The sequence below is a fragment of the Zingiber officinale genome, chromosome 1B, assembly GCF_018446385.1.
Source record: "Zingiber officinale cultivar Zhangliang chromosome 1B, Zo_v1.1, whole genome shotgun sequence".
In the NCBI taxonomy this organism is placed as follows: Eukaryota; Viridiplantae; Streptophyta; class Magnoliopsida; order Zingiberales; family Zingiberaceae; genus Zingiber; species Zingiber officinale.
The window spans coordinates 168,427,023-168,498,229 of NC_055986.1; the positions used below are offsets into that span (position 1 = coordinate 168,427,023).

General features: G+C 40.5%; 6 protein-coding genes across 6 annotated transcripts; 2 read left to right on the top strand and 4 right to left on the bottom strand.

The window, feature by feature from the left end:
• Positions 1 to 9,517: 9,517 nt before the first annotated feature.
• On the bottom strand, positions 9,518 to 11,764 carry LOC122019798. The gene is made up of 4 exons (XM_042577366.1): positions 10,676 to 11,764; positions 10,188 to 10,577; positions 9,910 to 10,106; positions 9,518 to 9,833 (listed from the first exon to the last, which is right to left on the bottom strand). Exons 1-4 carry the CDS (start codon positions 11,622 to 11,624, stop codon positions 9,585 to 9,587), a joined length of 1,785 nt encoding a protein of 594 aa, XP_042433300.1. The 5' UTR covers positions 11,625 to 11,764; the 3' UTR covers positions 9,518 to 9,584.
• A 2,271-nt stretch (positions 11,765 to 14,035) lies between these two features.
• On the top strand, positions 14,036 to 20,113 carry LOC121990766 (NAP1-related protein 2-like). Its single transcript, XM_042544840.1, has 10 exons — positions 14,036 to 14,323; positions 17,289 to 17,411; positions 17,494 to 17,544; positions 17,665 to 17,736; positions 17,832 to 17,945; positions 18,029 to 18,093; positions 18,473 to 18,533; positions 18,789 to 18,845; positions 18,960 to 19,001; positions 19,681 to 20,113. Exons 1-10 carry the CDS (start codon positions 14,195 to 14,197, stop codon positions 19,759 to 19,761), a joined length of 795 nt encoding a protein of 264 aa, XP_042400774.1. The 5' UTR covers positions 14,036 to 14,194; the 3' UTR covers positions 19,762 to 20,113.
• A 218-nt stretch (positions 20,114 to 20,331) lies between these two features.
• Positions 20,332 to 22,616, bottom strand: LOC121990754 (uncharacterized protein At5g39865-like). The gene has a single exon (XM_042544832.1). It carries the CDS (start codon positions 21,777 to 21,779, stop codon positions 20,511 to 20,513), a length of 1,269 nt encoding a protein of 422 aa, XP_042400766.1. The 5' UTR covers positions 21,780 to 22,616; the 3' UTR covers positions 20,332 to 20,510.
• Positions 22,617 to 52,129: 29,513 nt separating this feature from the next.
• Positions 52,130 to 59,394, top strand: LOC121990777 (26S rRNA (cytosine-C(5))-methyltransferase NOP2B-like). The gene is made up of 17 exons (XM_042544849.1): positions 52,130 to 52,538; positions 52,620 to 52,780; positions 52,877 to 52,940; positions 53,072 to 53,205; positions 53,300 to 53,383; positions 53,528 to 53,602; positions 53,688 to 53,759; positions 53,859 to 53,932; positions 54,650 to 54,702; positions 55,919 to 56,028; positions 56,129 to 56,197; positions 56,295 to 56,369; positions 57,448 to 57,540; positions 57,624 to 57,703; positions 57,782 to 57,881; positions 58,511 to 58,824; positions 58,915 to 59,394. Exons 1-17 carry the CDS (start codon positions 52,301 to 52,303, stop codon positions 58,970 to 58,972), a joined length of 1,854 nt encoding a protein of 617 aa, XP_042400783.1. The 5' UTR covers positions 52,130 to 52,300; the 3' UTR covers positions 58,973 to 59,394.
• Positions 59,395 to 62,818: 3,424 nt separating this feature from the next.
• Positions 62,819 to 64,431, bottom strand: LOC121990786 (probable sugar phosphate/phosphate translocator At5g25400). The gene has a single exon (XM_042544858.1). It carries the CDS (start codon positions 64,294 to 64,296, stop codon positions 63,208 to 63,210), a length of 1,089 nt encoding a protein of 362 aa, XP_042400792.1. The 5' UTR covers positions 64,297 to 64,431; the 3' UTR covers positions 62,819 to 63,207.
• Positions 64,432 to 69,031: 4,600 nt separating this feature from the next.
• LOC121990796 (putrescine hydroxycinnamoyltransferase-like) lies at positions 69,032 to 70,563 on the bottom strand. Its single transcript, XM_042544864.1, has 2 exons — positions 69,535 to 70,563; positions 69,032 to 69,442 (listed from the first exon to the last, which is right to left on the bottom strand). Exons 1-2 carry the CDS (start codon positions 70,527 to 70,529, stop codon positions 69,091 to 69,093), a joined length of 1,347 nt encoding a protein of 448 aa, XP_042400798.1. The 5' UTR covers positions 70,530 to 70,563; the 3' UTR covers positions 69,032 to 69,090.
• Positions 70,564 to 71,207: the final 644 nt, after the last annotated feature.

Here is a 71,207-nt window from a genome sequence, read left to right on the forward strand (position 1 = left end):
AAACCCAAAGATTGAGCCAAGATTAGTGGCCGGCCCTAGCTTGGAGTCCAAGCTAGGTGTGGCTGGCCACATATAAAATAAAAGGGATTTTATTTAAATTTTTTCTTATGTGGATTCCATGGTTTTAAAAGAGAGTTTAAAATTTAAATCTTTCCTTTTATAACTTTCTACAAAAGATTAAGAAAAGATTTGATATCTTTCCTTATTTGTAGATTGAAAGGAAAATTTTAATTTTAATAAAACTTTCCTTTTTTGTAACCATGTCATAATTGAAAAGAGAGTTTTAAAAATTATAAAATTTTCCTTTTATAGCTTTCTACAAAAAATTAAGAAAAGATTTGATATATTTCCTTATTTGAAGATTGAAAGAAAGATTTTAATTTTGATAAAACTTTCCTTTTTTATAAATCATGTTTATGATTTAAAAAAAGAGTTTTAAAATTAAATATTTCCTTTTATAAGTTTCTACAAAGAATTAACAAAAGATTTGATATCTTTCCTTATTTGTAGATTGTAAGGAGTTTTTAATTTTAAAGATAACTTTCCTTTTTGAAAAAATAATCCACATATTTTAAGAGAGAAATTTTAATTTATATATTTCCTTTTATAACCAACCATGAAGGAATAAATTATTAGAGAAATTTTTATTTTAAAATTTTTAAAAACAAATAAGGAAGTTTTAATTTTGTTTAAAACATACCTAGTTTTGGAAGCTCTTAAGGTGGCCGACCATATGGTTTTAAGAAAAGGAATTTGATTTTAATTAATTAAAATTTACTTTTCATGGCAAAGTAATAAGGAAGTTTTTATTTAAATTTTTTTTATTTGTCAAGACCAAGGATTATAAAAGAGGGGGTAGGGGTGCCTTCATGGCTAACAACTCTATTCTATTTCTTCCTCTCTTTTCTTCCTTGGTTGTGGCCGGCCCTAGAGGTTCTCCCTCTCCTCTTCTCTTCTTCTTTAGTGGCCGGTTTCATCCTTCTCTTCGAGCTTTTGATGGTGGCCGGTTCTAGCTAGGAGAAGAAGGGGAGAAAGGAGGCTTTGTTTCTTGCATCCCTTGGAGTTTGGTGGTGGTGGCCGAAATTCAACATCCTTGGAGGATTCTTGGTTTGGCCGAAACTTACAAGGAGGAAGAAGAAGGGCTTAGGTGGTTCTCATCTCGATAGATCGTTGCCCACACAACGTCCAGGATAAAAAGAGGAATACGGTAGAAGATCAAGAGGTCGTTGCATACAAAGGAAAATATAACTAGTAATTATTTTCCGCATCATACTAATTTTTCTTTTGTATGAATTCCTAGCACAAGAGGCATTAGATTCTAGTTTTTCGAGTTTGTTATTCAAGTTTGTGTTTTTATTTTTCGAATTTGTGATTCGATTGTTCCTTTTGGTTAAACCTAGAGTTATATAAGGAAATTAAATATTAGCTTTCCTTAAAAGGCTTTGTCTAGAAAGTGGTGGTTGCTTTCATATCCAAGAAGGTCTAGTGTCTCGTCATGTTTAACCTGGAAGCCAATTTGAAAATTAATATTTAATTGAATTTATAACATAGGTGGATTTGGATCAATAGTGTTAAGTTCCGCTTGCAATCCAAGTGTAAACCATTAAGAACAGATAAGTTAAATTTGGAATCAATAATGTTAAGTTCCATTTGCGATTCCTAATTTAACTTCTAAAGAACACAATAGGTTGTTTAGGAAAGGTTCAACACTTGTACAAAAATTTTGTACAGTGGAATCGGTACGATCTTCCTAGGACCAACCAACACAAAGAACTCTGGGAGAAGTTCTTGGAGCTCCATGAAAGAACTTCGGAGACTAAGCCAACAAGACGAGACATTCTCCAAAATTAACTGACAAACCTTCGAATGACAAAGGGAGAAACAATAACTCAACTACATGTAAATATCAAGGAGTTGATCACTGGACTCATGAATTTCGAATAAATGGTAACGAATTGAGACTCAATTAGATATACTCTAAATTCTTTTCCAAGAACTCAAGAGTAGACCTCAATTGTAGACTCGTATTATATTTCAAAAGACCTCGAGCTAAATAATTTAGAAGAATTATTTTTTACTTTCGAATTACACGAGTCAAGATGTGTAGGCTTAAAAAATAAAGAGAAGTTAACTCGGAACCTAGCACTTAAAGCCAAGAAGTATGAACCGGATTTAGATTTATCGCTTGACGAAGACAAAGAAGCATTTATGGTAAGAAAATTTTCAAAAAAATTAAAATCTAACAACTTTACAAGAAACAAAGTTTCTTCGAAAGAAGAGAAAAGTATGGTGGCACGAGAAGAGAGTTGACGAGCTCGGTGCATCCAAGGGACGAGAAGCTGCGGAAAAGTATACCGATGGACGAGAATGATGCATGTGGCACATCTGAGGGACGAGAAGCCAAGGAGGAAGCATGCTTGAGGAGAAGACTGAAGTTGAGTTCGGGTGAACTCAATTTGGACGACCGAAGCAACACTCAAGCGAGCGGATGGAAGAATGGTCAACTTTTGCGTTGACCATTCCATGCGCTTAGATCTATTCCAAGCACCTAGATTCCAAATGCTCGGAAAGGGTGGCCACATCAGCGAGAGTCGTTGTGAAACAGATAAGCATGGAGCCCACGTCAACAGACTCTAAACGCCCGGATCCCTTCTAGGAACCCGGGAAGCCCAGGATTGTTGAAGAGACTCGTTGCTAAGTGGATTGACTCAACCTAGTTTAGTTGCCCAGATTACTTCCAGGTGCCCGAGAAGTGTCATGGTCATTTCGACCAGTAGACTATAAATAGAGGTATTGTCCTGTAAGTTAGAACAATACTTAATATTCATTTATTGTATTTCATTTTGAGATTTCAAAGTTTGTAAGAGGCTACTCTACCTTCACGAAGGAAATCTTTTAGTGAGCTTCAACAATCTTATATTAACAACTACCTAGATTGTAACTAAGTAGCTCCCTGCCTCTTTATGTTTTGTCATTTGTTCTTAAATGATTAATTTAAATGTCCTTGCTAAGCTAGAAGTAAGAGAAAGATTTGAATTTTTTATTACAGGCTATCCCCCCTCCTCCTCTAGCTCTATGAACCACTTATGTTGTACCAATAGAATCAACAAGTTGTGTCTTGTTTTGAACTCTTTCAGCTCACAACATCACCATTTTATCAAAACACATACCCTGATTGTGATTTGGAATCATTTTGTCAGTTTCGAAGCTTGCATTGTTGTAACCCTTTACAATGATCCCCTTATTATCTACTTATATTTAGAAATAATATTTAATTCTTCTCAAGTACTTAAAAATATTTTTGATCATTATCCAGTGACTTTCACCTTGATCTGACTATTTCTAATCGTCATGCTTAATGCATATGAGACATCAGGATGAGCACATAACATGACATACATGATAGATTCAATAGTAGATGCATAATAATCTTATTCATGCGACCGCTCTCCTCTTTAGTAGAGGCACGTTGAGCATTACAAAGGCTCACACCATGTGACATTAACAAGAATTCTTTCTTAAAATTCTGCATGGCAAAATGATTAAGAATTTTGTCAATATACGTATTCTGACTCAGGTCAATCAATCTTTTAGATCTATCTTTATAAATCTTAATGTCTAAAATACAAACAGCTTTACCTAAGTTTTTCATTGAGCAACAATTCCCAAGTCAAGTTTTTATATATTGTAGGACAATGACATCATTTCCAATAAAAAGTATGTCATCCACGTACAAAAGGAGAAAAATAATTGTGCTCCACTAATTCTTTTATAAATACAAGGTTCATCGTCGTTCTTATTGAGACTAAACTCTTTGATTGCATCATCGAATCGACTTCTAGAACCTTGCTTTAATCCTTAAATGGACTTTTACAACTTGCATACATTTCTTGCATTCTTTGGATTAACAAAACTCTAAGATTGTGTCATGTACATATCTTCGAGTAGATTCCCATTAAAGAATGTAATTTTGACATCTATCTATAGGGAGATCTGTGGTCAGCTTGAAGGGGAGTTGGATAAACGGTACTCCCAAATACTCGCTTCCTACACTTGTTAGTTTGCGCAGTGGAAATACAAACTAATGTGAATACAAAGAAAGTTAAAGACAAGAAAGAAATCAAACCAAGCTACACGATCATTTAACGTGGTTCGGAGATTGCTTGCTCCTACTCCATGGCGTGTCCTTGAGATGGACGATCCCTATCCATCGGTGGATTAGCCCTCGGCAAACTCCGGCTATCTCAAGTCGCTCCTTGTGGGTGGAGAAACCTCACCACAACACCAACCAAGACTCTTGAGACTAGTATACTACTATTTAGGATTTACCACCACTAATTTCGTCAACTCTAACCAAGCTCCCAAGCCTTGGTTATATAGGTCACGGGTTGAAAAACCCCGCCTACCAGTCGACTGCTAAAATCATCAGTCGACTGTCCTTTGTGGAAATTCGATCGTTACATCCGCTCGATACCAGTCGACTGCTAAAACTAGCAGTCGACTGCTCCACACTGGTCAAACGAACAGAAGCATTCTGTTCGCTCCCAATCAACTGCCCCAGTCGACTACATCAGTCGACTGGTGAAACTAACAGTCGACTGCTACAGTAACTGCTATAGTAAACCCTAAAACTATGATTTTACCCTGAGTACAATCTCTCATGTACTCATACCCTCACGATTCACTTGACCCTTCATTGTAGCCTTCAAACCTACTTCCTTTGGCTCTCTTCCCTCGGATGCATCCAAGCTCGCGGCTCGTCCCCAATGTCATTCTTCGTGTATGCCTCGAAGTCGCTTCCCTCGACCCTCACCCTTGCTGCCTTATCCACGGTCCCTCGGATGCTCCATCCTTCACCGGACCTGAAGTCATCAAGCTGAGTCATATGTGTATCCTGCAAACCTGCACACTCATATACATATATCAAATACAAGGGTGAACCTAACTTAAACCCTTTGCCCAAACACCAAAATATATTGTTGCACGGACCATTGGGATTGCTCCAACACTATCTACCAGATCTCATAATCACAATAAGCTACAATAACAAGCAAGATTTGAATGAATTTAAACATTGCAACGGGTGAAAAAGTTCGTCATAGTTTATATCATAAAATTGCTTGAACCACTTTAGTTACCAGTCACCCTTTAGTTCATCATAGTTTATATCATAAAGATTTGAATGGAATGCACATTATGATCAATGTCATTTTTCTTTTTGAAAATTCATTTGCATCCAATGAGATTTACTCCTTTAGATGGATCAACCAATATTCATACTTGGTTGATATATGTGGATTTCATTTCAGATATTATGTCCTCTAGTCATTTCTCAAAATCTGAGCTCATTATAGCTTTCTAATAGGATGTAGACTTGTTTAGATCAACAAGCATTACATTATCATGGTCAGACAAGAGAAGTGAATATTTCTCAAGTTAACGTCGTATTCTATCAGATCTACATAGAGCTTGTTATACTTGAACATGTTATTGTTCCATAATTTCTTTTAGTATAACAAGTTCATGATCTACAACAACTTGTGGTGCATGTTTGGGTTTTATTAAAGTATCATTGCTAATTTGTGTATCTCAAATTTCTTCATGATTTACTTTTCTCTCACTAGGCGCTCTAGAAATAAATTCTTTTTCTAGAAAAATATCATTTTTAGGAATAAACACTTTGTCTTGTGTGGGATTATAAATGTAAGAGCATCCATATCAGATACTCTAAATATATATTTTACCTTAAATTTTACATTTTACCTAAAAAAATTCTTTATATCAGATACCCTACTAGTTCCCTAAATTTAGATTCTATGAATAGTAACTCCCTAAATTTAGGAAATGAAAATGCTACCCTAAACATTAAAATATTATTCTCATCGTTTCTTTTTCTCTCTCTCAAAGGTTTGTCGTTTCTCTCAACGCCAACGTCGATTTCTTCTTCTCGCTCAGGTTTGCCATTTCTTCTTTTTTGCTCAAAGGTTTGCCATTTCTTCTTCTTTGCTCAAAGGTTTGTCGTTTCTTCTTCTCTCAACACCTATTTCTTCTTCTCACTCAAGTTTGTCATTTCTTCTTCTCTGCTCAAAGATTTGTCGTTTCTTCTTCTCTCAACGTCTGTTTCTTTTTCTCTCAATCCTCGTTTTTTAAAACCTCTCACACTTTATTTCTCTGGATTTTATAGATCGACAGCCATCCGTGAAAGCGCATTCTGAGTTTTTATTTTCTCTCCCTAGGGTTTTTGGGGTATTTATCAACAGATTTCACATTTTGAGTTTGGGATCACTAGATCATTGATTGGGAACTTGTAAGTTTTCTCACGATCTTATTTTCTTTGTATTTATCTTGTAATTTTATTTTTGGTTGCTTCGTTGTTGTTTTTGTATGAAAGTGCAGATTTTACGAAGGATTTTATTTTTTTTATTTTTGTATAGTTTATTGACGCAAGAGGTTCTTTCGCTATTTTCAGTTTTTTTTTCATACTGCATTTCTACATGTTCATTTGCGCATCTGCATTTCTACATGTTCGTTTGAGTTTAGTGATTTTAACTTTTTTTTTATCTGCTTGTTCCCATGTTTATATGTATAATTTTGTAATGGAGACTTGACTTAACTAAAAATCATGGGAATCAAGCAAAGAGTTAATTGTGTGTAAGATCTAGTATGCTGCTCATGGTACAGATTCTTTGAAATAATGGTATTTTCATCAGTAATGTCTTATGCAATGAGTGTAAGGAGCTAAATGATTTTGCTGCATGAAAAGTTTAACTTAAGAAGGGAATCAAGATCACCATCTACTATAAAAATTTTTGGATAACATATATCTCACTATTTCTCTGACTGGTATCTATACATGTTGATTATATGACAAATTGTTTAATTTTTTAGCACTATGGATCCTCAAAGTGGTGATGGAATCTTCACTCAACTTTTACAAGATAGAGATCCAAACCTTCTGAATGATTTCGTGACGGCTATTCCGACTCCTCAAACTACCATCGAAGGCATTAGTAAAAAAAAACTCAACGAGGTGTGAATTTCACTCATGAAGAAGACAAAATATTAGTTAGTGGTTGGCTTAGTACGAGCTTAGATGCAATTGTTGGGAACGATCAAAAATCCATTACATTTTGGAGTAGGGTACATCAATACTATCATGAATGCAAGAAGCCTAATTTTCAAGAACGAACCGTTCACTCACTAACAAATCGTTGGAGCACTATTCAACGTTCAGTCAATAAGTTTTGTGTTGTTTGGCGCAAGTTGAAAACTTGCATCAAAGTGGTCATAGTGAGAATGATAAGGTACACATTTTTTGGGTTCAGGATTGTTTTGTTGATATGCAAACACTTTTTAGATTTTTTCAAATTATTTTCTTTGATATGCAAACACTTTTGGTCATGATAAATTTGTACTCTTTACAGATTAAGTTGGCCAAAGCTGACTACAAAGAGAATGAAAACAATGAATTCACATTTGAGCATTGTTGGGAAATATTAAGATATCAACCAAAATGGATATTGCAGAAAGAAGAAGTCAAGTGAAAGAAAAGAAAAGTCACTTATGCTTCTCCTTCTACCCTAGACACTATAAATTTGGGAGATGAAGACTTGTCTTCAATGTCCTCTCATTGGGAGAGACCACAAGGCAAGAAGGCTCAAAAAGATCAAGAGAAGAAAAAAAATCACAAATGAAAAAATCGAAACAACTTGAAGCAGTGGTTGAGCGAATAGCCAATGTCAGAAGCAACTCCACGATGAAAAGATGGCCAAAATAGATATGTTGATAGAAATTGAAAAGGAGAAGATTAAGCTGAAAACAGAAATTGAAAAAGAAAAGGTGAAGCAGAAAGACCGTTTGATCACGATGGCTGAGGAAGGAAAAAATGAAAAGATTATGTTGATGGATATTAGTGGGTATGTCAAATTACATTCGAGAGGAGTTAGATAAAAAGAGAATTTTACAACAGATGATGTGAGGATAAAAGGAACGACACATAGGGCGTTAAAGGCTCATAGCCATGCATCATGTCATACATCACATGTATTAATTTTATAACATCATTTTTATTATGATTTCAATTAATGATTTATGTGCCGAAACTATATGGGGTCCTAGGGGTAGTGTCCCTAACGAGGTCCAAGGGACAACACACCAAGCGACGGTCTCACTAGTTAGTTAGCGGGCAGTGGTCAAGGGGGCAACGGTCCTTGCGAGGGAAAAGTAAACGATTTTCCTTAACTTATTAAATGTGTTATTGTCATATTCCCCTTTGATATTAATAATTGAATTTCATAAATTGTTCATAACAAATTGATCCATTATTATAAACAAATCACAATTTAGATTAGTAATAAAATGATTAATATCCCACAATCCGTTCATAATAAATTATTGCAAAGATATCAATCGTCATAAAACCATAATTGTTTGATTAGTTGAATGAAATAGTATTATAACATTCATATTATCAAATTAACATGAAGTTACAATCACTCATATCAAATTAATCAAAATACTCATCAAAACGACCCATAAAATCAAAACGCCCACAAATCATTCATATAATAATAATAAACATGCTTGTTTATATCATATATAAAAGGAAACAATAAACGATGTAATCGAATTCACAAGTGGCTCTGATACCACTGTTGGGTTCCTTGCGAATTAAATAAAAAAACATAACAGAATAGGGAACCCACTAGAGATATATGCGAATTCAAGTTACATCGTTGGTTTGGAATTAATGTTACCTCTTGATATGTAAAACTATTTTGCGTATCTGGAGAGTCTGGTCGTTCTCAACTCGATTAGTACGTTTGTGTCTCTAGCGATATCTACATAAGCATAGTCATCGCCCGTCTCATGAGCTCAATTAGAGAATCACGATATATATCGTTGTTGCCACAATGATATATATACGCATGATATTTAGAATTGTGCCAACAACGATATATATCATGCATATATATACAAGTTTAGACAAAACCTTAAAAGTTAAGGTTTAACAACGATATATATCATGCATATATATACAAATTTAGACAAAACCTTAACTTTTAAGATTATCTTATCATATAACATGTTTGCTATCATCAAATCTTATCTAATAAGACTATAAAAATATGATCGAGTTTTATCTAATAAGACTCAAATAAAACGTGATAAGCATTATCTAATAAAACTTTATCTAATACCGTGATCAAACTTTATCTACTAAGATATTATTTAATAGCGTGAGTTTAATTTGGATTTATTTGAGAAATTCAAATAAATATTAGATTAACTACTAATTCAATAAATTTAAGGTTTAATTAGACTAATCCAGTCATCTCAATTAGATTGACGTTGGTTATTCTCACAATTTTTTTCATGGCGTTGAGGTTATTCTGTTTTGAAGCATGATTATTGTTTGTCACTAAATGCTGTCCAGTCCATTTGAAGTTTGCATCCCACCTAACTTTGTGTGCATATAATAAGACGCCTCGCAACATAATTCCTTTCTTTATGCACCTCCTCCAATAATGAATGACAATAATAATGGAACCTGAAGAACGCCAACCTTTAGAGAAGAATTACTCTCAACATGGAAACAGCAAGAAAGATGGATCCCTAATGATTCTCCTTTCTACAAACTTGATTTTGCTCAATTTCTTGTGACACCAAAGCAGCTGCTCAGTTGTGATCCTTGGCATCCTCAGAACCCTTGCAACCAGCTTCAAGTCCACTTGAGAGAACAAAACAGCTTGATTCAGTTTGTCCTCTTTAGGTTTTCTGAACTTCACCAGGCAGTTGCATGTCCTTGTAATGTCCTTAAGCTTCTTCTCCTTCTGAACAGAACGATAAAGATGCTTTAAATCAGTATCAATATATATATTGTTTTCTTTCTAAAAAATTATGAATTACCTTGTTAAACTCGAATTGGATGTCTTCCAACAGGCCGGCATCTGAAGGATCTTGCAGTGCAACATGAGTGCCCATGAGCACTTTGAGTATCCCAACAGTTTGATCCTTGTCGGCTTTGATGAACTCCCAGAAAATTGTGATGGACTGCTTCATGATTTCTTCCATCATTTCACCATTTATGCCATTCAAGCAATCCTCTGGAACAATTAAATCAAAGGTTTAGATCCTCTAAGAACATGTCTGAAGATCAACAGTTTTGGAGATGCTTGCATTATTACCTTTAAGAACAGGTACTTGGAGAAGATTGCGAAGAACACAGCGGCTTTTGATGTAATATGGCAGTCTTGGCCCTTCAAACACTTCATTCTCGATGAATCTCTGAATGTTCACTTGGAACTGCTGGAATTCTCCGGCCACCTGGTGGTAAAACCGGTGCCCCGACTGATTGAAAAGCTGAGGCATTGCTTTCTCATACTGCCATCTCAGGAACTCCCAGGAGAGGCATGCTTGTCCAACATAAACCACTTCTAGATCACCTTGTATCTCACTGATCATCTTCTGCGATGGGTCGACATTGGATTTACGATTAACCGACGAAAAGCTTTTTGCTAGTCCTTGTGCCTTCCTTGATCCGACCGACCGAAGAGGATCCTTCAGCTGGAGAATGCCTGTGAGTTGAGCAAGAAATCTAGTTGCAAACTAGATTGAACTATGAAGAGATAATTAAAGAGAATGCATGACATTTGGATTTGAACAACTAACCAACCTATTGCATACATCTTTTGGTAGATCAAGATGTCAAACTTCCTCATCCTTTCTCGGTAGCTCCAGTGTGACCTCTCCATCTCGTTCATTGGGTCCTCATGGAGAAAGCTCTCGTCCAAAATCAGTGGCTTCAGGTCCTCCAATCTCCTGGAGCTCTCTGACTCCTCGAAAATGGTCGGGAGCCCGATGTCCTCGAGCTTTCGAAGCTCCATCCTGAGTTGCTCGATGAGCTCCTGGTGCTCCCATAGTGCCTCCAACTCATCGTAGTCCTCTCCAGCAGAGCTCTTCATCTCTGTCTTCTGAGTATGGTGTTGCTGCTCCCTAAGATCACTGTCCAATTTTTCAGAATTGGGGATCGATATCGAACCGGTCTCAGTTCTTGAATTTAAAGAACATGAGACAGTGCCAGTAGAAGTGTTTGTGGCATGTCCTACCTCTTTTCTGTCAGAATATTCATCATCCATGAGCAAGACTTCATCATCTTCACCGCAAATTTTTAATTGCACTTCTTCAGACGCAGTAACTTCACTTGATTCCACTTCTCCTTCCCACGGATCCAGTTGTGGTCCAAGACTGCATGGATCAGTAAATTCTTCGATTTCAATATCCTTTTCAGATAAATACCCATTTAGTTCTTCCACAACCTCATCGAACAAACCAGTTTCAGAATTCAAGCTGTTTTTGTTCAAACTGCTAAAACCCTTCTCGCGATCGCAAATCCTTGTTTCAGAGGATGATTGTTCTTCTTCTTCATTGACTGGCGACTGATTAGATATCTGATACTGAAATTTAAAAACGAGACGCGGTTCTTCTTCCTCTGGTGATGAATCGAGGTTGATGAACTCGAGCAATGCATCGTCCGTAGCGGTGTCTTTAACCCTGTCATTAAAGGGATCAATTGTAGGATCGATTATGTAGCTGCAAATGAAAAAGTTATTACCTGAAAGCATGCCTGGCCACCAAATTGTGCAGAAGAACAAGGAAATTGGTGAACAATAACCAGAAGGAGACAAAATGCAGAGCCATCCTCCACAAAGATAGCAACAAGAACACGGACAAGAACAAGGATGAGAATAGCAGCATGCCTTTCAATCCACCAACAACTTTATTATCTCCACCACCTCAAGCAATCCCTCGGGTGTTCTGCTGTAGGAGAAAAAGACCCTTCACCAGTAATTAACACTGTTGTTTAGGGATGGTTTCCTGAATTGGAATTGATTTGGAAGTTAGGACGGTTTAAGAAAGAAATCTGAGGATGAATTTGAAGGTAATTGGATTTTGGATGCCATTATAATTTGGGAAGGGGATAATTTGAATAAATTGCCACAAGGAAAGGGATAAATGTGCAAGATTTGAATCAGATGCTCTCTTAAAAGAATTTAAATTTTGTTGCCATTATTAAAATTAAGGAAATTAGCTACAAGATTTTTTTTTTAAAAAAAAATAGTAAGTTTTAATACATACGGTTTATCTAAATTATAATAAGGAATTCTAAATGATTTTTTTTTTTTAAATAAATATGATATTTGTTATTGAATTCGTTAATTATAATAACATGATTTACTTCTTCATGTGGTCTTAGATGGTCAGACCTTATTTTTTAAATACAAAATTAAAATAATAAAAAGATAAATAAAACAAATATTCAAAATTGACTTTTTAAAAGAAATTTAAACCTATACAAAGTGAATAATAGTGATGCGGTGATAAAAAGGAGCCCCAGTATACTGTCACGGTGGAGGTCAACGAAGGTCAGAGTTAAGGCGGTCAATTCCCCACTATAGCTCGCCGATTGAGCAAGTGGTCCCAACAACCGAGATATGAAAGAGGCTTGGCCCGACGACATCACTGGCTTAGCTACTAGCTGAAGCATCCGACGCTCAACATAGGAATGAACGCCAAATGTCCACAGTGGAGGTCAACGAAGGTCAGAATCAAGGCGGTCAATGCCCCACTATAGCTCGTCGATCGAGCAAGTGGTCCCAACAATCGAGATATGAAGAGGCTTGGCCCATCGACATCACTTGCTTAGCTACTAGCTGAAGCACTTGACGCTCAACATAGAAATGAACGTCAAGTGTCTGCAGAAGCAGGCCGAGCGACTATCTCGCTCAGCCTTACATCAATATTTAGAACAACGGAGTGGAGATATGGCCGAGCAGCCATATAACGCCACTACAGACGAGCGACTATCCCGCTCGGGCAAGTACTGGATTCATCATCCAGACGATTCTCAGGTCGAGCGGCTATCTCGCTCAACCCAGCAACGAGCGACACTACAAAGGACTCTTAGTCGAGTGGCCGTTCCGCTCGGCCAAGCCACAGGTACGGTAGAATATCCTTTGATATCCTTTTAGGAGTTAGTGCCGCCAACGAACGATATGGTAAGACAGAGAATCGTACGGCGGAAGCTTTCACTGTCACTTCAAGATATGCTCGGCCCATTCAGGTACTGTGTCAGGAGCACTTTCCTGACATGTCTCTTCTCGAAAAACTTGGATGACGTGCTCGCTTAAGAAGCATGCACACACACTACAAGAGCCCTATATAAAAAGGGGTCTAGGCATCGGCGAAGATATGCTTTTCTCGCGATCTCTATTGTTGCGCTACAATTTTCGTTACTTCTTGCTTCACCGGAGGCTGACTTGAACGTCGGAGGGTCATCGTCAGAGATCCCTTCCCTGGCTCGGCACTGACGCTACTTGTGTTGCAGGCAAACGCGAAATTCATCGGAGGTCAGCAAGAGCGTCACGCCCCCAGCATCCACTTTCCCGACTTTCAGGCAGGATGAAATACTATAATAAATGCTTATTTTATTTTTATAAAATATAAAATACAATTTTTTTAATTACCAAATCTTTATGCTATTGAATAAAAAAATTAGAGAAAAAATATATATTAAAAATTTTAAAAACATTAATTCAATAAAATTTATGATATTAAGATTTTTTTAATAATTTGGATGATATTAATTTTAGAGATAGATGATCTCTTTCTAATTTATTAAAATACAATTTAGTGTGGACTTGCATTATGATGTCATAATTCTATTATTGGAGTTTTCATAATTTATCAAAGAATTAAAGAGTATAATGTTAAAAATTAAACAAAGAATTACGTCGTCAATGGGCAAGACTTATTATTCATCCAACGGTCCAGATCGCCGCCCCTTTTCTCGGCCCTGTAGGGTTAGGGTTTTAAATATCTCCCGCTGCCTGTCCGCCATTGCGAGAACCACTCACTTTCTTGAGAATGATCGTTACCGTTAAACATAAATGACCTGCATTAGTCAACGATCGAGATGTACTTTAAGGACTAGGTATCGTCACCCGAGGTGGTGATGGGAAACCCGAGCAGGTTGCCACTTGGTGTATATAAATAGAAAGCGAGGCAGGGTGGCAGGCGGAGATCGCTTTCGCAGTCTCGCTTCCGGTGGCATTGCAAGTTCGCTCCACTGTGTTCGTGAAGTAGCGGCGGCCTCATTAGGGTTAGGTTTCGGGGTTGCAGCGGAGCGTTTGCGATGGCGGCCGACAAGAGCAAGAAGGTGAAAATCGCCGAGCCAGGAGTCGAGGGGGAGCCCGAGCCTATCGATGGGGAGCTGGTACTCAACATCGAGAAGCTCCAGGAGATACAAGAAGAGCTGGAGAAGGTAACATTTTAGGAAAAAACATTTCTTTTTTAGTTTCTTCACTATCTGTTTCCTTCAGCTGCCCTGTTTTCTAGATTTTGTATTTTTTTTTATATAAAAAAATGTTTTCCTCTTTTCCTCCTAATCTTGGCGGCCTGCATCGACGTTTCTATCAATCTTAACATAAGATAATATTTTCTCTATGATTTAGTATCTTAACAAATTGGTTCCAACTTGCTTGTATATATTTGGTTGATTGCTCATATGCTCTTTTGGATAAATCACTCGGTTTATCCTCTTTTAATTTGTAAATAGGCAATTAATTAAACATGTATCTCTTATTACTTCCTTTATCACTTCTCAATGTGTGTTGTCTTGTGATTTTAGATAGAGCAATGTCTACTGTCTATTGTGCAGGACCAATGGCACGTGAGAGCGGATGAATTACATGTATTTAAAACTTATCTTTTTAGGTTTTTAAAACAAAGTGCGTAGAGGAAGAAAATAAAACATGAGAAAAGGCCAAGACATGATCGGTTACTAAGTTCGGAGCTTTCGGCGACTCCTACTCCAAGACCCAGACCTCTCGGATCTATCGATGGATAATCCACTAAATTCTCTTCCGGAACCGTTCGAAGAGCAATCCAAATACAAATGATTGAAAGAAGTGTAACAATCTTACACTTCCTCTATTCAATAATAAACAATAGATAATTGCAACTTAAATTAAAATATACCAACTCATAGTAAATGGAAGTTGAGGTTTAGAGTCGGTGTCGTAGCATCGTAGAAGAGCGACAACACGGTTGGAATAACAAATGGATCGTTTGAGCTCGTACAGTAGATTATCTATGAAGTGTTGGTTGAACAGCCTTTGAGAGTGTTAAAGGCGTCTCCAACCTCATCTGAGGCGCCTCTAATCGCAAATTTAATCTCGTAAACTTCGGCATCTATTTGCTCCACAGGCTGCGGTCTCTATTCGAGCGACATTGCCTCCAAGCATTCCAAGGTGCCTCCAAGCGCTTATCCGAGGCGCCTCTGGCACACTCCAAGGCGCCTCCCCTAGCACAAATTTTATCTCCTTGAAGGCGCCTTCGATGGGTCCAGGACGCCTTTAAGCACTGCTCCGAGGCACCTCCTTGAAGCTCCGAAGCACCTCCTTGAAGCTCCGAGGCACTTCAGACACTGTTCATCCGAGACTATTTTGACACTTAATCCTGCAAAGAAGAGTTAATTTACAAAACAAAATATATCCTGCAAAATAGAGTTAGTATAGTTAAAATAAAATGATTATTAATTAGATTCTGTCTTCCCAAGATTAGGATCTAGTCATTGTCTTAGACTTTCAAAATGGATTTAAGCGCCTACAACCCCACTGGGACTCGCCCTATTGGATCACTCTTCTCTAGTGACTTATTTCACTTACCATTTGCAGTCTCTTGACTTGCTTCTTGACTCATCGGGTCTTCCAGCCAGTTGTCAAGTTCGCAAACCCAACTAAACTTCAGCCAACTGTCAGGTCTCGTAGACTCAGCTGGACTTCCTACTAGATATTAGGTCATATCTTGATCTATCTGGATTTCGTGTCAGTTATTAGGTCCTCAAATCTAACTGAGCTTTAGTCCGGTGTCAGGTCCTCTAGATTCGTCAATTTCTGCGCACTCGGTAAAGAAGTTAGATAAACATTATAGTTAACTTTAATTCATGTACCATTCATTAAAACCTGAGTTTCACCATCGGTGCTAACTGCACTAATATATTGTCCATTTTCGGAGCAGAATTTCTTGCTAGGAATTGTATTTCTATTGCTTCTACATAGAGTTTGAAATATCGTTCTTCGTTTCTCCACTTGACTACATGGTAGTGGTCACGGTTGTCTATTGTCCATTTTCGGAGCAAAATTTCTTGCTAGGGAATGTATTTCTATTGCTTCTATATAGAGTTTGAAATATCTTTCTTCGTTTCTCCACTTGACTACATGGTAGTGGTCACGGTTGTCTATTGTCCATTTTTGGAGCAAAATTTCTTGCTAGGGAATGTATTTCTATTGCTTCTACATAGAGTTTGAAATATCTTTCTTTGTTTCTCCACTTGGCTACATGGTAGTGGTCACACGTGCATCAATTATTATAGTTTGCAAATCAAATGGTTAATGATATTGTCACTTTTCAATTTAAAATCGTTTGAAAATTAATGCCCATCTATCGTTCCTCAAGCTTCATATTGACGCTCAACACGCTGGATATCGACATTTATGTGACTTCTTTAATCAAAATTGAACATATATTTTCCGTCTATGTGATTTTCACTTTGCAAATTGACATTTTGATGCTAGATGATTAGCCTATAATTAATTCAACGCCTGTTAATGGATCAATCAATTGAATTTTTAAATAAACACGAATCTAATACCATGTGTTTCTAGAAGATATAAAGAAACTAGAGATAGTCACAAAAATTAAACCATGAATGAATTAGTGAAAGATACTTACATGAGGATACTTAATGCTCATATGTTTATGCTACAGTCTACACATACTAAATTTCCTTTGAACAGTGCTAAACACAATATCAAGAAGAGGTTTGGTGAATGTTACTCTAAGCTTGGATTTTGATTAAAGATCGTCTAGTGCAATAGTTCTTCGAGTTAGATGATTAGATGAAATGATGCTTAACTTCTATATGCTTAGTCCTGAAATGATGCACTGGATCATGTTAGGTCTATTGTTCGAGAAACTAATTTTAAGAAGAACTGCATAGCCAACAGTCTTCTTCTAGCTTTTTCTTCGTGTGATGGTAGGGTAGGTGTTGCAAACATTCTGGGAAATTGAACTATGTTGTATGATGATATGTGCACTATGATTAACATAGCATGCAAAAATGATATGACAGCTGAGAGTTTCTTCGCTGCTGTTTTCTTATCAAGTGGTTCAAGTTTCTTTTGCTTTGATTATTATGCTTTGGTGTGTTTCTGACCATATGCTAGATCAACGAGGAAGCAAGTGATAAAGTTTTTGAGGTGGAACGAAAATACAATGAGGTTCGCAGACCCGTGTATGTCAAACGGGCAGAAATTATCAAAAATATCCCAGACTTTTGGTTAACTGCGGTATTTAACTTTAGCATTGTTATTTGAACCAGAATGCCTTTTCTAGAAATGTTCTGTATTCATATCTTTTACTCCTGTACAGTTCTTGAGCCATCCAGCCCTTGGTGATCTTCTCGCTGAGAAGGATCATGAGGTAAATAAGATGTGATGAAGGAAAACATAGCCAACTCAGATAATTTGTTCGAAGTCACACCCTGAGACTACTCAATATATATTTATTTTATCTAATATAAATTGGCATTCTTTGAATCAGGTTTTCAAGTTCATGCAATCAATAGATGTTGAAGATTTTAAGGATGTGAAGACAGGCTACTCTATTACATTTGTGAGTTATTATGCATCAGTGTCTGAATCTGGGTGTACATGCCCAAAACCTTGTCTTTAATCCTCATTAATTGTATTTGTTTATATTGAGCATAGAACTTCTCTGAGAATCCATATTTTGAGGATAGAAAATTAACAAAGACATATGCATTCGCTGATGAAGGAACTACTAATGTATCTGGTACTAAAATTAGGTGGAAGGAAGGCATGGTATGGCAGCAAACATTTAATATTTCCTCGCTGATCCTTTGACTTGGGTTGTTGGTGTGATTTTTCTCTTCTGTTTTTTATAGGATCTTCTTGCGAATGGTAATGTTCAAGAGAAGAAAGGAAGTAAACGCTCCTTTATCGAGGAAAGGTAAATGTTCTTTCTTGCTTTGTTCTTGTACTTCAAAATTTTTTACACCATTATGTATTAGTTCATTATCATTAACTGTTGCCAAGCCATGTGTTTACCAACTCGTTGAGGTCAGCTACCTTGATTGAACTTTGTGCAATGCACCATTATCTGTTAATTAATTGCTGGTAACTTTTTTTAGTACTTATTGTTCATCTTTATTGTTTTTGTTGACTCTGTATGGCTCTAATGTTTATTTGGCTAGATGCAATTAGTTCTCTTCACTAAGGACTTAGGTTGCATTGATGAGTTGGCATCATCAACTAGCTTGATCATTTAGTGAATCTTCACTATTTTATGCAGATGTATATCTGTATCCTAATCCATTCTTTGTGAACAGTTTTTTCAGTTGGTTTAATGAAAATTTGCATAAGAACCTCTCAGAAGGAGTGATAGATGAGGTAATGTTTCTTGAATTTCCTTCCAGACCTTTTTTTTGTCTTAAACTGAATTGGGCACTAGAACAACAAATTCTTGGTCATAACCATTTGGGATGATTAAAAAAAGGCATGATTCATGTTGCTTTTCGTGGGCATCTGTAAAATACAGTTGAACTAAATTGTTACAACCACAAGATCATAATTACTTCTGGACTCTTTAGAATGTAGAATCTCTTCATTTACAGTAAGTACCTTCTCTTACAAGCACATGTGCAGGTGGCTGCGATAATCAAGGAAGACTTGTGGCCCAATCCTTTAAAATACTTCAACAATGTATGTTGTTTAAGTAGCTAGCTTGTCTTTCCTATTCCTCTCTCTCTCTCTTTCTCTCACATTCATTTATCTTCCACTGAGCATCATATTCAAAATCATTATTTGATGGCACAGGAAATCGATGAAGATGATTTTGATGGTGAGGATGATGAAGAGGTATGCCACTTCCTGACATTTTACAGAGTTTTGCATACCGCTGTTATCTCAGTGAATGCAGATTCCATTTTTTCTTTGATCTTTGTCTCACCTGGTTCCATTTGTTAGCTTAACACGTTTAAGTTACAATAAGCCAAAAATGGCAAATGCTAGTTTTTCTATGTTCATTATAAATAAATACTTTGCTAACCTTGAAGTATTTTTATTTGATCTATTAATCATCTGAGAATGAGAACATACTTAATAGTCTGCTCCCGTTTTTTTTTCACATACTCAAAAAAAAATAAAAAATTCCAACATGTATTGGAAAATTTGTCAAGGATCAAATCATCCATAACCAAAAAATACACATCCATCAAAGAAAGCCAATCCACCTTAGTTAAACTGTATTAATATTAGCCAAATCGAGTTTTAAAAGTATGCTATTTGCAGCCTTGTTCAGAGTCTTTCCTTGTGATTTCAGTTGAAATGAGCAACTGGGGGACTATATATTTTATTTTTCCTGAATGTAATACAAGACTCATATCTCTCATAATAAAATGTTGAAACTATGCGTTTGCAGACGATAGTCATTTTATGGCGAAAACTTTATGATGCCATTGTTTGCACAAAACCACTTCTTTTTGAGTAATCTGGCAGATGATTGTCCATGACTAATTATTCTTTTTCTCAATACTAGGAAACTGATGGGGATGATGGGGAGGAAGATGATGGTGAGCAGGATGATGATGATGACGAAGAAGAAGAGGATGAAGATTGAGATCGAAACTGTCTACCATTTTGCAATAAGCACAAGCAAGACAAAGCTTATTTGTAGTCAGTCAACGATGAGATGGAGATGGAAATGTTGTGTTGTTTCGGAAATGCGAGAAGCTTAGATGTGTTAGATTCCTACAAGCTTCATACACTGATAGCTAGCTTAGTAGCATCATGACTGTCTGGGATTCAACTTTTATGACGACATTTCGCCCTTTCAGTTATATATAGATTTATTTGATTATAAACTTGTTAGCACTTTTTAGTAGTGAACTGAAAATGGATGTCTTTTTCTGCTATTTACACTTATGTTCTACGTCAAGCAAGAATCTAAAGTCTAGCATTTGGTGAGCTAATTTATCTTTAATTTTCCCACACAATTTGAATTTGATAGTTCAACTTGTTATTTGGCAATGTTAATTTAGACCCTTTTTTTTCTTTTATAGCAGACTGAAAGGCTGTATTTGTTGGTTAAGAAGTATAAATGTTGTCTTAAAATATTAAATAATTCAATATCTAAATATAAATTGAAATATTAATTTTATATGTTCTATCCGCTGTTGGCAGAGCCCAGTGGGAGAGACGGAGAGTGTGCTTGTATTTCAATTTTGCAATCTGAGGACAAAATATAATATTCTAATTGTCGAGTGGTAAAATGAAAAACAAACAATAATAACTAGGGGTAAAATGAAATTTGTACCGACTCCGTACTGTACATGTAGACTCAAATACGTCGAACACGTTGAGCGGGCTTTAACGGCAGAGCAAGCATCGAACGAGCCCGTTCTCGTTGCATTCCGGGCATCGCCGGAAACCTCCGCCGAGCTCCTCCTCCTCCTCCTCCTCCTCTTCCTCCACGTAGACCTTGCAGCTTCCGGAGCAGGTCTCGCAGGGGACGAACCTGACGTCGCCGCACAACTCGCACCCCACCTCCCCGCCGCTAGCGCGGCCTCCGCCCTTCCCCTGCGGCGCCATCTCGCAGCACTCCAACAGCTTGCCCAATATCCCCTGATCGTGGAGCTGCCGCACCTCGTCGGAACCGCCGATGTAGCTTCCGTCGGCGAAGACGCGCGGCAGCCGGTAGCCGGGCCCTAGTATTCCGACGAGCTCCTCTTTGAACCCGGCGTGCATCGACACGTCCCGCTCGTCGACGCGGACGCCGTAGCCCTTGAGGATCGTGTCGACGGTGCGGCAGTCCTCGTGGGTTTTGCGGATTCCGCGGAGGCTGGTGAAGTAGAAAACCACTTTCCCCTCGCCGCCGGGCGGGCACTTGCAGGAAGGCGCCACCTTTGCGGAAGTAGGATTTCTGCTCGCCTTCTTCGCGTCGATCTTTTGCTGGAACTCATTGATCCTCGCTCGTACAACGCTGAGAGAGGGCTTCTTCTTGTCTTCTTCCTCCTCCATTTCCCTCTTTGGGGATTGAGTTAGGGCTTCGCGGAAGGCGGACAAAATCTCGGTGTCAAAATCGGAGAAGACGGAGTCATCGGGGCTGAGTTCCATCCACTCCGGCTTGGGCGAGTAGCTGCTGGTGAACTCGGAGTCAGGCGAGGAGCGGTGGGCGTCCCGGACGGTGTGGAACGAAAAGGAGCGGTGGTGGGCGGCGGGAGGGAGGAGGAGGAGGGGGCTGGCGTCCTCAAGGCCGGCCATGAGCTCCCATGCGTTGATGACCTCGGGCTCATTGGGCGGGGTCATCGTCGGCGTCTTCGGGATCCGCCGCTCGATCATCTCGGACCAAGTATCGTGGCAACAACCGATCTCCCTCGCGTTTCCTGCCTTGATCGCCGCCACCGCTGCTACCTGGTGTCCGGCGGAGATCTTCGCCGTTACCTCGTCGTCGGAGCTGTGGTCTCCTTGGTCGAGCATCAGCAAGCCGAGGGTGGAGGATGTGAGCGAGACGTCGTGGTAGCCGTCCCCGCTCCGCTGCCGTCTGCCGCCGGCCAACTGGACGGGAAGCGACTGGCTACGCCCGACGACACCGGGACTCCGCCCGCCGCGTAGCTGCTTCGATCCCGTGCAACCCATGTCGATCCCAAACAGCCGCCCGCTCTCTCAGCTTCGATCAGAAGACGAACCGCGACAAGATTCGACGGCACCTGCACTTTGGGAAACGATCGCGGCCCCGAGATCCGCAAAACACGAAGCTCACGAACATTCCCAGACACACTTCTTCCCCATTTCTCAACCGCGAGGAAGCTCAAAAAAAAAAAATCAGCGAAATCTCTCTCGATTAGGGCGACCAAGCCGAAAACAAAATCGAATCGAATCGAATCGAATCTTAAATTAATGAAACACCAAATGTCCAAATCCAACGAAGAACCGAACACAGAACAGATCAAAGTTTGCAACTTGGCTACCAAAAATGGAATTCCAGAGCGGAACAAATCAGATTTAGCTGGAACCAGACTCCCTATAACTCAGAGAAACAGGGAAGATAGAGTATAAACAGCCACAGGACAAGAACGAGTCAGAGGGCGACAGAGATTTCGTGCCCATGAACTCTGATGAGAAAAAAGTAATCAAACAAGAACGAGTCAATGACCATAAAAAAGAGGGAGGAGAAGAGGCGGAGGAGGAGGAAGAAGGTGCCGCCCACTACGACGCGGAAATCAACTCAGATGCGCGCAGGAGTCAAAAGGAAGAAAACACCAAACCACCATGATCTAGGAAATGCGGGGTCTGACTTCTTCCTCCCTTCCTTTTGACCTTCGTTCTTCCATTTCTCTTTCCGGATTTAGGGCAATTATCGAGATCCCAGCAGAGGGGAAGAACCGGAGAAGGCGAGGAGGAACAGCGAAGCACTGTAAAGCATCAAGCTCCTCCCTTTACCTTCTTCCTTCTTCTTTCTTCCACGTCGCGTCGCTGTTAAATTCGCAAACGCTTGCTTCTGAATAACACAAGAAATTTATGGTTTTACGTATTGGTCCTTTTAAAAATGTTAGAATTCACAAAGGCACCCTGAGTTTCTTTTATTCAACTATAAGAAAAAGATCAACATCAATGTTAAAAATAAGAAAAAACAAAAATGATATCCAGATAACATTGAATTTAAGAATAAATTGAAAAATACTAATAACAGACTAATCAAAAATTAACTTTCTGAAAAAAAAAAATCCTTATAAATATGTTATTATGGAAATCAAATTATGAATATCTAGATAATAATTTGATGAGCATTATAGTGGTTCCTAAATTTGACTCTAAATTTGGTAAAGATTTTATTTATTTATTTTGCATAAATACACTAGATTCTATTTTTCTTTTCCTTTTATATTCTCCATTAAATTCTTATTTCATTTCTATATAATTAGTAAATTTATTGTGGGGCGAGTTAATAAAAACACCAATATAATATATATAATTTAGCAAAAACAAAAAAAATATATAAAGTGAAATTAAATGGCCATTAAAATATGAAAAGTCGTAAGCACGATAATTAACCTTGCCGGATGCTTGAGGATAGGCACACGCTCACCGACCTCTACGCATTAAAAATTGTGGGATGAGAATTCATTATTCAATTAATACTCAATAATTTACATAATTAAGATTATAATTCTGATTTGCCTGGCTATATTTCCACACTAACAATTAGGGTAGTAAAAAAAATTCAAATGTTAATGAATAAATTTGATATCTAGCTTGGTTATAATTTATTTATATCCATTCGATACAGATCGATTAAATAAATAAATTTGAACAACTTGTTAAATTAAATAAATAAATTTGAACACATATGTATTTAACTCATTAATATTCGTAAATAATATTTATGAATAATAAGTAATTTTTGTGAATTACGTTGATTAATAAAATTCTTATCAATATGTTAAATATAGTAAAAATAAAATAAATAAAAAAAATTTAAATTATTAAGTTCACTAATCAATCAGACAAACAACAGTTTCAAACAATCATACAAGTTTGAATTGGAAGTTCGATAATATCTAAATAAATCAAGCTTAAGTCAAGTTTGAATTGAGAGTTTAATAACATTTAAATAAATGAGGTTTAAGCTAAGCTCAAATTCATCTAAAATAAATCAAACTAAACTTGAATAATTATTTCGAAGGCTTAGTTCATTTTAGACTCGACTCGACTTAGTTATCTTATCAAACAAATTTAAATACTTCAAAACTTGACTCGGTTTGGCATATTTGCCGTCTTATTAACAATTTTCAATATTGTTTTTAAATCTTTAATTTGGCAGGTCGAGATGGTCCATCGCGACCTATGACAATATTTTTAGAATAAAATAAATACAAATATTTAAAATCTAGTTATGTTTATAATACAAAAATATTTCATAAATAATAATATCCAGTTGCTTCTTGATTAATGAAAATTATGAAATGGATAGGAGTTGCCAACCAACGCATTAAAGATGAATAAATTAATTAAACATGGAATTCTTAATTATAATCTCCAAGTTAAGATAATAGATTAGAATTTAAAAGGATAGTGTTAAGGCCACCTAACCCCCCTTAACTACTTCCCCACAATTTACATGGAACCAACTAATTATTGTCATCTTCTTCATTAAAATTATAATTAAATTCCCTTGCACTATTTAATTTATATAATTAATTTATTTAAGAGAAACAATTTCAAATTTTGTGTTGGTTGCATTTCATTGAAAAATAAGATTTTTTTTTCTAAACAATGAATCATAAAAATGTACTTAATCCCGTCCGGAAGCTGAGTCGGATGAAGGCGGACCTTGTTGTGCGGAAAGTTGACGGAGAGTCTTCCCAGCGTTGAATCTGCGTGGTACCCCCCTGAGAAGGTTCGCACGGGTGGCCGACGGAGAGAGATGACCCAAACGATGACGCTGTCGATCTGCACACACTCAAATGAGTCCCACTGTCGTTAAAGACCCAGAAACCAGGGAAAAAGTCCCCGTGTCAGGACCTCCGACGCTCAAGTCAAGTACTTTTTCTCCAGAAATCACAAAGAGAAAACGAAAAGTAGAAGACTCGTGAGAAATGACGAGTGCGCGTATCTGCATAAGGGACCAGACATCCCTTTTTATACTACAACGGAAGTTTCTGAGTCTGACGAGTGTCAGGGAATGTCGGCTGTCAGGCTTTGTCTGGCGGTGATTGACACGTGGCTTTTCTTAATAGGCTGGCAGTAAACCGAAGGTGTATTGAGCCCCGACTATTGACATATTCCCTGACACTGATTATTTTCTGACATTTTCTGACGAGCAGTTATGATTCTCTGGCTTGTTTGTCCTGTGGTATCTGAGCGGGGGGTCTGTACGCTAGGCTTGCCTCTCAACCTGCTTCTATTCTGGCATCCCGACCTGCTTCTATCTACTTGCTTTCCTTGGCTAGTACGTCCCAACCTGTACGCCCGGTTTGTAACCAGACCTGCTATCCGCTGTTATGTATGGCTGGCCTTTCCCGACCTGCACCCCAGGTCTGTATCCAGACCTGCTTATATACCTATTATCCTTGACTTGTACCTTCCGACCTGTATGCCAGATCTGTGAATAGACCTGCTTCTATCCGCTATGATCCTTGGCTTGGATGTTTCGACCTGCACGATGGGTCTGTGTCCAGACCTGCTTGTTGTATACTGCTATCCTTGGCTTGTACATCTCGATCTGCACGCTGGGTCTGTGTCCAGACCAGTTTACTGTATTATTATCCTTGGCTTTGATGTCCCGACCTGCACGCCTTGGTCTGTTTCCCGACCTGCATATATCCCTGTGATCCTTGACTTGGATGTCCTGACCTGCACGCCCGGTCTGTAACCAGACCTGGTTATATCCGCTATTATTCATGGCCAGCACTTCCCACCCTGGCCCACGGGCTTGGTCCTTGGCCACCATCAAGGTTGATCATTGTCCGACTTATAATTCCATCCTTTGACCATTTCACAAGCTGAGACTTCGACCCTGTACACGTAAGCTTGACTTCTGACCTCCTTGCTCTCCACGTCCTCTTGACTTCTGACCGACCACGGAGGCTTGACTCTTGACCTCCTTGACTTTCACGTCAACTTGATTTCTGACCGGCTACGGAGGCTTGACTCTTGACCTCCTTGACTTTCACGTTAACTTGATTTCTGACCCTCTTATGGTCTTGACTCATAATCATATCATTCTACCGACCCCACAAACATGTATCATATCCTACCTACCCCACAAATATACATTGGATCAGTACTTAATGCCCAGTTTTGATGGATGGCCCCGATATTAATTCTCTCGTTGGATTATTGACTCTGTGAGATTTTTTTATGTGTTGTTTTCTATTTAAAAAATCTAATTTAATTTAATAAAGAAACAAAAATAAAAGAATGTGGCAGTGGAGACAATTAAATGAGCGGGGAGATCACGTGAAGGCGATGGACAATTCAAGCTTTATCAGAGCTGCTATGCCGTTGATGTCGGGACGCCGAAACGCGTAAATCGCCTATTGCCACATGGAATATTGTTGACATCGTCCGTAACACGGAGGAACTTGTCACTGCCTCTGTGATTTTATTTTATTTTTATTTATCTTACAAATTCATCTAAAAATACAATTTATATATTTTTATTTATCATCAAAATAACATTTCATTTCTTCTCTGTTTTTTTTTCTAAAATATTTTTATTTTTAATATTATTATAGTAATTGCGAACAATAACTATAACAATTCAAATATAATTATGAATTATATTATATTTTAAAATAAATATAATATAATATAAAATTATTAATTCGGATCAGAATTAAAATGTGTATGCCATAATTTATAATAAAACTTTAATTATGTTAATAATTAATGGTATCCGGAGTTATTTTCCAAGCACCTGATCTTAGTGCTCGGATATCGACTTTCCTCGAGCACCCGATCTTACTGCTCGAACATCGATTTTCCCCGAGCATCTGGTGTTACTGCTCGAGCATCAATTTTCCTTGAGCACCCGACCTTAGTGCTCGGATACTTGCTCTCATGAGCATTGAGATTGAGATGTTGGCTTTACGAGCATCGTAGTTTTTTGCTCATAGATTTACATTCCCAGACATCAATACAATCGAATATTTAATTTTGACTACCGACAACTTACGTGGAGATTCCATTTAACGGCGATCAGATCTAGTTCCCTAAGTGCTCGTTGATGGACACATTGTATATCATGAGTGGAAAAACATTTAACGATTATCAAATATGGTCCCCTAACCACCCCTCAAGCGGATAACCGGTGCGTTATATGTGGAGATTCCCTTTTGAAGGGCTATATAAAGATGGATTAAGGTAAATAAAAGAGATGATTGTTTCTTTTTGTGAGGAGAGGCAACTCTTCTCCCCGAACTCTTGTTCCATAATAGGATGATATTGTCTATTTTGAGCATAAGCCTTCGTGACTTTACTCTTGAGCTCTATCCAAAAGATCATATGTCAATGGAGATATCTTTCATCCTTTTAAACCCATGTTTTTTCCCAAATCTTTCTAATGTAAGAGCTCCGGGCCTTCCTCGCAAGTACCCGGTCACGTTGACTTGCTACGGGTCTCCACACGAGTATTCGGTCACCTTAACCTACTATGAGCCTCCTTGCAACTTCATTCAAGGTCACCCCACACGACATCTGATCTTGACCATGACTCTGATATCATTTGTTGTGCCCAAAGAATGTTCACATATCTCCACAATGACATGATATTGTCTACTTTAGCCTAAATCCTCTTGACTTTGCTCTTAGATTCTAACCAAAATGTCTCATGCCAATGAAGATATCTTATATCCTTTTAAACTCATGATCTTTCCCAAATCATTCCAATATGGGACTTTGATTGAATCCCAACACATCCCCATAAGTATCCGGTCACCTTGACCTGCTCTGAGCTCCTCGTAAGCATCCAATCACCCTGACCTACTCCGAGCCTCCTTGCAACTTCGTTTAAGGTCACCCTACATGACATCTAATCTTGATCATAGCTCTGATACCATTTATTGTACCCAAAGGATATTCATATATTTCCACAATGATATGATATTATCCACTTTGGCCTAAATCCTCTTGGCTTTGCTCTCGGGTTCTAACCAAAAGGTATCATGCCAATGGAGATATCTTATATTTTTTTAAATTCATGATCTTTCCTAAATCTTTTCAATATGAGACTTTGATTGAATCTCAATACATCTCAAACTATCATATCTAGGCCTTTGAGGAGCCGATCAAAGCTTTGGGGGAGGAGTCCAAATGCGTGAAAAGTGATGTTATCAATTATGATGGTATCTGGAATTATTCTTGAATACTTTGAGTCATCAGAGTCCTTTCCTTAAGCACCTAGCCTTAGTTAGGGATGACCACGGGACAGGTTCGGGCTGGGTTTGGCCAATCTCAGAACTCGCTCCGCCAAAAAAAATAGACTCGAACCTGGATCCACCTCACCTAGTTTTTCAACCTGCCCCGCCCCGATCCCCTTAAAACTCAACGGGTCCATAGCGGGTTGGACACCAACCCACTCAACTTAAAAAAAAATACAATTAAATAATAAGTTATAATTGTATATTTTATATTATATAATATAAATATAAAACATAAATATTATTATTATATATATATATATACACACACACACACGCGAGGCGAGCTCATTGAAACTCGTAACCTACTCCGAATCCACTTCTAAACCCGGTTAACGGGTTTAGATCCACCTCATAACTTGTTTGACCGAATTTAAACCCGCCCCGAATGGGGTGGATTTAATATTTAATATGGAGTCAGGTTTAAATCCACTCCATTGCCATCCCTAACCTTAATGTTGAGATATAGGCTCCTCCGAGAATCCGGATTTAGTGTTCAGATATCGGTTGCTCAAGCACCGTGGTTTCTTGATCAAAGATTGGCATCCCCGAGCATCAACTCAATATGGTACTCGGCATCAGTTCATGACCACCTACATATATGGAAGTTCCATTTAACGATGTTCGGATCTGGTTCCCTAATTGCCCGCTAATGGACACATGACTTATCATAAGTGGAGAAGTATCTAACGGTTATCGAATTTAGTTCCCTAACCACCCCTCATGTTGATCTAAATTCATGAAATACAGAAATATGAAATCTATAGAACTCACAGTGATCTTTCATAGTAGATCTTGATCTTTGCTTGTTGTTGAAAGAATGATCATGAACGAATCGAAAAGCTTTATAAGATTTCACAAACCAAATCCCTCTTTGAATGGACGAACCAAGATATGTTCTTCTCCTTTTTTTTCTTATGATCTACTCCTTTAGATTGCTTTGGAAGACCTTATATAGGCGTAGAAGGTCTTTTCCCCTTCGTTCATTGATGGAGGAAGGTAAATGGATTGGACGAGGAAGGGGAAGGGGTGCCTTCTCACCTTCCTAACTCCAACACCTCAATCACATAGCTGGCTAACTACATGAAGATTCCCTTATGAAAGGTTATAAAAAGATGGATGGAGATAAGTGAAATGTGATTTTTTTTTTCTTTTTATCAGTAGAGGTTGTCTCATTTAATCATATATCAGAACAGGATTAGTTTCATGGTATTCTCAGATTTTTTTCAATTACCTCTCCAGATGAGAGTCAGTATTATTTTTATTGACATCACTTAGTAATATCCCTCAGTAGGATAGGATTTTTTGTCTTATTATTCAACTTAGCAATATCCCCTAGTATGATCGATTTTCTGATCTCATTATTCAGTTCAATAATATCCCCACAATGGGGCATGATTTTTAGTCTCATTATTCAGCTCGGTAATATCCCCAATGAGATTGATTTTCTCACTTTATTAATTAGCTCGGATCTAAAGTGTGAAATTCTCAACATTTAGCTAATCATAGAGAGTTATTTAACTTCATTAAGAAAGAATGTGTTGAAGAAAGATATCTTGGGCATAGATTGATCAATTGATCAAAAGACCAAAAGACCAAAGGAGGTGTTTGTTTCAGCTAACTCCTCATTACTTCATTTATGATAAATTTCTAGCAAGCTTATTCTATGGGTCAGAATGTTATTTTCTACGTTATGTAGAAAATATACTTCATGGTCTTTGTAAACACCTTTGGACCAAATATAGCTCATATCTTTCACAATATCTATTAATTATAATTTTATTCACAACTGAAGATGTTACAGCAGCGTGATTCAAATTGACATTCCACATTCCTTCTCGTTATGTACATATCTAGATTGATTGTTGTTGGTCTCAATGAGACCGTTAAGAGGGGAGGGGGGAGGGGAGAGGGGAGGGTGAATTGCCTATAAGTTAGAATTAAATACTTCTTTTGTTTTCTATTTAGTAAAGACAAACACATATTAGTTAATCAAAAATAATAACATAAAAAGTAAGAGAAGATTCCAAGTTTACTTGGTTTACAACCGAAAATGTTACTAATCCAAGACAGTTAAAGCTCGCATAGAAAGTTCTCCTTTGTTGAAGGTGGAGAAGCCTCTTATAGCGTTGAAGAATACATAAGTTCGAAACAAGAAAGATTACAGAGTGTACTGTATATAAATGAAGAAGACCGACTCTATTTATAGCCTCCTCCTACTAGTCAAAACTAGTCATTTGCTGACGTGGCATCTCCGAGCTCCTGGACCCTCTTCAGGCGCCCTCAGCGAGGTAAACTTTATCTCCATGTAATAGCTAGTAGATGAAATTTTCCATGTCTGGGCATCCGAACCGTTGCTCATGTGAACCCGAATGTGATCCACTGTGACGAGGTGCCCGTTGGGCACCCTACTGTAAGTTGTTAGGTTACTTCGAAGTTAAAAGGGGGGGGGGGGGGTGAGTAGCTCATCTCGCTCGTTCGCTTGCTTATGCAGTGGAATAAATTTGAATCCAAGCTCTCTAATGCTAACAAGTAGATTTACTTGGTATCCACCTCAAAAAGAGATGACTAATCCAATGATCCACACACTCACTCTCCACTAACAAAAACACTCCTTCTCGGAACACTCTGGATGTGGAGAAACCTTGCATAAACTCACACAAGCATACAACTCAAAACAAGAAATAATTACACGATAATACAAATAAAAACCTTCTTCCTTGATCTCTTGTAGCTTGTAGATGCCTCTTGACTCTTGAAAGTACAGCAACACTTGTCCCCAAGATGCTTCAAGAACTGGCGGAAGAATTGTGAGCTTGGTCGTGAAGATCTCGTGTAAGCGCTACTTCATTTGATCTCGTTGTCATCTTTATATTCTGAGATCTTGGGCTCCCAATCGATTGGGCCTTCTCTCAATTGATTGCCACATCAGATCCCAGCGATCTCATCCATCCAAAGTCTGCATCCTGCGTAACGATCATATCCCAATCGATTGTGCAATCGATTGGGGAGGCTTTGATTAATCGACTGATCGATTCAAAGTGCCTTTGTGCTCTCGCAGATAAACCCTGAATCAATTGATCGATTGATTCAGGCTCCCTCGTAATATCGCGAGAAAACAAGCCCCAATGGATCGATTGGAGTATCCCAATCAATTAGCTGATCGATTGGGGAGCACATTGTGCTCTTCGCGCGAGCAGCCTCAAATCGATCGGCTGATCGATTGATGTAGCCCCAATCAATCGACTGATCGATTGGGCTATGGTTCAATTGATCGACTGATCGATTGACCAACCCTAACTTAATTAACTCAAGTCTAGGGTTTCCATACCCAATATCCGGCCAACCGTAACCTGTTGGGACTCGCCCGTGCCTAGCATCTAGTCAACCTTGACCTACTAGGACTTCGTCATCAAGTGTCAGGTTAATCCTTTGACCCACTTAGACTTTTCTCCACGTGCTAAGTATTTTGTCAACCTTGACCCACTTGAACTTACTATCTCGTGCCAAGTATCCAGTCCTCCATGACCCACTTGAATTTCCAAACACCATATGGTTGGTCACCCTAGACCCACTTGGATTTCCCTGCCCTTGGCTTCACTCACCAGAACTTCCACACTGCCTAGCCTTACTCACTAGGGCTTTCACCTGGCTTCACTCACCAGGATTTTCATCTGCCTAGTATTATACTCACTAGGTCTTTCATTTGCCTAGCTTCACTCACTAGACCTTTCGCCCGACTTCACTCACTAGGATTTCCATCTGCCTAGCTTCACTCACTAGGTCTTTCACATTGCCTAACTTCACTCACAGGACTTTCACATCACCTAGCTTCACTTATTAGGATTTTCCTTCTGTCTGACTTCACTCACCATGACTTTCCAACCAAGTGTCCAGTCAAACACTGCCCCACTTAAATTTTCATCTTCTGCCAACCTTCTTGTTGGACTTCCCTTGCCTAACCTCCAATTAGAACTTTCCAATCAAGTACAGTCAACTTTGACCTACTCAACTCTTCTTCACATTAAACTGGTCAATTTTAACCAATCTCCCTAAACGGAGAATTGTTCCTGCAATCTCCAAACATTGTCAAAACAATCTTCATATATTGTCAAACATCGAAACTCACACATTACGACTCAAGCTTGAGCCAATTCAAACTTATTCAACCTGGTCAACCTTGACCTAGGAAAATTACACCAATATAAGTATCTCATGATAGTTTTGGTGTAATCAAATAAGTCAAGTTAAGTTCTATTATATTTGATACTTGTGTCTAAGTGTGCAGGAACTTAGGAGCACAAGAAGTTGAGTGAAAGATGCAGCTAGTGAGAAAGATGACGTGGGAAAGAGATTGTTGATAGCTTATGAGTAGCCTTGCGACATTGTATACAAGTTTCATTTGTCATTGTTACAAAGGAGATGCTATCCGATTTTTATTGGACAACCTTACCCTCAAAGCATGACAAATTGAGTTGTGTTATTCTAATTGATGAAGCAGTGTCATCCTAATGCTATTTGTCACTATGTGATGATATCTGAAGTTATCACTGAGCTTATCCTCTTCAACTTAGCACTTTTAATTAAACTTTATCTAATTACACTATTCAGTCTGACTCGAAGGAGAGACATCTGATGATATCCGAAGCTATTCCCCGAACTAGTTAGTTTATACCTAGTACTTAATCGGACTTTATTCGATTATATTCCTCAGTCCAAATTGAAAGGAGGACATCTAATAGTATCCAAAGTTATTTTCCGAGCACCTGACCCTAGTGCTCGGATATCGCTTTCCTCGAGCAATCAACCTTAGTGCTCGAATATCGGTTGCCCTTATCATCAGGACTCAGATGTTGGCTTCCCAAGCATTGTGGTTTCTTGCTCATAGATTAGCATTCTCGGACATCAACTCAATCAAGTATTTGTTTTTGGCTATTGACAACCTACGTGGAGATTCTATTTAACGGTGGTCGGATTTTGTTCCCTAATTGCCCGCTGATAGACACGTGTCATACTATGAGTGAAGAAACATTTAACGATTGTCGGATCTGGTCCCCTAACTATCCATCAAGCGGATAATTATGGGCTACACGGAGATTCCCTTTCAGAGGGCTACATAAAGATGGATGGAGGTAAGTGAAAGAGATGGTTGTTTCTTTTTGTGAGTAGTACTACAAGAAATATATAGATGAGCGACCAACATTTTCGTCACTAATTGGTCGCTAATCACATTTAGCGACTGATTAGCAATGAAAATGTTCGATCACAAATAGTTCCGTCGCCAATCCATTTAGTGATGATTTTATGTTTTGTTGCTAAACTAGAGACGAAATTTAATTTCCGTCACTAAGTATAAAGATGGGAATTAAAATCCGTCTCTAACTTTGGTGATGGAGTTTAATTTTCATTGCTAAATTTAGTAACAAATTTTAATATTCATCGCCAAAGTTAGCGATAAAAAATAAAATCTGTTACTAATTTAGTGATGAAAATTTTGATTTCTATCGCTAATTTAGAGATAAATTTTTATTTTTGTCGCTAAATTAGCGATGAAACCATAATTTCTTTGCTAAGTTTAGTTAAAATTTCAACATCACCTGTTGGTTTGCGCAATTTAAACCTGGTTACATGTTCACATCCAAATTCATAATACACATTCAACCTTCAACATTCACGATATATTCAAACCATACACGATACATTCATTTTTACATTACAAGCATTCATGATACACTCTGTTGGTACGGTTAGCACTAACAATTTAACCCAGATTTTGATGAATGACAAATCAGGTTAAGTTAGTTTGTTGTTGTCTAACACTTTGATCGAGTGTGCAGGAGAAGTCCAGACAGGTTGACGGGCTGACCGGATGTCTGGAACGAAGCCCAGCTAGGTCGACGGGCTGACTGATAGCTGGCACGAAGTCCAAGCGGGTCGACGGGCTGACCGGACGCTTAGGCACGAAGTCCAGCTAGGTCGACGGGCTGACCGGATAGCTGGCACGAAGTCCAGACGGGTCGACGGGCTGACCGGACGTATGGTAGGTAAGTGAGGTAAGTCACTGGAGGGGAGTGACTGCGAGGACGCGTTCCCGGGAAGGGAACATTAGGCGTCGATCCGACTTAGATCCATTTCGGATATCTAAGTCGAGATCGTGACTAGATTCCGGTCTCGGAAAGACGGAATCTAAGTCATACTCTTTTCTATTACTTTGTTGAACTTTAACTGTGCTAACAACTGTTTTACAGGATATATATTTTCCTCGGACTAACTCTATTTTGTAGGAGAATGAGTTCCTGGAAATAGGAGGTCCGGGCGCCCGGAAGGGATCCGGGCGCCCGGAGGTGAATTCTATCCAAACCGAGTCGTCGCCATGTGGAGTTCGCTGATTAGACCTGCTACGTCGCACCAGGGCGCCCGGAAGGGATCCAGGCGCCCGGAGCAGCATATAAAAGAAGCCCTAGGGGTGGAGCTTAAGAATCAATTCAGCATCTCAGAACTCTTAAACTGCTTGCTCTGCTACTCTGTGCTCCGACGACGTTAACGAAGCTCCGACAACGCGCTCTTGTCCTTGTAGTTTTCCTTCTGTCGGTATAGCTTTGTTTTACTGTTTATTAGCATTTCTTGCACTGCCTTTGTACTTATCACTTCGAATTGCTAGTAAATTGCCCAACGAAAGCACTCACGGAGTACGGGCCTTTGAGTAGGAGTCGTCACAAGCTCCGAACGAAGTAAAAAACACCGTGTTCATTTGTCTCACTTCTTTTATTATTCTGCTGCGCTTAACTCTTTTTAACGCTATTTTTCGAATCGATATTCACCCCCCTCTATCGACGTTTCACGATCCAACAAGTGGTATCAGAGCAGGTACCGCTCTGATTTGGTGCAACCACCAATCAGGTACCACCTTTCATTTTTTTCCTCCAAAACTATTTTTGAAAATTACATCGCCATCTCTTCACCATTGCTTAGTATTGACAAGATATTACATTTTAACAAATTTGAAATAATATTTTTTATTAATATTTTAATAATATTTTATTAGTTTTTTCGAAAATAGTGAAATATTATTTTTTTTCAGCACTGCTAATCCAAGACCAAGTCTTGGGATCTTTTGTTTGTTTATCTATGTGCAAGAAATTATGACTCTTCTAGAAGGACGGAACCCCTGCGAACCACCACCCTACGATCATAAAGACTTCAACTACTAGAAGCGATTAATGGAATGCTTCTTAGGAAGCGTAGACATCGATTATATGCTAATTTTGAGGAAACCTTATCAAAACTTGGAACTGAACAAAAAGGTAAGTAACATTATTTGTAATGTTTTACCTAACAATATTTTATGCAGATTAGAAAAGTACAAGAATGCATATGAGCTGTGGACCCAGTTGATCAAGCTTCACGAGACGCCGATGGAGCTAGAAGATCAAGTTAAAGTCAAATATGGACTCGAGTCAAATCTAACGGATGATCCGGCGGTAAGAATGGGGGGCCCACCTTCTGAAGGGTCCCAACCTAAGGACGGATGGAAGGCTGGCCAAGAGGGTAATGGTCCGAGCGGAGCTAGAGATAACCCATCCGTGGGCTTGGGTTTCCGACGCCAAGGCAAGAAGATCGAAGGGCCGAGCGGAAGTCCGCTCGGCTGGGACCGAAGGGCCGATCGAGTGATCCGTTCGGCCAGGATAGGGGCGAGGGTACAAAGGTGGCCGAACGGCCTATGCGCTCGGCTCGGGTTATGGGATATCAGCAGGAGCACGTCCGATGATTATGCCTTGCACAAAATCGCACGATGGAAGATCTTGCTGTCACATCATGGGAAGGTTGGCGCAGTAACAGTATGTTCTCATGGACGTCTTCCTGACAGATCCATGATTCAGGCATGGCCCTTCTGACAGACCCATACTTGAGCATGGTCAAAGGCATGTGGTTGCTTTGACTGGAGCACCCAGGTTTCCTCCAGAGGTCTATATAAGGCCTCCATTTCTCCACCAGAGGTAAGCGAAATCTTGATTCGGGAGCCACCTTTTTGTTATTCCTCGCCTGACTTGAGCGTCGGAGGACCGTCGCCGGGACACCCCTCCCGGCTCGGTTTTGTTGCAGGTTCACCGGAGCATTCGAGGACTCCGCAGGAAGCGCCACGTGCCCAGCGTCCCTTGACTCCTGATTCGGACAGGATCAAATTGGCGCCGTCTGTGGGAACGCTCCTGCATCCGATCGGAAGCAATGGATGAGGCTGGACGACAACACGCGGTGACGCTTTCAACCGAAGAACTCGAAGCTCTGGTCGAGATGAGGGCTGCCAAACTAGTGGAGCAAAGACAAAAAGCAACAGCCGAGCGGCCGGAACAACAAGCGACATCTGCGTCCGGTGGCCGAGCGGAAGCACCTCAAGCCACTGTCGCATTCCATCGAGCCTTATTTCGCACCCCTGAAGCAGCACCAGCTCGAAGAGATAGAGGCTCCTCTTCAGACGAAATGCCAAGGCGGGACGACAGAAAAGGGAAAGCCCCCCGGACGGACTCATCTCCCGAGCGGACCAACCGCCAATTTTCGGAGGTCATTCTGCGAGATCCTCTGCCCAAGCACTACGTGCCCCCTACGATCGGCGAGTATAATGGAACAACGGACCCGGATGATCATTTGGGTAAGTTTGACAACACAGCCACACTCCATCAATACACCGACGGAGTGAAGTGTCGCGTCTTCCTTACCACTCTATCGGGATCGGCTCAACGGTGGTTCCGGAGGTTGCCGGACGGATCTATCACAAGCTTCAAGGATTTCCGAACGGCCTTCCTCCACCACTTTGCTAGCAGTCGGCGGTATCAGAAAACAAGTGTTAGCTTGTTCGCCATCAAGCAAGGACCAAAAGAGTCGCTCCGAGCTTACATCCAGCGATTCAACCAAGTGGCAATGGATATCCCAACGGCCACATCGGAGACGATGATGAACGCCTTCACACAAGGCCTTGTGGATGGGGACTTCTTCCGGTCACTCATCCGAAAGCCGCCCCGAGACTATGATCACATGCTGCACCGGGCCAACGAATACATAAACGTGGAAGAAGCTCAAGCAGCTCGGAAAAAGGAAACTCCAACCGAGCGTGCACCTGTTCATGCCGAGCGGAAGCCGCACGCCGCTCAGCAACCACCCAGAGGACCGAGGGCTGAAGCAATTCGATCCCCCCATACCAGATCGCACGTACAAGAAGTGGCTGCCGCTCGGCCCAAGCCAAAGAAGAGGTGGACCCCTATGTTCTGCTCCTTCCACCAGTCAGATACGCACAACACGAGGGATTGTCGAAGTCTTCCCTTCGTGACTAACCCCGTTCCCAGGAAAGTCGAACGACGGTCTCCTCCCGTCGACAGAAGACAAAGGACCTATGGAGCTGACCGGACCCGCACCGAGAGGCGACATCACCAAACGCCCGATCGGCACCGATCCCCAAGACAGGAGAATCGCCGGGCGTCCAGGGAGCGGTCCCGACCGTCCACTCGGGAGGAGGAAAACAGGAGCAATACTGCCCGGGGCGAGATCAGCGTTATTGCTGGCGGGCCGACCGGAGGAGACTCCAACCGAGCGAGAAAGGCGGCCGTCCGGCAGCTGCAGATCCATGCGGTCGGCTGTAGCCAAGAGCGGGCGAGTGGACCGGAAATTACTTTTGGGCCCGGAGACTTAGAAGGGGTAGAAGTGCCCCACGACGACGCACTACTCATTAAAGCGGTAATAGCAAATTATACCATTCACCGCATATTTGTTGACACAGGGAGCTCAGTCAACATCATCTTCAAGAAGGCATTCGATCAACTACAAATCGATCGAGCCGAGCTGCTGCCCATGACGACCCTGCTCTACGGGTTTACGGGCAACGAAGTTCAGCCGGTCGGACAGATCCGGCTAGCTGCCTCGCTGGGAGAAGAGCCGCTCCGGAGGACCAGAACAATAAATTTCGTGGTGATAGACTCCCCATCATCCTACAATGTCATTTTGGGACGACCGGCGCTCGGCGAATTCCGAGCGGTTGTTTCAACCTTCCACCAAAAGATAAAGTTCCCCGTGGAAGACAAAGTAGGAGAAGTGCGTGGAGATCAGCTAGCAGCTCGGCGATGTTATATAGAGATGATCCGAGCAGAAGCTTCTTCCGCTCGGAAGGCCCCCCGAATCGAGGTACACGCCATAACCGAGAAACCTCCTGCTTTAATTTATGATGAAAAGGAGGAAGTTCAGATCCATCCGACCCGATCGGAGGCCACCACTTTCATCGCCTCAGATCTGGAGGAAAAACAGAAGGAGAGGCTGATCCAATGCCTCCAGCGAAATCATGATGTCTTTGTCTGGTCGACACATGAGTTGCCCGGAATTTTGCCGAGCCTGACGCAGCATGAGTTACATGTCCGACCGGACGCTCGGCCAGTGAAGCAGAAAAAAAGAGATTTTAGCGCCGAGCAGAATGCCATAATCCGGGCGGAAGTAGAAAAACTTCTGAAGGCAGGCCACATACGCGAGGTGCAGTTCCCGAGCTGGTTGGCCAACGTAGTCTTGGTCTCCAAGCCGGGTGGCAAGTGGAGGGTCTGTATCGACTTTCGAGACTTGAACAAAGCGTGCCCCAAGGATTTTTATCCTCTGCCCCGGATAGATCAGCTGGTGGACTCTACGGCAGGCTGCGAATTAATTTGCATGCTTGACGCCTACCAAGGATATCATCAAGTGCCGCTCGCCCGGGAAGATCAAGAAAAAGTGAGCTTCGTAACGGCCGACGGCACATACTGCTACAATGTGATGCCGTTCGGATTGAAGAATGCCGGGGCCACCTATCAACGCTTGATGAACAAGGTATTCAAGGAGCAGATCGGGCGGAATCTGGAAGTTTACGTGGACGACATTCTTATCAAATCCGTCCGAGCAGCCGATCTTTTCAAGGATATGGAAGAAACCTTCCGAACACTGCGCAAATATGGAGTCAAGCTAAATCCCCAGAAGTGCCTGTTCGGAGCTAAAGGAGGGCGTTTCTTGGGGTATATAGTGACCGAGCGGGGGATCGAAGCAAATCCCAACAAGGTGAAAGCACTGCAAGACATGCCGCCCCCAAGAAATACAAGAGAAGTGCAAAGGTTGACCGGTCGGATAATTGCTTTATCCAGATTCATCTCCAGAACCGCCGACCGGAGCCTGCCGTTCTTCAAGATCCTGCGAAAGGCTACTAAATTCCAGTGGGATGAAGAGTGTGACCGAGCATTTGAAGAGTTGAAGACATATCTAAATTCCCTACCTGTACTGGCCAAGCCGATCGGGGGCGAGTCACTGTATATGTACCTGTCGTCAACTGAGCATGCTGTAGGCTCAGCACTTGTGAGGGCTAGCTGAAGAGCAAAGGTGTATTTTCCGAGCCATATTTTGAAAGATCTGAATCTCGCCACACCGGGCTCGAAGTTGGCCTTGCTTTGGTTTGCTCCGCCGCCTTCGCCGTGATTTCTTGGCCCACACAATCATTGTCCGAACAATCCACTCGGAAGAGTCCTGTTGAATCCAGAAGCGTCCGGACGGCTTATCAAGTGGACAACAGAATTAAGCGAGTTTGACATCCAGTACCAGCCTCGCCCGGCGATTAAGGCCCAATCCTTGGCTGATTTTGTGACCGAGGTACAGAGGCCAGAACTGGAAGCTCTATGGAGGATATATGTGGATGGGTCTTCCACTCGGCTCGGAAGTGGGATTGGGATATTGCTTATCTCACCGCAAGAAGAAAAGATGCGCTTATCCGTCCGGCTGGATTACAAGGCTACCAACAACGAAGCAGAGTATGAGGCTATTATAGCCGGATTACAGGCAGCACGGCATGTGGGAGCCGGTCGGGTGACACTCTATTCCGATTCACAGTTGGCCGCTCAACAACTTTCTGGTGCCTTTGAAATCAATAACGTTCGGCTTAAGCGCTACGCTGAAGCCTTTGAAAAACTCAAAGCCACTTTCCGAGAGGTCCTTATCCAGAAGATTCCCCGAACGGAGAACCAGGCAGCCGATGAGTTGGCCAAACTAGCAAGTTCTATAACGCCGATCGCCGTTCAACAACCAATCGAAAGAGTACTACTGGTGGCGCACGTCAATCGGATGGAAGGCCTCTCATTTCCAAGCGACTGGAAGACATCCATCATAGAGTTCCTCCAATCGGGAAAAATACCTGCCGACCGGGACGAAGCCCAGCTGCTCAGGAGAAGGGCCGGGCGGTTTACACTCATTGGAGATCAGCTGTACAAGAAAGCTTTCTCGCGCCCTTTGTTGAAATGTGTAAGCTCAGAGGACTCAGCGTACATCCTTCACGAAGTACACCAAGGATCATGCGGCGGTCATCCGGGAGGACGCTCATTGGCCAAGAAGATCCTTTTGGCCGGGTACTTTTGGCCAACATTACAAGCAGACGCCGCTCGGACAGTATCTACCTGCCTTTCATGTCAGAAGTATCACAACTTCTCCCACCGACCGGCAGAGGAGATGAAGGCATCAACCATCTCATGCCCGTTCGATCAGTGGGGAATGGATATTGTAGGTCCATTTCCGATGGCGACCGGGCAAAGGAAATTTTTACTAGTGGCGGTAGATTACTTCTCCAAGTGGGTGGAGGCCGAGCCGCTCGCAAAGATTACTGAACAAATGGTGAAAAAATTCATCTGGCAACACATCATTTGTCGGTTCGGCATCCCTCGCCGACTAGTGTCCGACAACGGGCGGCAGTTCACAGGGAAGATGTTAGAAGATTGGTGCAATAGCTACGGCATTGAGCAACATTTCACATCCGTGGCCTATCCTCAGAGCAATGGCCAAGCTGAAGTCGCCAACCGGGAAATTCTTCGTATTCTGCGCGCTCGGCTCGACCATGTGGGAGGGAGTTGGCCAGATGAAGTGCCAAGCGTCTTGTGGGCCATCCGGACGACGCCAAAAGAAGGGACAGGAGTCACCCCGTTCCATTTGGTATACGGAGGTGAGGCCGTCATTCCGGTTGAAGTCGGCGTCGAGTCCGCTCGGATCCAGTGCTATGATGAAGGCAATGCCGAGCGGAGAAATATGGAGCTAGATATGGTCGAAGAGGAGAGGGCAAAGGCGTCCGTCCGGCTGATGGCATATCGTCAGCGGATGAAACAGAACTACAACCGACGCGTCATTCCCAGATCATTCCAAGTCGGCGATCTTGTCTGGAAGAAGGTCAAGCCGGTTGGCGACGTCGGTAAGCTGGAAGCTCCATGGGCAGGTCCTTTCAAAATCATCGAAAAGCTCCGTTCGGGCGCATATTATCTGGAGGATGAAGACGGTCGGCAGCTAGATAGGCCGTGGAGCGCGAACCACCTCCAGCCTTATAGGGCGGGGTGAATGGGGTATCACTGTAAATCACCACGTGTACATTTTCCGACCGATTACTGAAAATGCAGAAATGGAAAGTCAGAAGAGCAAAAATAAGGCTTGATCATTAAGAGCCGAAGGCCCCCGAGCCGTTCGGACGGGAGGTTTATATCCGAGCCACAGGCTCAAGCACGAAGACCCCGAGCCGTTCGGCCGGGCTGCATACTATTATGGCAGGATGAGAAACCAAAACCCTGCGCTGATCAGGATGATAGAGGGAGGTTATTGCCTAGGAGCGAAGGCCTGAGCCGCTCGACCAGGTACATTATAGCCGAGACTACCTCGAAGAGGGTTATATGCGAGCCAAGCGCTCGATGTGAAGGCCCGAGTCGTTCGGCTGGGTATATAGTCTCACTTGGAGACCGACGAGCACCGTCGTTAAAAATCGAGAGCCGCGCCGACCGGCTATAAAAACCGCGCCGACGAGCACCGTCGTTAAAAATCGAGAGCCGCGCCGACCGGCTATAAAAACCGCGCCGACGAGCACCGTCGTTAAAAATCGAGAGCCGCGCCGACCGGCTATAAAAACCGCGCCGACGAGCACCGTCGTTAAAAATCGCACCGACCGGCTATAAAAACCGCGCCGTCGAGCTCCGACGATAAATATCGAGAGACGAGGCGGCGTCTCTATAAATAGACCGCGCCGTCTAGCCAGACGTTAAACCGCAGACGCCGACCGGCTATAAAAACCGGCCGTCGAGCTCCGACGATAAATATCGAGAGACGAGCCGGTTTATAAATAGTCCGCGCCGTCTAGCCAGACGTTAAACCGCAAAGCCGCCCCCGCTATAAAAACCGCCGAGCTCCGACGATAAATATCGAGAGACGAGCCGGCGTCTATAAACCGTCCGAACGGCAGTCTAGCCCAGACGTTAAACCGCCGCCGACCGGCTATAAAACCGAGCTCCGACGATAAATATCGAGAGACGAGCCGGCGCCTATAAATAACCGAGCCGTCTAGCCAGACGTTAAACCAAAGCCGCGCCGACCGGCTATAAAACCCGCGACGAGCACCGTCGTTAAAATCGAGAGCCGCGACCGGCTATAAAAACCGCGCCGACAAGCTCCGACGATAAATATCGAGACGAGCATGCCTATAAATAGTCCGAGCGGAAGCCGTCTAGCCCAGACGTTAAACCGCAGAGCCCTATAAAACCGTGCCGTCGAGCTCGACGATAAATATCGAGAGACGAGGCGGCGTCTAGTCCGCGCGAACGAGCCGTCTAGCCCAGACGTTAAACCATAGAGCCGACCGGCTATAAAAACCGCGCCGTCGAGCTCCGACAATAAATATCGAGAGACGAGCCGGCGCCTATAAATAGTCCGCGCGAACGAGCCGTCTAGCCCAGACGTTAAACCGCAAAAGCCGCGCCGACCGGCTATAAAAACCGCGCCGACGAGCACCGTCGTTAAAAATCGAGAGCCGCGCCGACCGGCTATAAAAACCGCGCCGACGAGCACCGTCGTTAAAAATCGAGAGCCGCGCCGGCGCCTATAAAAACCGTGCCGACGAGTTCCGACGATAAATATCCAGGTCTATAAATAGTCCGAGCGGACGAGCCGACGAGCCCCGCGTTAAAAACCGAAAGCCGCGCCGACCGGCTATAAAACCGCGCCGTCGAGCTCCGACGATAAATATCGAGAGACGAGCCGGCGTCTATAAATAGTCCGAGCGGACTAGCCGACGTTAAACCCCAAAGCCGCGCCGACCGGCTATAAAAACCGCGCCGTCGAGCTCCGACGATAAATATCGAGAGACGAGCCGGCGTCTATAAATAGTCCGCGCGAACGAGCCGTCTAGCCCAGACGTTAAACCGCAAAGCCGCGCCGACCGGCTATAAAAACCGCGCCGTCGAGCTCCGACGATAAATATCGAGAGACGAGCCGGCGCCTATAAATAGTCCGCGCGAACGAGCCGTCTAGCCCAGACGTTAAACCGCAAAGCCGCGCCGACCGGCTATAAAAACCGCGTCAACGAGCACCGTCGTTAAAAATCGAGAGCCGCGCCGACCGGCTATGAATATAACAAGCGGAACGAATATCAGAGTAAGAAACTACGGAAACTATGAATATTAAAACAGTCAGGCCCGAAGGGAGGTTGGTCCTCCGACACTCGGCGTCTGCTGACTCCACGCAAGCGGGACACGAGCCGAGCCGATCGGACGCGTGAGGGAGAAAGCTTAAGAGCACGGCTGGCGAAAATTTTACAAGCATTGATGTTAAGCAAACCAGAGAATATCATGGACAAGGAGTGAGAACGTTTCCATAGAAGAAAAATTATGCCGTACGGCACATACAAAAAGTTCACATCCGCCGAGCGGAGGAAGTACAAAAAAGTACTTAAATAACACATCACTCCGGATCCTCGAAATTAAAAAAGGTGTCCGGGATGTCGTCGAGCATGGCCGTCAGTTCGGGAGATGGGATGCTAAGGTCAGCAGGAAGATACCCCCCCTTCTTGAAGTACGCTGTGGTGACCTTGACTGCCTCGAGGAAGGTTGAGGAGACGTTGCCGCCAAACTTTTCGCCAAATCGTTCTGAGCGGATGTATTCTTGGCGCGCTGCAGCTAGGCGACTCGGCTCTCCCTCCTGGTATTTTTTGAGCAGCGCCCGGGAAGCAATTAAGGAATCTTGGAGGGCCTTCAAGTTTGCTTCAGCCTTTGTGCGTTCGGCCGAACGGACCTCCCGTTCGGCGTTCAGCTGGGCCTCCAGATCCTTGGATCGCTGACCTAGCGCATGGACATCCACTTTCATTCTGTCCAGGTCAGCGATCGCCTGCCTCTTACGGCTACCGGCGCGCTTCACCTCTTTATCGCGTTTCTTCACCAAGCCCCCTAGCCGAGCTACCTCAGCAGCCAGGTCGGCAGCCTTCTTCTGTTCGGCCTCGAGAGCCTGTTTCTCCCGCTCGGCCGTGGAACCTTCCGACACTTGGAGTTTTTCCAGAAGGCCCTCTAACTCGGCTAGCCGGCGGCTAGTGGCAATTTGTTCAGCCCAGCGCTGTAAGGGAAATAATAATGTTAGGAATCAAACAATAGCATGACACGGGAATGAAGATGGGTTTACCTGAGTCGCCTGCTGCATATTGTTATCGCCGAGCTGCTTGGGCGTCATGAGGGCCGCCTGAATCTGGGCGTCCTCGAAGAGCTTGGCGAGCGGACCCGTCAAGGTTATTTCGTGGACAGGGCTCGACGGCCGATCGGCCGATAGCAAATATTCCTCCGATGGGATGGTCGGATGGCCGGACGCCGCTTCTGCAGCTGCAGTAGCCTGGCTCGAAGACTCCCCTATAGTGGAAGTTTCGCCGAACCGTCGCAGGCGACGACGAGTCCGGGGAGGAGAACCAGAAAGCTGTGCCGGTGGCGACGCCATAGGGGTCCCGATCTGTGATGGCGTGCGGTCGGGCGAAGTCACGCCGATCGGCGCCTGTGGTCCCTCCTCCTGGGTCGGCAGAGGGTTCGGGTCTCTTCGACGTTTCCGCCGCACCTCCAATGGGGGATCCTCGACATGCGGAACGCCCAGCTTGGCGGGAGCCGAGGAAACAGGATCGATTTCCGCCTCAACCGCCGCAGAATCGGACGAGGCAGCTTCTGTTTCAGGGGCGGACTGTGCCCCTCCCTCTCCTGTACCTGCCGGGCGGCTAGGGATTAAACCCCGCGCTGCGAGCTCCTTCTTGGTGGCCGATTCAATTTCTACAGACTTCAATTTCAAGTGAGTGGTAGCCTTGGATCGCCACATGACGTCAGCTGCAGTGAAAGAAATTAAAATCAGTTAGACAAAAAAGACTAAGAGAGTAAAGAGTCCTTACTCATGCGGAAGGGAAGATTCGCCCGAACGGGAGATAATCCGAAAATATATAGCACCCCCTGCAAGAGCAATTTGTCGATCTTGTATCGCTGACCGGACAACCAGTTCGCCGCATGAAGATAGGCTGGGTTACTTCTGAACTTGCCGAGCTCCGGCTGGGCCGGCACGGCGGTCTGCCATTGGGTTCGGAAGGCTGGCCGATCGGGAAGTCGAAGATAGAAGAAAAACTCCTTCCAGTGCTTGTTGGAGGTCGGCATGTTATCAAAAAATTTAAAGCCTATTCTGCTTTGGAAGATAAAAGTGCCCGGTTCGGATTGCTTAGGGTAGAAGAAGAAATGGAATATCTTAGGGTCGAGGGGGATACTGTGCAACTTAAAGAGGACGACCATCCCGCTCAGCAACCTAAAGGAATTCGGCACAAGCTGGCCGAGCGGGATGCGGAAATAGTTACAAACTTCCAAAATGAAGGGATGAGTAGGAAATCTGAGGCCGCCCTGGAATTGGTCTAAAAAGAAACAAATAGAGCCGGTCGGCGGGTCATGTGGCCGGTCGGTCGGGTCGGCTATGATTATTTCGTGGTCATCAGGAAGCTTATATGTCCGAACCAGGCGCCGAGCACCCTCCTCATCAAATCGGCTCTCCATGGTCAGGTACCAAGGGCCCTGAACACCAACCGCGGGTTCGGAGGAGCTTGCCATCTCGGAGAGGCGAAAGAATAGCAAGAAAGCGAAGGAAGGGAAACGAAAGGGGCGAAATGAGCAGGGAAGACTTAGTAAGTGAAGGAAGAAGACTCACTGAGGAGGAAACGGGCGGAAAAGATCACCGGGGAAGAGGTAGCAGCCGGAAAGTGGGACTGGATCGCCGAAGGCTGCAGAGGCAGAGGAGGCAGAAGGAGGAAGCACGAGCGAGCGTGCGGCCGAGAAAGGGACGGAGGCTTTATACAGCCGAGGCCGGTTAGCCTCCACCGTCCGATCCAGGTTACAAGAAACAAGGATGCCATCGGGCCGTCTATTTCAAACGAACGCATCCCATCGTAAGTAACGTCGCCGCCACACAAAGATCGACACGTGGCGCTCTGTCACCGAGTGCAATTAATGCGCCCACGTCGCGCATGCTCCCACTTAATGGAGAGGATTTGCACAATTTTCGAGGAAATCTAGACAAGTGAACATCAACAGGGAACGACAAGACAACCAAAATAAAGAGCCGAGCGGCTGAATCTGGTAGAAGGGCCGAACGGCCCCATGGATATTATAAGCTACAGAAAGACGGCGACCGCCCGCTCGGACACATATGGTCCAGTCAGTCGGACTCATTTCCTTCTTCGACTAGACTTGAAGGGAAGGCAAGTGATCCGGCGGTAAGAATGGGGGGCCCACCTTCTGAAGGGTCCCAACCTAAGGACGGATGGAAGGCTGGCCAAGAGGGTAATGGTCCGAGCGGAGCTAGAGATAACCCATCCGTGGGCTTGGGTTTCCGACGCCAAGGCAAGAAGATCGAAGGGCCGAGCGGAAGTCCGCTCGGCTGGGACCGAAGGGCCGATCGAGTGATCCGTTCGACCAGGATAGGGGCGAGGGTACAAAGGTGGCCGAACGGCCTATGCGCTCGGCTCGGGTTATGGGATATCAGCAGGAGCACGTCCGATGATTATGCCTTGCACAAAATCGCACGATGGAAGATCTTGCTGTCACATCATGGGAAGGTTGGCGCAGTAACAGTATGTTCTCATGGACGTCTTCCTGACAGATCCATGATTCAGGCATGGCCCTTCTGACAGACCCATGCTTGAGCATGGTCAAAGGCATGTGGTTGCTTTGACTGGAGCACCCAGGTTTCCTCCAGAGGTCTATATAAGGCCTCCATTTCTCCACCAGAGGTAAGCGAAATCTTGATTCGGGAGCCACCTTTTTGTTATTCCTCGCCTGACTTGAGCGTCGGAGGACCGTCGCCGGGACACCCCTCCCGGCTCGGTTTTGTTGCAGGTTCACCGGAGCATTCGAGGACTCCGCAGGAAGCGCCACGTGCCCAGCGTCCCTTGACTCCTGATTCGGACAGGATCAACGGAGAAGCCTACTGAATTAGGGGTTGCGCTCAAGGTTAGTAATATTTACCAAAATACCCCTGCTAATACCTACTTAAACTTAAAATTAGACTTAAACTTAAATTAACCACTAATATTAATTTAAATCTAAAATCAAAACTGAATCAAACGTATGTTAGTTGACATAAAACATATTATAAAAATCATTTTAAATTCCTTTTAAATACTGTTTTAGAAATCCCTTTAAAAATTTTAAATAAATAATAATAATAATAATAATAATAATAATAATAATAATAATAATAATTATAACTAACACTTTCATTGAATCAAGTAATATGAAATTTAAATTATTTCACAAAGTATTAAATTATTAAATCAAGTAAAAACTAATCAATAAATTATTGATAATACTTAACTGTTATTGAATTAATAAAATCTTATCTTATTTAATCTTAAACTAAAGTTAAGCATCTGAATATAAAATTAATTAATAATTGATTAATCAAATTCAAATAAACAGTTATACCAAGGATACAGAGATAATAATATAAGTGTTACTAAATTAAAAAAATGTGTTAGGGCTTTGAAATTTAACACAACCAAACCTTAGTATTAACTCAAGGGAGAGATATTAAATTAAGGGGAGTAACCAATTCAGGGGGAGGTTCAATTTTTTTCCTTTTTAAATCCCCTAGAAAAATTAATAAATTAAAGGAGAGTAATAAATTAAAGGAGTGTCAGGTTCAGGGGGAGAAATAAAACTAATTCAGTTTTTCAAATTGAATTTTAAACTTAATTTTGAAAATCAAAGTCTAAAATCAACTTGTTTAAAATTGTGATTTTTTTTTTTAAAATCACAGACTTTTTATCCTTTTTACTTATTCTATGAAAACTAACTCTTATAAAACTAAGTTGTTTTTAAGAATTGGGTTTTACTTTTTATTGAAAATTGATTTTGAAAATTAGATTTAACTTAATTCTGAAAATTGATTTTGAAAATTAGTTTAAATTGCTTTATGATTGAAAATTGTGGAAATTAGATTTTTTTTCAAAACTTAAGTTTACAAACTAAGCTTCTCAAAATCATTTTTTCCTTAATTTTGAAAGTTGAATCGTTTACAAATTTAGTGTTGAAAAATAAATTTCAATCAGTTTTGAAAAAAAAAATAGATTTTTCAAACTTAGTTTTGGAATTTTGATAGTGAAAACTTATGTTTGAAAACTTGAATTTTTAACTTTGACCTTAAAAACTATACTTGAAAAATTAGCTATTTTTCAAAGTTACTAAGTTATAAATCAGCTATTTTTCAAGACTTAGTTTTTTTAAGAAGTAAAGGTAAAACTATCTTTTAAACTCCCCTAGGTTAACTTGACATTTTTTTTACCTTGTCTGAAGTCTGTATCTATGATTACTTGACATTAGTTCTTTTGATGAATGACAAAGGGGGAGGGTTAGGTGGTTAAGTTAGCTAAACCCAACTGAAAATACAAACTAACTTAAAAACCACATAAATGCATGTTGTTTCTTGCATATGTTTTCACTAACTTAACCAGATTGTCATTCCATAAAAAAGGGAGAGATTGTTGGTGCGGTTAGCACTAACGATTTAACCCAGGTTTTGATGAATGACAAATCAAGTTAAGTTAGTTTGTTGTTGTCTAACACTCTGATCGAGTGTGCAGAAGAAGTCCAGACAGGTCGACGGGCTGACCGGATGTCTGGCACGAAGCCCAGCTAGGTCGACGGGCTGACCGGACGCTTAGGCACAAAGTCCAGCTAGGTCGACGGGCTGACCGGATAGCTGGCACGAAGTCCAGACGGGTTGACGGGCTGACCGGACGTATGGTAGGTAAGTGAGGTAAGTCACTGGAGGGGAGTGACTGCGAGGACGCGTTCCCGGGAAGGGAACATTAGACGTCGATCCGACTTAGATCCATTTCGGATATCTAAGTCGAGATCGTGACTAGATTCCGGTCTCGGAAAGACGGAATCTAAGTCATACTCTTTTCTATTACTTTGTTGAACTTTAACTGTGCTAACAACTGTTTTACAGGATATATATTTGTCTCGGACTAACTCTATTTTGCAGGAGAAGGAGTTTCTGGAAATAGGAGGTCCGGGCGCCCGGAGGTGAATTCTATCCAAACCGAGTCGTTGCCATGTGGAGTTCGCTGATTAGACCTGCTACGTCGCACCAGGGCGTCCGGAAGGGATCCAGGCGCCCGGAGCAGCATATAAAAGAAGCCCTAGGGGTGGAGCTTAAGAATCAATTCAGTATCTCAGAACTCTTAGACTGCTTGCTCTGCTGCTCTGCGCTCCGACGACGCTAACGAAGCTCCGACAACGCGCTCTTGTCCTTGTAGTTTTCCTTCTGTCGATATAGCTTTGTTTTACTGTTTATTAGCATTTCTTGCACTGCCTTTGTACTTATCACTTCGAATTGCTAGTAAATTGCCCAACGAAAGTACTCACGGAGTACGGGCCTTCAAGTAGGAGTCGTCACAGGCTCCGAACGAAGTAAAAAACACCGTGTTCATTTGTCTCACTTCTTTTATTATTCCGCTGCGCTTAACTCTTTTTAACGCTATTTTTCGAATCGATATTCACCCCCCTCTATCGACGTTTCACGATCCAACACATTCAACATTCATAAACACATTCATTTATCAACAAACTAATATTCATGACAATTATTGACAACAAAACAATATTTAAAACATTGTACATTGTTCAAAAATAATATAATTATCGCTTCCATCACAAAAACAAGCACATAAGTTCAAATTCATTATATCCCATCCCAAATCTCAAAAACATCATCATATCTTATCATCTCATCTTACAACAAGTATAATATGATATGTTAATAAAAAACACATGATTCAAAATACACTATATTTTCTATTTTGAAACAATTCTTCTTGTATATGAATTTAAAGTTAAAATTACTTAACAAAAGAATGCATAGACCGATGAACATAAGTTTAACATTCTTTAACCGAATACATACCTTAATGATATAATATAATATAAAATCCAATTTTTTATTGACTTTTTATCTATAATATTCTTAAAAAGATATAATATAAATATATAATTATAGCTACATATAATAGTAAAATTAATAGAATCATTTTATATGTTTATGAGTGATAAACAAAAAAAAATAAGTTGAAGGTCAACTCATCTTAAAAGAATCATTGTTATTATGAGCTATTTATCAATAGAGTTCAGTCCCCAGGGCGTAGCACAGACGATGGGCGCATGATATCTCTAGCGTAATGTCCAGGGGTCGATTCTCATGAACTGACGACCTGGGGTTTATCCCGCCATGCGCCTATAGCCTGTGTACCTGTATGAACCTCCCTCCATATCCGTGGGGCCGGCACTAGGGGGGCCGCTAAGGTAGCGGATCTACCTTTTTTCTTTATTTATCAATAGAGTTCAGGTCTTGAGTATCCTATGAGTTAAAATCATGAGGCGTTTAAAAATTTAGAATTCGTTGAGAAATAAATTTTTGCATTTGTCTTGACTTGATCTTCAATTGGCTGTTCACTGACCCAAAATTACTCTAATGTTATGATCTGATCCCTCAATTCTTGATTTTCTTATATTAACGTTTGCACTTGAATAGATGAAGAACTGGGACAACTCCGTCATCGTACAATCATATATAACTTTTGTCTAGTAGCCAAGACCGTAGAAGTTCTTTTTCCTTCTACTGACAACCTTATAATATATATCATTTATACTATCATCTGATAAAGTCTGTAATTTCTCTCCCTTTATAGCAAGTTGAGATGCATGTGTAACTAGATCAGTCGTATCGTCATATATAAAAAATATTATTAGCCAATATACAATTTTTTTTGTAAGTTGTCGGGGATGGGAGAGGGGAGAGGATTACCTGTGTGTTGGAGATGAGATCGCGTGCTGGAGTGGACAATGTCAGCAATCGAAGAGAGATCAATAAGATAGGGAAAGAAAAATTGGACTGGGAAACCTAATATTCTGAATTAGAGCTGAAAATTTAATTTTATTGCTAAATTATCTATGGAATTAAATTTTTGTGCTAAATTAGATATGGAATTAAATTAGATATGGAATTAAATTTTTGTTGCTAATTTAAATAAATTAAATATGATTTTTTTTATTAATAACAATCCATATTACGATAGAATTATAATTTCATCACTAAACTAGCACCGAATATTATTTTGATCATGAATTAGTAATAAAATTATATTGCTATCACTAATTAGCTAGCAACCAATATAATATTTGACTACTAGTTTAGTTTAGCGATGGAATTATAATTCCATTGTTAATTCTTTGGATATTTGAGAGGTGTAGACAATATTTTTCTCCCCAAGCCATTTTTCCACTTTCTTTCTTATTTCTTAGTTTTTTTTTAATCTCAATTCAGATTGAATTTGGACGTCAAAGTAACCGCCCTAAAAGAGCCCTACCATCTTTAACATCTCAGACCACAAATTTGGATCTTGAAGGAGGCGACTAAAATTCAGGGAGGAGGATGAGTCCGAGCGAACCAGAAGTAATACCATCAATAATAAATATAAAATATGTTAAAAATGCTGAATTAAATTTTGCTCGGGCTGTGGCACATCCTGACTCCTGAGCTCACAAGTCGTAATTTTCTCGTCCGATATGGGGATATGGGCCTATTTATAGTGCCCGGCTTCGGTTCAGGCCGAGCTAGACACGACCCAAACCGATAAATCACGCAAGGTCAAGCCGGACGGGGCAGACCAGACCTGGCCCGGCTTTTTCTTAAACCCTAACCTAGAGTTTGGTGCTATTTATTCCCATCTCCGTCTCTCAGCCACCCCTTCTTCTCTGGTCTTTCCACGCCGGCATCTTCACCGGCGAGAACGTCCGAAGGCCGCAGCCTGAATATTTTTCTTTCCCTCTATCCTCTTTCACCTTTCATCCTTCTTCTTCTTCTTCCTAGGTCCTCGCGGACTCTCCGCTAATGGCTCCAGTGTCGCAGAACTCAAATCTGAAGAAGAAGTTGAACAAGAAGATTCCAAGAGAGGAGGAAGTTCGTGCGTCCTCCAAAGAGATCGAATCTTTCGAATTCGATCCAGGCTCCGAGGAGGAGGATGACCGCAGCCAGTCCTCCGACCCGGAAGACGAATTATCCTCTTCGAGTGATTCTTCCGACGGAGAACCCCTCGCTGACGATTTCCTCGGAGGCAGCGACGATAGTGGTAATTGCAGCTGATTCACGCTTGTTGATTTTGTCAGTTATATTTGTCATATGCGTGGTGTTTTCGATGACTTGGTTTCAGAGGAAATGGAAGAACTGGGGTCAGATTCGGATGAATCTGATCTGGAGGCAAAATCAAGAGCCATAGATGAGGCAAAAGCGAGGGCAGAAGAGGAAGCGCAAGAGGAGTTGCAGCTTAATATAAAGGGGGAATCTGATGAGTTCATATTGCCAACGAAAGAGGTCTGTTTTGCCCTTTTTTTTTTGGCATTCTGTAACTTCTGCCTTAACATTATCACAAAAGGTTCACTTTTTGGTACTGAGATATGAGTGATACAGGAACTCGAAGACGAAGCTCAGCAACCGCCCAATCTTCAGAACATTCATCGGAGGATCAATGAAAGTGAGTAGGCCTATCCCCTTATAACTGAAGTTCTTTCAATTTTTTTTACGGTGTTATATATTCAAAATGCAATTTGAATTTCTTCTATGGTTTTTAATTGGTACTATTAATTCCTTTGATGCTTTTGGCAGTTGTTCGCGTGCTATCCAATTTCAAAAGTCTGAGGCAAGAGGGTGCTTCAAGGAAGGACTATATTAATCAGCTTAAAATAGATATAATGTCCTATTATGGATACAATGAATTTCTAATTGAAACTTTCATGGAGGTGCTGATGATGGTTTCCATGTATTATTGTCATTTACTATGTTCCACATTATTGATTTCTCATCTCTTTTGTTTGCCTGATTTTCTCAATGTAGATATTTCCAGCTGTTGAACTCATTGAGCTACTTGAGGCTTTTGAAAAGGGCCGACCAGAATGCTTGCGCACAAATACTTTAAAGGTAGCTAGAATCTAGTGCTATTTGTTTCTTTTTCCAAGATCTGGCATCTCACGATAGTTAATTGCTTGATGAAATGATGCTTTTATAATTGATTTTCTTGTCGTGTTACCCATTCCTTTCTGCTTCTAATTTTTTAGTTGATAGACTCGTAGGCGTGATCTTGCTGGTGTTCTAATAAACAGAGGAGTGAATTTGGATCCAATAGGCAAATGGTCAAAGGTAACATCAGTAATGGTTCTTAGATGTTCTCAGTGTATTCCTTCTTGTAGAAACTTGGAGAGTGATGTGTGATATACTATCTCAGGTGGGTTTAGTTATTTATGATTCTCAAGTGCCAATTGGTGCAACTCCCGAGTATTTGGCAGGACACTACATGGTGTGCATTTTGTGGCCCTGAATTTCCTAGGCAACCAATTACTTTGTCTTATTTGTTTTCTTCGTACTTCAATCTAACATTTCTTTTTCTGCTTTTTAGAAACAAGCTGCAAGTTCATTTTTACCAGTTATGGCTCTTGCTCCACAAGAAAAGGAGCGAATAGTTGACATGGCGTAAGTAGCTTTTAGTATATTTTTCAAGAGCTTCTATTTCTTTCTTTTTAGATTGGCGGATGCATTACATGAGTATCATTCATCAATAGCATCAACATGTAGAATTTTTAACTCCCTATCCAAAATTAAGGTACATTACATTGCTTGTTTATATGGAACATAATCAATTTGGCCTTTCCATAGAGTGTAGATGATTTAATATCTCGAGTTATTCCACATGCTTGTCAGGAAGTATGTTTTACTTAAGTATGATAAGGGTTCATAGGATGCGATCTCCTATGATGCTAAAGATACTACAACTTGATATTTTTGGCTTATTCCATATATTTTTGAGTTTTTTTTTCACCCTAGCATCATCCATTATGTACTAGAGTTCACCATATTCTCTAGCATTGTCAATCCTCCTCGATCTTAGCTCTTGAATTCACAATTTGAAACTAATGAACTAATGCAATTAAGTTCATTGATGATCTTGCTAATGGAAACCGAATAGGATAAATTTGGTACACGCAACACAAATTGGAGAGCAACTATTTTTGTCAGTCTTATTGAATTTTTTTAGCAATAGAGAATACATAAGTCTTATTGAATTATTTTAGCAATTAAATTTATTGATTTTTTTGTCTGTCTCTCTCTTTTTTATTTTTTGTTGAATACATAAGTCTCATTGTGAGTCATCATGCTCATGTTCTAATTATTGTTCCTTTTGTTCTGTAGTGCTGCTCCAGGTGGTAAAATTACATATATTGCCGCCCTTATGAAGAATACAGGTAAACACAATGTGCTTTACTTGATTAGTTGTTTAATTGCTACAATTATATTGGAAATTATGCTAACATTAATAAGTAGGTTTACTAGAAAGAATACAATAAAAATATTAGTAACCGAGTAGAAATTTTGTGTGAACCTTATAGATGATAGAATGAAAAGTGTATAGGTTGAGATGATATCCATATGTTTAAAGAGAATCATTAGTTTCTTTAGGTAGAAGAGTTGAATGATTAGAGTGGAAAATATAAGACACAGAATCAAAGAAGTTTGTGAGTTATCAAATATGTACAACATCCAAAAATCTCCGGACAAATATGATTTGGTAATGATAATAATTTTTATCAAACAATTTTACTTTTTTCCTGGTTTTGATCATATGAGACTATCCAAACTTCCAAGCCTCTTTTCCTCGCTTTGAACATTTGATTGAAGCTTTAGGATATTACTTGTGATAGTGATATAATATTTCGTGGAGCTCAATTGAGGGATCAAATTCATATAGCACCCAGAATATTCTGGACAAATATTGTTTGGTTGTGATAATGGTTTTAGCAAACATTTTCACTTCTTTTTATGACTATATGTGACTGTCCCAATTGAGAAGTAATTTTTAATTCATTAATTAAGTGATCTCACTGTGAATATTTCCTAAGAAATCATAATCGTGTTTGGCTTGGCATTTCAATTTTTTATTACGGTTGAAGGAAATTAAAGGCGTTATTGAATACCATCTATACTATAGACTTCAAAATAAGATAACATCTAGTTTTTCTAGTATTCTCATTAATATAGTTAGATGGCTTGAAAGATAGAGTAGCCAATCTCAAAGGATTCAGAAGCATGATTTTATGTGTGAATGCTATTTTAAATTAGCAATCGCTCTTAGTTTCACCACATTATCTTTGCTAGCATAAGAAAACTAGCAGGATGACATTCCAAGATATTGAGCTAATCCTTTACATGTGTTATGGAGCTATGCTCTAGTACATAGGAGGGAAAGTTGCATCACATTTACTGTAGGTGTTTGTTTACTATGGAAGCCAAAGAGATTTCTTTACTACAGATTAGGAACATATAGGATGTTGTCTGTGGTTCACAACATATTATGATTTATGTGCATTATATAGTCGCTGCTCACTATGGTGGTTTGGGTAATTTGATTGCTTCTGAAGTTATTGAAATTTTCATTGAATTTCTTCATCTTAATTCTGCCAGGAATAATTTACGCAAATGAATTTAAAGAGAGCAGGTTGAAGTCACTTACAGCTAATATACATCGCATGGGTGTTACTAATACAATAATTTGTAACTACGATGGGAAGGAGGTTAGTTATGAGAATATTCGATTAATATAGTCAGTGAATGGCCTAATTAAATTGCTGACTTCAAGATATCTTTTTCTGATCCTGTATAATTTCCACTCAGATACCAAAGGTTCTTGGACTCAATTCTGTTGATAGAGTATTGCTGGATGCCCCCTGCACTGGTACTGGGGTAAGTTGAAAAGTTATTTTAGTCTAACATTAAGGCAGTGGTAAATTCCTTTGTTTGACGAATTATATGTGAAACTAGCTGACCTTTTTGTTTGAAGGTTATATCTAAAGAGCAATCTATTAAAACATCAAAGACAATTGAAGATGTCCAGACTCGTGTTTTCCTGCAAAAGGTAGTTGCCATTCCTATATAATGTTATTTAGTGGAAATGGTTATTTGGCACTTACAGCAACTACAGTGGTGAGAATAGATAATACTGTTTTCCTTTGTTGTGTGAAAACTATACTTTTCTGTGTTTGTTGCATGTAATGCTGTATTTAGCATGCAGATGAAAAGACATGGTTAAGTGTATAATATTATTATAGATAGTTGTGCATGGGTATATAATTGTTAGTTAGGTTAGAATAGATTGTTTCACATTTGGTTCAGATGAAAGGAATGAAACGCTGAATCGAACCTGAACACTCATATAAAAAATATATAAAACCTAAACCAATTGTATGGATTCAGTTTGAGTTCAACCGAATAATCTGCACTCTCCCCATATCTACATTAATTTAATGCAATCTAGTTTTTCTAATTTTTACTCTCTCTGTGTTTTTTATGTCCAAGTTAGTCATGGATATGGTATTATACAATAGTTTTTGTGCTGGTTGAATGCTGCATAGACAACAGCTTACATTTAAGGGCAAACTTCTCGCTTGATGGTTATCATTATGATTGGTATGTCATGGTATGCAAGAGGTATTGGCATAGAGCATTACCAAGATATTAATTGGACCAATTCTCTAAATGCTATTTTGGTCCAAATACTGGATTTAGACAAGGAAAATTGAATTGTGCAGGTGAATTTTTACCAAGTGGTGAACTTATCAAGACCTGTTTTTCCTAGACTAAATTTACTTTCAGGTTACCTTGCACCAGAATGAGTTGTTCTTTGTGGTTAACACACTCACACATGAAATAAATTTAACTAAGATGAAGTGAGTTGCATAACTATAATCTAGATTAAGTTTTCTGCTTCGTAGTGGTGAATATTCAAGTATCAAACAATCTAAACTTTGCAACTGACAGATAGGGAACATTGCATCCATTTATGAAATTATTTGTTTTAACATTGCTTCTTCAGCATAAAATTTCAATCAAATTGTGATTGATATGAGTATCTTTCAGATTCTCATGTTTATATATGCATTGATGTTTACATATTGTGCACTTTCAATGATTGTCTAATTAGCCATCTGTTGCAGCAACTCATTTTAGCAGCAATTGATCTAGTAGATGCTAAGTCAAAGACAGGAGGATACATAGTATATTCAACTTGCTCCATGTTGGTTCATGAGGTTTGGAAAATATTAAGTGATCAGTGAAATTGATGCTAATATCCAATATGTTGATTTTTTTGGGTCTATTGTTCATGTTGTAGAATGAAGCAATTATTGACTATGCATTAAAAAAGAGGGACGTAAAAGTTGTGCCATGTGGCTTGGACTTTGGTCGCCCAGGGTATGACCTAAAAATATTTACTTGACTAGTGTCTCCTAGTCATTTACTATCCCTGATGACTTTTTATCTCCCCAACAGATTCATAAGGTTCAGGGAACACCGATTTCATCCATCTTTGGAGAAAACAAGGAGATTTTATCCACATGTAAATAACATGGAAGGATTTTTTGTTGCTAAGGTATAATTTTCCCTTATGCATTGCAACTCACAAGCAATTTTCTTTAGTTTTTGAAGCTCCTGATACAGAAATGCAATCACCTTCAATTTCAGTGATAAGCAATAAGTCATTCTTTTTTCTTCTTTTTTTTTTAAGTGAATAAAATAAAATAAAATTTCAGAATGTCACAATTACTTTTTTTTTGCGACTAGGAAAATTGTTACTCAGCATATCTGTTTGTAGGTTGTGCAGTTCATGATTTGTATTCATGCTATAAAATTGTTGTCATTCTTAGTATGGTAGAATTCCTTTAATTTTCTTTATTAAAATTTATGTATCATTTCTTTGATATTTAGGGAAGTCTAGGACTTGGTTTTGTCCTATACAAGATCTATTTAACTGGTCTATCTTTTTATGCATGTAATTGTGATATGATTTTCCTTTAATGTGCACACTTGAATCTTATCCTGTTTAATCAACTGTTACCTTTTTTGAGAAAAGAGTATAACTATCCATGTCTTCTGTGGGGTTGGATGTTCAGTTATACAAACATCAAACTATTGTTATTCTTTATTGATTTTATGAAAGGGTTTGTGATACTTGTTAAAATATATGTTCCTGATTGTCACTTTCATTAATTCTGCCTACAGTTGAAAAAGCTAAGCAATTCCAAACCAGCAACCTCTTTACCTAATAAAGAGGCAGAAAGAAAAACTGAGGCAGCAGCTATTACCAATGATAATGATTCTGAGATCTTGAATGGAAACCCAGAGGAGCCAACGATTACACAAGCAGTTAAGAAAAATAAAGAATCTAATACAGGCATTAGGAATGCTGGTAGATATGCAGGTAAGAAAATCAAACCCACAGGTGGTAAAAAGAATCATTGGAAAACGCCACCTGCATCTGTTGATCAGGCAAAGAAAAAACGGAAGTTTTCATCTAATGAAAAAAATGGCCCCAGGTAACTTTCTTATGAACTTGACGTAATTGCCTAGACTTGTTAATATATCAAATGGTATTCTGGAGGTTTATGTTGATTGTTGACTGACAGGATCAAGAGAAGGAAGCCTCACCAGAAGGGAGGCTTAGGCAACATGAAGGAGACGTGAAGTTGTGGTGAATCGAGTTTCTCAACTCTGCTGGTCAGGTACCAACAAATGCAGCATATGGTCCAAGTTTTGTTTAGAATGAGGAATCTGTAATGATAGCTTAGATTAGCTGAAACTCTTATCGATAATTTACTTCTGTTAGCTTTTTACTAATATTTAATTAAATTTGAAGTTTTTATAGACTGTTCTAGAACAATGCAGAACCAGAGTGGTGTCTGGGGTGCCTTGTACGTGCTGTAATAATATATGCTTTTATCATCTAGCACATCCATGGGCAACTGAGTGCGAGGGGCGCTCGGAAGTAATCCGGATGTCTGGAAGTGCACTTAGTTGCCTACGGGTGTCTCGCACTGTAGGTGTGCACGGTATCAAATCCATACAATAGAAATGAGATGAATAATAGATTCCTTTGCATTTCGTTATATGCTAAATCTTGCTTTCCTATTTTTCTGATTTGTCATATCGAATAGCTGAATTGGTCTGGATTATATTTCTGTTCTTGTTATCCCTTGAGGTTTTATCTAAGTCTTTGCTCGAGTTGGATTGAAAATTACCTCAAGATTCGTTGGTAGCTTATGTAAGATTAGTTTCCACTTGGGCTGTCGAACTGCATTCTTATTTTTCATCAAATTTATATTAAAATTGTCAAATCTCTCTTCAATTAGTTGGGGACTTTAACTTCAATTGGTCTTTAGCCTTGTTGAACCAGAAACTTCAGAGCAATTAGTGGTTTTGTTTTAATAATCAAGTGTTCAACATGTATAATACTCGCAGGGGTGAGGGGCGGTGTTACTACTTCACCAGCTAGTCTAGATATCATTTAACTTGGCCAAAGACACCAAGTAATTTTGCACTCCATTGCGTCAAGATGACGCTTTACCAATTGGCCGTTATTTTAAACTCTTGTATCAGGACGATCAATCATGTATAAAATTGCCTGCTTGCACTAATTGTAGCACCTGCATCTTACACAACATACGATTTTTCTGCACCACACAAGCATCCCACGCAAACAGACTACAATTCTCCTTCAGTTTTTCTTGTTGCTTAATTGTTGGCACTACATGTAGCACCTGCATGCATCGTCTTTACACAACATACTACTCCTCAAACAAGTATCCAACCCAAAAAAACCACAACAGTGCTGTAGTAGATCGTCTAGACAAACTTTCTCTATAGAAAATAGCTAAAAGCAGAAGAAGCAGGTGGAGAAGGGCACAAAAACATGTTGAAAAGGGTAGTTTGCAGCCGGAAGCCATACGACGTGTTGCCGCTGGTGGTAGGAGAGTAGCACCGCCGTCCCAGCTGTTGCCCGAATGCCGAGAAGGGAAACCACAAGGTGCGCGCATCGTCTGCGGTAGCACCATAAACCTCGTCGGTGGTGCCAGTGGACACCAAAGAGGAGGATGATAGAATGAAGATGCGTAGTCCTTGCTCTCGCAGCAAGCGCATCTCGTGGGAACACAATCTGGTTATCAAGCTATCGAATTTAGATAGGATTCTTTGGTCCATAATTTACGGATTATGATGGAAATTAAATAATGGGGTCCATTGAAATAGATCAATACATAAAGTTTTGTGGATTATCCTCAAGTTCGTAAATTGTAGACTAGAGGATCTGTGCTCATCGAATGTGCCTTGTTGAGCGACGCCCTCCCTCAGCCTTCAATTTTTTTTTAAAAAATAATATCTATTATTTCAAATAATCCGATTCAGTTTTAATTTTAAAATTCTTAATTCAGTTAAATTGAATAAATTAATTTTATCACACCGGAATTGTACTATGATGTTAATTTTTGCAAGTCAGTATCATAGTGATGCTGATTTTTAACAATCATCACCACAGAATCTATTCCGTTAATTTAAATTTCTTTTGATTTATTTGATTTCAATTTCTTTATGTTCAAAATAATTAGATATCTAATTAACATTTTTATGATAATTCGATATCTTGACTCTGTTTTAAAAAAAAATCTGACAATAAATATAAAACACTATTTCACAAAAAAAAATTAAAATATCTTATCTTATTGATTAATTTTATTTCATTAAATTTTAATAAATTATAATGGTTATGTATATTTTTAAAATTTTAATTTATTTTTTTATTGTATTTTAGTCAACTAAAATTAAAATAGTTTTTTTTAAATATCAAAATAAAAGAAAAAGACACTAAAAACTATGTAAATCATCAAATTCTAAGAGCATCTCCAATGCAAGGTTTATAAAAAGGTTTGTAAAATAAAAAAGTTAAATAAAAAAATTCTAACCATTGTGGATGTAAGGTTTAAAGTTTGTTGTTAAAGAGCATTATTGAAATTTCAAAACTATTTTTTTTATTGAAATTGATGTAATATGCATGTAGTCATGCAATTACATATTATAAAATGGAACACACAAAAATCATTTAAAGCTCTAACTATTGGAGATGTTTCAATAAATTTTTAGAATATTGATGTGGCATGATATGACATATTGAAATCATAAAAATTTTTTTTTGTAAAACTCTAACTATTGGAGATGCCCTAATAATTATCTATACCAATAATAAAAGATACATAAAAACTAGGCCGATTCGGTCCATGAAAATTAAAGTAAGTTTAGGAAAGCGCTTGAGTCGTGTACTTGGATGTTCACTGTTCATAATCTTATTATAGACAAATGTTGTTGCCACTATTTAAGACTTATTGTAGATGATGAACACATTATGTCGGATCGGTTAAGGATTGATTGTCAAAAATTGACGATTTAAAATTTATTTCATCATATGACTAACATATATGTATATATATTCATCTCTCTTTCATCAAATGACTAATATATATGTATTTATATTTATCTCTCTTTGTATTCTTAGGATCGATAGTAAGGAGATCATTAAAACAACGAACCTATCTTTTTTATTACAATGTGTGTGTGTTTTTTTTTATTAAAGAGAATGGTACGATGGGAACTGGCACCGGGCGGATTCGTTAGGTTGCCAGCTGTAGTAATTATTCTGTCTCGTGGTCATCGATAATTATTCCATGCATCTCCCAAAGTTTACATCACATGCATCCCTCTTTGGGAAAATTTCATTTCGATACTTAGATATTAACTTTTTCAATATGCCTCCTAGACTTTTTTAAAATCACAAGCATACATTTTTTACTAGTATAAATAATTTAAAATTAATAGTTTTCAAAATGCTAACAAGGGTGAAATGGAATATTATTTTTTTTAAATTTAAAGGACCAAAATGAAACGAGAAGAATAATGAAAAGGTTAACAATCATTCATAGCAGCAGCAGCTGCTGCTGCTGTTTGAGCACCGCCATTAATTCGATCGGCCGGTTTGCTCTGCGACATCGATCGTTCCCTTTCTCTTCTTCTTCTCTGCACTGCACCATGCGCTGCTACCTCATCAGAGCCTGCGCTCACTGCCTCGGCTGTTCCTCGGCTCCTTCCACTGCAGAAGATGAGAAGAGCCATCCCCACGCAGACGCAGTGGTAGTACTCGATCTCAATCTCTTTCTCTAATTCTGTCCTCCGGTCTCTGAGCATTGCGTTGATTACAATTTGCATGGTTTTGCGTTCGAAATCGACCAGGATATGATTGGTGGCTCTGAGATAATTAATGGCGCCGGAGCATCAAGGATCGTTGGAACAAGCGCCGTAGGAGGAAGAAGATCAAGAAGGCCAAAGCCGCCGCCAATAAGTGAAGGACGAGGAGTACGGACCAACTATGCTTCTGATTAGTACTTAATTAAGTAATTGTTGCATGGATTGAATTTTAAGCACAATAATATATATTTGGTAAGTGTTCCTGAGGTAAATAAATTGCAGATAACTACATAATCCGACACATCAAAAACAAGAATCAGATAAACATAGATCTTGGAAACTTGCAAGCCAATCGAGTTTAACACATCCATCGTTCCCTAGCCATTTAACTTGTTTTCCCCAGATTGAGACGAGTGTTCTATAACAATCAGTTCAAGAACTGCCCCAAATGATCAACCACCAATTTTTCGAAGAGTAATAACAAGAAAAACAGGAGATAAACAATGTAAGAAGACAATAAAGGTCGCATTTTTACTGTTCTTTTTCCTTGTTTTCTCTGATCTTAACCTTCCTCCATGGGCGTAGCAGAGTGTTTTAATAGAGATGAATTCGCTATTGAATGAAGAGATCCATATGAAATACTGAAGACAAACCGATCAAACTTCTGGCAGAGCGTAAGGTTGAAGCATGGATCAATCCTGGGTTTCACCCTTCCGGTTGTCTCCGGGACCATCAACTTGCTCAAGAAGCTTCCCGGCCTCCTCGTCGGCTTGTGCAGCCTTCTTCTGCGCCTCCTTGGCTTTGAGAGCCTGCAACTTGACGTGGTTGTAGTAGGCGACCCCGAGGAAGGCAATGACGTACCCAAAGAGGTTGATTAGGGTGACAGTGTCCCGGATCACGGACCAGGAGAAGGCGATAAGGAGCCAGTCCTTGACTACGCCGGCAACGTTCATGGTAAGTGCGGAGGTCTTGCCGACGAGCAGGAAGACGGCGAGGTTTAGAGCGAAGGCGCAAAAGGAGTTGGTGCCGAAGACGAGCAGATCCGGACGGAGAGAGGCGGTGGAACGGGCGCGGAGGACAGGAAGCTCGACGACAGACCACGGGACCAGGAGGAAAGCGAAGCAGCAAGGGGCGACATAGTAGAGAGAGGTAATGGGGTTGAGAGAGATACCCTTGGAGGTGAGCAGGATCTGGATGAGGACGAGGCGGGTAGCCTCGAACGCCACGGCGCCGAGCTGGAGGGCAACGCCGGTGCCGTCGAAGCGTGCCTCGCCGTACGCGGCGATCGCAACGCCGAAGGAGATGGAGAGCATGTTGAGCATGGAGGAGCTCTTAAAAATCTCTTTTTTGAAGAGTATTCCAATGGAGTAGACAGCGACCGGCATGAGGGCCTTGAGCATCTGGATGAAGGAAACGGAGAGGTAGATGTAGGCGGAGTTGGAGAACCACAGCGAGACCGAAAAGAGGGCGCCAATCGGGACGACGGAGGAGAGGTAGAGCTCGCGGGTCATGGGAGGGGCCGACGGCAGATCCACGAGGCGGAACACGCGGACGAGGAGGAAGGCGAGGGTGGAGCAGAAGGCCATGTGGATCATGGTGAGGGAGATGGGAAAGGGCCAGCCGTACATCTTCGGATCCAAGATGTATTTGTTGTAGACGATCACGGTGAAGCTGAGGAAGATCCAGACGGCGACGTAGGCGTACGAGAGCAGTATCTTCCTCAAGACTCCTTCCGTCACCGCGCCGCCGGCGCCGCCTCCGCCGCTGCCCTCGCGCCCCATCCTAGTGACGATGTCGACGGCGATGCCCCTCTCCCACTACAGACGCCTCGATCGATCGAAGACCCCCACGATTCAGGTCTGGAAGGTGAGGAATCGAAGGAATCGAAAAGGGGACAGAAGGGTTTGGAAGAGGCGAAGCAGAGGGAGAGCAGGACTTAACGAAGGTGCGGTAAAAGTTCTATTCGCCCCATAAAATCTCATGCAAACTATACGGACTTAAATGTAAATTTGTTCAATGAATTCGATAAAATTTTAGGAACCACGATTTCGCAACTACGCCCCTGATAAGATCCAATATTAAATAAATAATTATTAATTGTATAAAATCCTTTTCTCGTTGGACTTCCATGTTAATTAGTGTCAATTTTATTCATATTTAAATTGAAAACAAATAATACTTTTATTTATTCATAATAGATATTGGTGACTACTAAGTCGGGATGATTTTTTTATATTATTATGTATTTAATGGTCTAAATTTTCTTGAGGCATGACTAATTATTTATTCTTTTGCATATTTTAACTGTATTATTTTTCTCCGAAGAATACTATAATATTGATTTGTATAATTTCTCCCGTAGTTTTCATATCCCTCTTTACATAAAAAGTTTATGGAAGTTAGTTTGCAAGTTTAGATCATTGATTATGAAATTTGGAGTTGGAATGCTATGGCTCAACCAACATAATTTTATACTTGACTAATTGATAGGATCGAGATTAAGATTTATCTTTAGCATGGATTAAATTTGACCCGATTAAATTCAAACAAAGGCGGAGTCAATGGATTGTTTCAAGTTAAATGTCTATGATTGTTAGACTAGATGAAAAGATATGGTTGATAGTTTGGTGAGTTAGATCGCAAATATCTCAATCATAAGGCATATGATTGATTAGCTAAGTTAGGTAGAGTAAGTTAAAGATGGCTTTCACTTGTTGCTTTACAAATGAATAATTTTCCAAGCGAGATTTATCAAAATGCTCCTTTAATTTTTATTTTTTTAACCAAAAGCATTCAAGTTTTCATGGGTAGTTTATTTTCAATTACGATGTATTTTATTTAGTCTATAATAGGAAAAGGATTTTTAGGATATCTTACATGAAGGTCATTTTCATAAGCTTTAAATCTAAATAATTTTAAAAGCAACTTTTAAATATATTCGGATCTAATAATTAGTATTACATATTTTTTTTATCATAATTCATACAACTAGAGGTGCATTAATATTCATTTAATATGAATCTAAGATCTCTGTATTTATTAAATACTAATTAATAGTGTTGGTATCTAGTTGGCTTCAAGTCAGCAGGATACCAACGTGGTTCCACTGACCTGGTTCGACTTTTTAACATGCCGACCTTTTGACCTCTGATTTGTATTCGACCTCCTGACTCACCATTGGTGTGACCTCCCGACATACTAAGGGACGCAATAGGTCGATAAAGAACCACCCTAGGACTGGGGTGGGCTCCACCCATCTTAGAAAAGATAAAACTAAAAAACAAAATTCAGCCCTCTAATTCTCTCTGATTTATTTTCTTATTCACATGCGTTTTATCAAATCAAAATTTTTCTCTTGCATGTCGCATGAGTTTTATTAAATAAAAACTTTTATTTTGATTTGATTTAATTAAAGCTCCAGAGTACATTCTAGAACCGTCAATTTGAGTTGGGTCCGTTAAATTAGTTCGACCCTTCAAATAATTTAAACAGATTATGTTAGAATTTTATCAACCCAAATCTGTCATGGGCCGACCTGCCTAGGCCCGCGACCCGCGCGGGTCGGCCCGCTCGAGCTTGGGTTGACCCGCAGGTTGAAAAACACATGTAAGCTAAGTTTTAGGCTAATTTATTATCTTTCTTTATTATAGTTTTGAAATAAAAATAATACTTTTCATACAATATAAGTACTCGTTTGTGTTCATTTATATTTAAAATACATGTTTATGTATACATTTAATTGTAGAAAACTTTTTCAAAGTAAAATATTGAAGATATAAAATATTTTTAAATTTTTTTAAAATTTTTAATGGGTCCGTGGTTTGGCCCACCAAACCCGCAACCCACCTTAGAATGGGTTGGGTTGGAAATTTTATAACCCGCCAAGTTGACGGGTTAGACCGCCCCGCTCCACCAAATGATTAGCCCGCCACGGGCCGACCCACCCCTCTACGGATTGATCCGTCTGACAACTCTAGTACATTGTCACACACCCATGCATTTCTATCTGTCACACACCGCATGATCAAATGCTGCCGCTTTTTTATTCTTGCTCGTAACTATAGAGATGATAAATAGCGGCATACTTATCATATAAAGTTGTGGGATTGAATCGTAGGACTGTCATAATATAAATCTTCGAATCCTGAGCAACTCATCCCATCACCACTTACTCTCTCGGCTGCCATGATTTATCTCATTTGTGATTATCTGGGGTCGGGTGCCGTGGGGGCACTGGGACGAGTGATTTTACTTTTTACCACATAGGTGTAAAAGATTTTGGTTTTGATCTTTTATCTTTTTTTTTCATTAGGTTTGAACAAATCTATTCATCATCATTAGAATGAATTTCCTTCGAGAATGAATTTCCTTCTAGCTCCATTGAAAATGATATAACTTTTAAATTTCTTGAAGATCTTTGTATTATCATTCAATAAATTTATATAGGCATCCGGCAATAACTTGATGAATATAATCATGATATCCCTTCTCTCAAATAGCATATTATATCTGTGCGACTATCGTCACAGATTTATTTTTTGTGATATTATATGTATTAGTTAATTACTATTTTTTTGGATAAATTGATTAAATTTATTAACAAATTTATTGATTAATTTGATTAGTTTTATTTATATAAATGACGACTTTTCTTTATTATTTTTTTGATATTTGCAAGTATGGCTTCGTATCATATAGACATTGGATAGTCATAATTTTCGTATTTATTGACTTTAAAAGAGAAAATTCAAGGAAGGAAGAGAAGAAAAACTATCAATTCATTTTTAAAACAAAAGAGTAAACATCTACATGATAATTCTTCATCTAATATTGATATATCAAATTCTTCATGTTGATGTTAATTCTCTTGAGCTTGATCTGACATTACATATTTCGATATGAAAATATCTTGTTAATCAAAGGGATAAAATTAGATAAACTTATATTAAGATGAGAACATATCAACATATAAAGAATGAATATTTACTAACAAAATTTGGAAGTCAAAATATGTGATTTGAAAGTCATTAGGTTAAAAAATTTACTCGGTTAGAGTATTCTCCTTCGAAAATTGAAAGAAAACTTTTTAGCAGATTCTATAGTCATTTATATTGAACGGAAGTTGGTTGAAAATTTTAATAATGATATAATAATTAATGAGTTTTATTTTAAGAGGAATCGAAAAGTACAATTTCAATAATATTTTTCACTCTATGTTTTAATTTTGAATATATTGAATATTAGATATTTTTGTTCTATAGTTTTGAAAAATTAATATTCATATATTTTTATTTATATTTTTAAATTAATTAATTTATTATATTTTGATGGCAAACCCTATGTAAATTTAGATTATGACTACGCTCCTGAGTCGATAGTTATTATAAATTTATAACACATGAAGAGACACGATGGTTATAAGCGTTTACAATGGAACCCTGTTAAGAGGTGCATGCCTTCAATTTCTCTCCATCAGTTATGTACTCTTCTCTCCCGTCAAGGGAGAGGACCCTCTTTCTAAGCAATCATCGTCTTATTTTAATTTTTATCATTTTATCTTTTATTATATTCGTTTTTTTGATTTCAAAATAACCTAGACATTGAAAAGATGTCATCGGGATAACTCCTAGCAAGTAGAAAAAGTGAGGAGAAAACTTCAATATCATTGCTCGTCGATGTGCGGTGAATTTCTACTGCTATATCAACACGGTGAGATTTGCATCACTAACTATGCATAAAATAATTTTGATCAAACATTTGATCACTAATCCTCGGGGTGATGCGATGATTAAGACATGGAGTGTTATCACATAAGATCTTGGGATCGAAATTTGACGTGACCGAACATAACCTCCCCATGTGTTGGCCATTTGCACTAATGGCTAGTAGCCACCGTAATTTACCTCCTTCGTGTTGGTCTAAAGACGAATTGACGAAAACGTTAGGGGCGAACGAATCACTTTTTTATCACATGTATTGAATGTAATTCTAATTAATTACGTGCCATTTTATTAGACTAGTCTAGTACCTTATAAATCTGATGCCACGTTGTTGTGTGTATGATACATTCCATGTAAACAATTGTTACGTCAGAGGTAAAATGTTTCTTTTAATTTATTTATTTATATTTTGACCGTTTGAGATGAACGATGAATCTTTATGCACCTATTAAGTACAATCTCGATAAATATATTTCATGTTTTTTTTCTCAAGGGTTGTTAAATACTTTTTGATAAAATAGTTAATGATTATTAGTTAATTAAACTAATTTTCAATCGCCTTCAAATCAGGCAGCAACAGGTGCGACGAAGCAGGTGGCTGAAGAGATATTTTAGAAAATATTAAAAAAAAAGGGTAACACAGTGCGTTTATGATTTTTAAAAATATTGAAAAGGTTTAGTGGCCGACAAATGTTTTTTTTAAAACGTAGAAAAGTCAACTGGCCGCCTACCTTTCAACTGTATGCGACCCTGCAATTTCAATAATTTTGTCATCATTTAAAAAAAAAAAAATTGATAGGAAAATAATTTCTCAAGGGCTATTATTTTATTTTATTTTAAATATTTAATTGATAATTAGTCCAGCGAATGAGACATTCGTTTCATCGCCTCCGCTTGCTCCTCGAGCATCGACACCATCACGTCCACTCCTCCGGTCACCTCCCCCGCCGCCGGCAGGAATATGAGCAGCCCCTCCAGCGGCACCCATGTCGGCAGAAACCCGCACAACTTCCCTCCGCCGCCCACCTCCATCTCCTCGAACCTCAGCCTCAGCCAGCTCTCCGCGTCCACCACCGGCGACAGCACGTTCCCTTCCTCGCCGTACACCGGTACCAACGAATCCCCCTCCGGCTCGTGCAGCGCCCCGAAGTCCACCATCGACTGCGCGTACTCGCCGTCCGCCTTCGCGATCGCCTCGTGCACCATCCTTTGTAGTGAGAATGTTTCCCCAAAAGATTAGCTAATATAGAGACAAAAAGGTTTTGGAAAAATAAATTGTGATCCGGCCAATTTTCTTACCTGGCCGCCGCCTCCAGTCCGCCCTCTGCGACCGCCAGAGTCGCCGCCTTGGCTTTCGCGTATGCATTAAGCACCAGATTGCCGAAGTAGTTGGCGGGCGCCGGGGGATTCATCCTCTGCCGCACGTTGACGGTGACGCGGACCGTTGTTTCCAAGTCGCCGGCGAGGCCGCGGGCCGCCGTAATCTTCCGCCAAAGATGAGCCAGCAATGTCTCGAAGGTGGTGTATTTGAAATTAGTCGCCGGCTTTAGCTTTTTCGATATGAAGTCGGCCGAGTAGTGGAGGAGAAAATTAGTGATCCTGCTCGGGTCGACGGAGTTGTTGGATGAGTAATGTTGTCGCCGGCCGTCGTCGTCGTCGTCGCCATCGTTGAGGCGGATGAAGTCGGTTCCCCAGTGCTCAAACTCACACCGCGGCGGGCTCCGTGGCCGGATCCACGACCGATCGAAGAGCGTAGCCGGCGGCGCGCTGGCGGGAATCCCACGCGCGGCGCGCCCCCACGCCGCAAGGAAGGCGCCCATCGACGCTCCGTCGGCCACCTTGTGGTGGCACGACAGGCCGACCGCCAGGCCGCCGCAGCGAAACCGGTTGAGCTGGACTTGGAGCAGGTGAGCGGGCTCCGCCGTCGGCGGGTGGAGCTTCAGCAGCTCCGGAGAGGGCTCAAGGGGGAGATGGTCAGAGAGCGTCGAAGCCACCGTAGCTTCGACCACCAGAGCTCCACCCCCCTGACCGCCGACAAGGAAGCAGGGGAGGCCGCTGGAGTCGTGGCAGAGCTCGCCGGTGAGGGTTGGGAAGAGGCAGAGCGTCTGGGAGAGCGCATTCAGGAGCGCAGGATTGGATGGGGTGGGTGGTGAAAAGGCGTAGACAACGGCGATGTGGATATCGACGGTGCAGCGGTCGAAGATGGTGAGCGGGAGCTCGTACGGCTCGCCGGGGGTTGCCTCGCCGGCGCCGGTGGGAAACAGAGTAAAACTTCGTTGCACCTGGACCTCCATGATACGCTGTTTAATTACTTCAAGGAGATGGCATTTATAGTGGTCTTTAGCTAATAAATAAAGCCTTAGACAAGTTAAACTAGTGTTTTGGTGGTGGTTTTTTCATTAAGGATGAGATCACAAAGTCTTTATTCAACCACCTAGCTACGACTTACCAAATCCCCTATATTATAAATTACTTAAGACATAAAATAGTCAGTAAAGGAGTAGAGAAAAGACAGTGATGTTTATCAAGAAGATGAATTTATTAAGAACAAAAACTATGTTTTTTATAGGGTTAATAACTTTAAGCCCCTGAATTTTATAGTGAGTTATATTTTGCCCTTCTTTATTTAAAAAACTACACTCAACCCCCCTTTGACATGAAGTAAAAAAAGGAAAAAAAAAAATGATCAAAATAACCCTAACTTAAATCAGATTTCTAAGAAGAAAATGGAAAAAAAAAAAAAAAATCCCATAAGACCATTGAAATCTTAACCTTAACCAAATCTGATTTATATATAGGTCTAAAATTTCATTTGTTTATAGAAAAAATATCCTCACAAAATTTATACGTGCACCAGTATAAATTTACCTCCTCCGTGTTGGCCCTGAGACGAGTTAGCGGGGGCGCTGGGGGCGAGCGTATTCACATTTTTTTTATGTCATAATACATGCACCAGTATAAACAATAGAAAA

Bases quoted from the DNA above. Each gene is read 5' to 3' on its own strand.
- LOC122019798 (XM_042577366.1), bottom strand. From the start codon at position 11,624: ATGCTTTCAGGTAATAACTTTTTCATTTGCAGCTACATAATCGATCCT. The intron at 10,107-10,187 runs GTAATAATGCAA...TAATTGTTCCAG, and splicing joins CCAAGTACCTGTTCTTAAAG to AGGATTGCTTGAATGGCATA. The intron at 9,834-9,909 runs GTAATTCATAAT...CGTTCTGTTCAG, and splicing joins TCCAATTCGAGTTTAACAAG to AAGGAGAAGAAGCTTAAGGA.
- LOC121990766 (XM_042544840.1), top strand. From the start codon at position 14,195: ATGGCGGCCGACAAGAGCAAGAAGGTGAAAATCGCCGAGCCAGGAGTC. The intron at 17,737-17,831 runs GTGAGTTATTAT...TATTGAGCATAG, and splicing joins CAGGCTACTCTATTACATTT to AACTTCTCTGAGAATCCATA. The intron at 18,534-18,788 runs GTAATGTTTCTT...GCACATGTGCAG, and splicing joins CAGAAGGAGTGATAGATGAG to GTGGCTGCGATAATCAAGGA.
- LOC121990754 (XM_042544832.1), bottom strand. From the start codon at position 21,779: ATGGGTTGCACGGGATCGAAGCAGCTACGCGGCGGGCGGAGTCCCGGT.
- LOC121990777 (XM_042544849.1), top strand. From the start codon at position 52,301: ATGGCTCCAGTGTCGCAGAACTCAAATCTGAAGAAGAAGTTGAACAAG. The intron at 53,760-53,858 runs GTGTGCATTTTG...TCTGCTTTTTAG, and splicing joins ATTTGGCAGGACACTACATG to AAACAAGCTGCAAGTTCATT. The intron at 54,703-55,918 runs GTAAACACAATG...TAATTCTGCCAG, and splicing joins CGCCCTTATGAAGAATACAG to GAATAATTTACGCAAATGAA.
- LOC121990786 (XM_042544858.1), bottom strand. From the start codon at position 64,296: ATGGGGCGCGAGGGCAGCGGCGGAGGCGGCGCCGGCGGCGCGGTGACG.
- LOC121990796 (XM_042544864.1), bottom strand. From the start codon at position 70,529: ATGGAGGTCCAGGTGCAACGAAGTTTTACTCTGTTTCCCACCGGCGCC. The intron at 69,443-69,534 runs GTAAGAAAATTG...CTCACTACAAAG, and splicing joins GGACTGGAGGCGGCGGCCAG to GATGGTGCACGAGGCGATCG.